Genomic DNA, 72,089 nt, shown 5'->3' on the forward strand with positions numbered 1-72,089 from the left:
AGAACAATATTGGGCCAAGTATAGTTCCCTGTGGCACTCCTTTTTCCAATTGCCGGATTTCCGACCGATATCTGTAGTTGATGATTCCCCCATTTCTCTCTTCAATCTCAACTAATTGGGACCTTTCACTAAGAAAAGACTTCAGCCATTCAAAAGCCAACCCTCTGATATCATAAAAATGAATTTCTCCATCAGAGTTTCATGATTAAGGCTGTCGAATGCCTTTTTCTTGTCTATAAAGAGTCCTAGAGCTTTTTCCCCCTTTGTCAAGTGAGTCATATACTTGGTTAATGAAGTCATTTACTGAAAGGATTGTCGATTTTCACAAACGAAAACCAAATTGACATTCAGACAAAATCATATTATTCTCCAGGTAACTGGATATTGTTTTTTGTGCCAATTTCTCAAATATCTTGGAGAAGGGGCTCTGCACTGATACTGGCCTAAAATTGGCTATTGAGTCATTACACTCTTTATCGGCTCGAAACATTCCTTCATTAAAGCACAGGGTATACCGTCAACGCCATTTTATTTTTTACTTCTTCGACAGTAGCAGAAACTTCATCTTCAAAAAAAAGTAGGAAAATTCTCTAATGTTGAGGTTACTCTGTCAGTATTTTCGAACAAAGTTATTGAAGATGTAGAGCCCTTGAAGTTTTTTCCAGAACATGTGTTTATGAAGTAATCGTTGAAGATATTAGTTTTGTCAAGTGCTGAATCAACTAGGACGCCATTTACTGAAATTGGATAACTCTTGATCTCGTTTTTTGCAGTCACATTTTTTATTAACTTCCAAATAATTTTTGATTTATTGTTCGAGACTGCAAGTAAATTCCCTGCATGCTGTGTTTTCGAGTAAGTTATTTGATACTTAATAAGTTTTGTCAAGCAGTTTAAACTGTTCCTATATGATGTTTCTGAAGGACGGCTTTTCACGAAAAGTTGCAAATCTCTTTTTATATTACAAAGGTATCGAAGCAGAGGCGAAAACCATTTCAATTTCTTTCTACCCTTAACACATCTCAAGTAAACCACTGGAAATGTCTCATTATAAACTTCAAAATACATCCTGAAAAAGTTATCGAATCTCTCATCTGCTGAATCATAATTTGTATTGAGAATGCTTAACCAATCGACTCTCTTCAAACGATTTTTAAATTGTTGTTTAGCATTGCTAGAAAATATTCTGGTTGCGTAGAGGTCCTGTGAGGTGTGACTTACGACTGGAATTGAGAAGTTCATCTGTTGAGCATAATGATCAGAAAGGCCTAATTCAACAAGCTTGACATAATCATTCATTATCATAGGTGAGATGAAGCATGAATCAATCTGGGAAGAGGAAGATCCGGTCACTCTTGTACAACCTTTTATGATGCTTATGATGCATAATACCGCGGTTTTCCAGGCGTTGTCAGACAGGGTTTTAGAGTCGGGAGGACAGGAAGCTCTCTGATAGGCTGATTGGGTTGTCACAGTGAATATATCATTCACATCTCTATTCTATTTCTTTCTTTCTTTCTTTCTCTATATCTATAAAAGGCTAAGCCCCGACAGACTGAAATCACACTTCAGCCCAAACTACTGAGCCTAAAAACTTGAAATTTTGCACAAATGTTTATGATAGCCTCAAAACATCCACTAAGAAAAGATTTTCAAAAATTTGCCCCCCTGAGGGAGCTGGGGCCCCCGAAAAATTTTGTACTTTTTAACCGCTCATTGCACAGCAAAGTCATGGGGAAATTTTTTGTTCAGCTACGAAAAAAATCAGATCTATGCAGAAAAAAACCGACCAGCAGCAGAGAGGGGTCCAGGAGAGGGCATTTTTTGAAAATGTTCATGTAAAATCACACTACAGCTCAAACAAATTGGCCTACAGACTTAAAACTCTGCACAAATATTCTTCAAACATGCTAGACGCACACTAAGAACAGATTTTGAGATATTTTGCCTCTAAGGGTTTCAAAGGATGAAAAAGGATCCTATTTAGTAAGGTTATGAACATGGTAAGGTGAATGCCATATGAAACTGATATAATTGACTCATGATATTATAACATATGTTGTAATCATTGGAAAGCTTAAAATAATTTTATCAATCAGCTGATCGAATTTAATTTTCCGTGGATCGAAAGCGCGAGCTTATTGCCACGTGTTTGTTCCATTGTTGTATGCTTGGCCAGTTCGATTTGCGCCTTCTATCAGCTGTATATGGAGTCTCATACATTCCGATTAGAACAGAGCACAGAGATTTTCTTTGGTTAGGAGTTTGTTGATGATTCTTTTTTCAAATTCAAAATACATTGAAAACTTTCTTAATAGACAACAAAATTACAAAAACGAAATGTCAAACATAAACCTACATTTATTTGTAGCACGGCCAGAAAAAGACAAACTTGAGTACTACTAACCGTGAGCTTATTCAATATAACTTATATTTTTGTGTTAATATTTTGTGAACAAAAAGTACGAGTTGATGAGAGATGTGAGTAATTTCTTATATTTGATCTAAATGGTTATTTATATTGTAGTAGTCGGGGACACTTCAATCAAAGTGTTTTATTTTGTAGCTAATAAATTTCATACGTATTGATTGTCCATAATGTATCCAGTACCCCAGTGGAAGTGATTGAACTACTCAAAATCAATGACTTACTGGTCCTTCATAGAATTTATAGTATTCCTAGTGATTGAGCCTGTCTTTTTTCAGCATTGACTATTAATAATAAAGCTTTATTTACAACTAGCTTACCTGGCGAACTTCGTACCGCCAAAAAGTCAATGTATCTCATGTCACACTTTACTTTATTTGGTGAATCATGAAATTTATCTTCCAATAAATATTTTCATTTACATCTGAATACGGACTTCCTATATGCTTAGTCATGCAGCATTCATTATTCCCAAAACTTATTCTTCTCAATCAATTGGTAGTAATATCTAACAGTAAAGTGTTGAATTAAAAAAAAAAAAAAAAATAGGTAGGATAAATCAGTGTTTCAAAGATGAATTCAATGTTTTAATAGTTGTTGATTGTCAATAGATGGTCCAGGAAATATGCGATGTAAGATTAATCACACAGAATTACATACTCTTTCCATCTTCCATTTTAGGATGAATATAAGCTAAGCTAAATTAAAAAAAAAATGTAAATTATTCTGCCATTAATGAATGCAATATGAACAACTCTCCTCCATGAGGTGAATCATTTTTTCCAACATTTTCCGGTTACTCAATGATAGGGGAGTGATAATTATTTGTATAGGTCTTCTAAGGAACCATTATCTTCAGCTGGTACCAATCAACTACACTTCAACTCCAAACTACCGTTGTAATACCAGTAGCCTACACAATTTATCATAGGCTGACGTGTTTAGTACAGCTGGTAACTTTAGATGCTAAATCATATTATCTCAATATGATCTTGAATCATGATCATCTTTCCGTTCTTCGGTAGCCGTTATGTCAAGTATTTTTCAAGTCATAGGGAAGAAACACACATTCATTTATATATATATATATATATATATATATATATATATATATATATATATATATATATATATAAATTAAAACAGGAGAAACAAGACATAAATAGATTGAAAACACTTAAAAACTTACATTGGAAATGGGGGGAAATTTTCGGAGACTGAGTCTCCTTCCTCAACCGAGCAGATTGCAGTTTGCTCAGCCGAAAAACTGCAGTAGTCTGTGCTCGGTTGAGGAAGGAGACTCAGTCTCCGAAAATTTCCCTCCATTTCTAATGTAAGTTTTTAAGTGTTTTCAATCTATTTATGTCTTGTGTCTCCTGTTTTAATTTATATTACAAACTTTAAAGTGTCTTCTGTTATGTGCTATATATATATAGAAGATAGAAGATTTCATTCTGCTCAAAGGCTGAAGGTAGAATGATAAGGTTGACAACTTTCAGTTCTGTTGTTTTAACTTTTTTTTTCAAATCACTTTCAAAAAGTTCATGTTGTAGGTACCTACGTTTGTGTTTGAGACACTTCTGGCGCTATCATAGTTTCACAACTATTCTGTTCCACACTCCTATCTCTTGCAGTCGTTAACCATATCTATAATAAAATAAAGACTTGGCTTATACACGTACGGGATAGGAAAATTATGTTTGACGCATTATCACGTCTGAACTACTGGACTAATTAACTTGAAATTTTGCATATAGGCTAGATTCTTTATTAATCAAGGATGGTTATAGGCCTATTTTCAATTCTTCAAAATTTCATTACGTCAAGTTTTCAGATAATAAGGTTTGAAAATAGATCCTTGCGAAGCACGGGTTCCTGCTAGTAATGAATATATTATCAGTCACAGTGAATATTACAATTTTTTTTATTCAATATTTTCAAATTAAACGTATTGACAGTATGAACCCAGCTGTTCAAGATTTGGGTCAGAACTCGAAGGATCTGACAAAAATAGAATACGAAGAAATCATGATCCATTCAATTTTTTAAAGGTCTAATCCATGAAAATTGTACTTTTGTTGCTAGTGCAGAATGAAAATCTTAGTATGAAATTTCATAAGTTTGAATGCACAGTAAACAGAGTACTAGATGTATTCGGGTGTGTCTGAAAATAGAGGCTGAGATGTGCAAGGCACATGATGTAACAAAATCAGCCCCATACGCGCTTGTTGTGCAAATGGATTGGTCAGAGCTTTTCACTCTGCATTTTGACAGCGCGGAACGCTTGAATTGTGCCCGAATTTGGCCTGCAGAATGAATCCTGCTCTGTTTCACTGACGAGGCAAATCACTGAGTGACGTCACTCTGAGCCACGAGTCAGTCAGCCTGTTGTTGACAAACGCTTTTATTAGGAAGGCTTGACCATTCAGCTATTTTCAATGCACTTTGCCGTGTTGTCAATCCGGGACTAAGTTTCTAGCGATGTTTGATTCCATGTGGCATTCTACATACTCCAAATTTACTCTCCAACCCACTCACTTGCCCTCCAGAATATGTTCTAGGGACGTTTCCATTTCAATTAAGTTATTCTCAGTGTAACGCAAAGAGTGTGCGCTTTTACCTGCTCTATGGAAAAAAAATCCCAGCACTCTAACAAGTATTTTGATCTACGTGTCACATTAAACAAGTACTCTGTTCAGTATTTCTCGTCTAACAATTCCCTTGTTCTAATTTTGGAGAGGTAGACATTGAAAACCAACTAGGTCAAATTGGAGATTCCAGGATCAGATTTGAAATAAAAACAGGTAAAATTGAAACATATGAACCTTAACAACGAAAAAACTGCTTTCTCATTGATAAGCTTGTGATTGGTCAAATTCTCTCTATTCAACTCTCATTGACTGCAGTTGTCATAACGAAATTAATGCTTTCTCATCCGTTATCTTCAGATCACTTATATTCTCTCACTCAGTACTCATTGGGTTTCGACGAGAAGAAAACAATTTGTTCTCCCTCATTGGCAAGCATTTGAATAGTTTAATTCTCTTCCACTAAGTTCGATTCTTTATTTGGATTAGAACAATTTTTTTCGATGAGATAGATTTGAGAATCGACTTTGCCAGACTCAAATGGAATATTTTACAATTAGACTTATGAGACTGTAATTTCAAGAATACAAAGACAATGTAAACATTATTTTATCCACACTACTTATTTAAATCATTCTGATTCTAACAATATACGTAACAAAATATTCATAGTAAGGTCTGAACACGACAAATAATCACAAAAATCTAAGTTTTTATCAAAAATGAAAGTTTACATTTAAATTGGAAAATATTGAAATATTGAGAATAAATTGCAGCAGAAAAAATATACAGATCCTCAATGCCAGCCACCAAGAAAATAAAAAATCAATATTGAGCTCCAGTGAACGAATTGGTTTTGATGAGATATGATTTTTCAATTTCACTTCACTTCAAGAAAAGCAGCCAAGTAATATTTATAGCTTTAAATCAATAAAAGCAAGGATGAATGGATACAGTAGGCACCAAAAATTTATATTGCTTTCCTACATCTACCATAGAGTTCCTTGCATATTGCTTCGTCCAAACACATTATTATTGCATTGAATCAATCGAAGCAAAGGGGAATATTGTATGATATTGTATAGAGTTGGTCTGTGATATTGAAAAGAGGCAACCAAAAATCAGAAATCTATATTGCTTTCATCCTTCCACCAGAAGTTTCTCCGGAGCATGCTCAATCCTAGCTTTGCGGTATAAATAATCACAGGTATGACGAGGATAGTGCTGGCTAATGATATCCTTCCAGAGTTGGACGTCATGTTACAGAGTAATCACCGACGGATAACTCGCAACTCCACTTAGGGCACTATGCGTGGGAGGGTTGGTGGCTGGTGGGAGGGGGGATTAGGGTCTGCGTGAAGGGGGGGGGTTGAATGGTAACAGCACTATCGGTCTATTCCATCAGAATCCATTCCTTCTTCTTTGTCTCATTACAAAAGTTAAACCCTGAAAAATAATAATTTCCTAGCTTTCTGCCACCCTGCTTACATAAAAAAAGAACTCCCATCGGCTCAGATCTTCTTCCATCTTTGTGTACTTTGTGGTGCCTGTGCCTTACGTGATACCCAACTAAGTGTTTCTTTGGATTCTTTATTTGAATTGCTTGTCCTTCACTGGCACGCATGCGCGTTCGAGCTAGGAGCGCCTACGCAACAAGGCCTAGGCCTACTAGCATGTCACGATACAATTCAAACAACTGTCCGAACGAAATTGTACGTAATAAATTTAATGCGCCAGCCTTTTGTAAATTCTAAACCTGTAATTTGCCCGAGAATGTAAACAATTTATGCCGCAAGGAAATAGATTACCAACAAACCAACCAGCGTCATTGATGTATGTTTTTCATTATTATGTGGAAAATAAGGCTTATTTCTCGGTGGTATGGAACTATTGTTATCTGATCAATACTTTCAAGATATTACTCTGATATGGATCGTAGCAGAGGGGAGCTCTGTGCTCTCAAGGAACATGTTCATTTGTTTGATTGCGTTATACCTTAAATCATAATCTTGAAAATAGCGTATAGGATATAAAGGGTAACATTCAAATCTACTCTGGAACGTGGTTTTTCTCGTTGTTTTGTAACTCAGTTGTAAATAGGTGATGCAAGAATGTAACTGACTTTTGAATAACGAATAAAATGTATTATATTAAAATAAGGCTGTTCGTCCTCGTCACTCATCATTGGTCTCATCATAATCATCATCATCATCATCTCTCTGATGCTCAAGCATAGAGCTTCTGTGAGAATTATCCTCAGCAGACCTCAATACTATACTAATAACGTAATTGAATCTTGATTCAAGATTTTTTAGTTTCATAGAAAATTTAGTGGAATTGAAGGGAATTCCTGAATATTCAATTGACTGGGGAGAAATGAGTGCTCAGGACTACATATTGATGGTGTGAAATGAGTACTAAATTGTATTAATTATATCCAGTTATGATTCGTTACATTGGGTTTGACGTAACTATAGTCTGTGTAAAATAAGTTGAATCTTGGTTCTCCATCCGAAGAAATTACAAGGTTGCCATTTCGTGTAAAATTGCAACTCTCTCAAATTTCCAATTTAACGTCAGAATTGGATGTTAAATATCATCCCCGATATGCCAGTAGTGCTAAAAACGTTCCAGGGTTGAAGGAAATTTTACTTTTTTGATGAAATTGGAAACATCGCGAAAATTTGTTTTTCTTTTGAATACCAATCCTCTCAGACACATGGGGCGTCGTAATGCGTGAAAATTCTATATCCAATTAGCGAGGATAATATCTCCTTCCTATTGGTATATGAATATGAATTTTATCCGATCTATACTTATTTTTTAATTAATGATTATGTTAGTCAATGTCGAGATATTTCGAGCAGAAAACATTCTTCGACATGCTAGAAATTTTTTTATTTCGAAAGATAAGTGGGTGGTGAAAGCGTGAAAGTTTCTCAGAAATAATTGAAATTATTTTTGCAAGGACTGAAGACGCCAGGGAAAGGGAAGGGGTTATGAAAGCCAGGTTTTGGCTGTTAGATGAATTCTGTTATAATAGTATAGGGACATTGGTGCAATATTGGGTGATGCCGTTGTGTTGCAAGCGGTGCACTTGTATTGTTGGCATGCAGATTGAGACGTCGGCTGAATGGACTTGCGGGCATAATGGAGCAGCGAGTGAGTAGAGAATGGAGAGGCTGGGAGCAACGAGTGAGTAGATAATGGAGAGGCTGAGTGCATTGATGGTGTCCATGTCTATTCGTGTAATTTAAGTTGGACGTGCCTACACCAGATGTCGTGACAGGCCGAGTACAAATCTTGTTCAGCCATTGTTCATGTCCAAACATGCTCGTTAACAGGCTTATTGATTGCTAATTACCTTTATACTATGCATCTCCGGAACTGTTGAGGATATCACAAAATTCCACTGAACAAAAAGTGGAGAGAATTTATCAAGCTTTTATTTTTATAATAGTTATTTATGACGGTTGAACGCATTGTTATCAAGATATGAGAGTCGAATCAAAACGCTGAAAAATGCAACTTTTAAACCACCCTCATCCCCTTATCACATGAGTTAGGGATGGGGACTTTTGATATGTTCTCCTCCTAACTAGTCTCAACAAAGCTGCAAAGTCAATAATGTTGTTTAAAACATTTCCTCCAAATTCCTTTGTCAATTGGTCTATTGTTGCAAAAATTGAGATTTCACACTCAACACTAAAGCTGCTGCAAAAGGAGTATTTTTCAAAAATGTCACACCTTCAAGAGCGGATATCTCAAAAACTAGAGGAGATATGAAAAAAGTTGTGCGATGAATATTGTAGGAAATTATGTAAGCTCTAATTTGTTATATGACATTGAAGTCCTTAGGATACATAGATTTTGAGTTTTATGCGAGAAACCAAGAAATGGTACCTTTGAACCACCCCCACCCCCTTAGCACAGTGGGTAGGGGTGGGGACTTTTGATATTTTCACCTCCTTACTACCCTAAACAGAACTGCGGGGTCAAGAATTGTCTTCTCAACTTTTCCCTCTATAACCTTTCCTTGACTGGACTAATATAATTTATTGTTCAGTGTTTTTCCAATGGCTAAATAAAGGCACTTTGTTCGCAAGGATTGTGATACCAAGATTACATCGTCAATGGTCACTATGGAGGTCCATTAGTGACGCTAAGATGAATTAAATGTTGGTAAAGTAGTGAAGAGGTTGTTGTATTGTTGTGGATATCTGTATGAAATTACTTGAAGTTGTCACAACCGCATATAGTCCAGGCGCTGGCTTACATTGAGCATACATGAGAGAGGCAGAGAATTTGACTTCGGATTAATGTTAGGGGGTCTTTAGTGTATATGAAACTCGATGTCGTCACGTCTCAGGGTGGTCGACAGCTTGGTGTGGAGGGGGGTAAGTTGTAAAAAACGCGCGTTTATAAAATCGCCTGTCCTGCAGTTACTATTCATAGTACAGCTTTTAATTTTTTCTCAATATTATGTACACATAACTGGCTTTCAATGTGGTCCTATACTTTTTTGCGATAAACCGCATAGTTTTTCCGTAAAAAAATAAAATATCTCGAAAAATGTATTTTTTTATTATGGACTTTTTGTTATTTCTCGAATATTCAAGTAATTAGCCGACTTAGAGAAAAAGGCTCCCAATAAACGTTGTAGGCCGTTTCTTGCTGAATCCAATGATATATATAGTTTGGGGGTTTTGATCATAGATGCGGCGGTGGGAGGGGGATAAGTAGCACTGTTACGCTGCGGCGCGGTCCTCCCCCATGATTAATGCGCGTAATGGCCTGTCTATCGCATCGCTCCTACTAGTCTATGCATTCAAATTATGTATTTCAGGAACGCTATCTTATGTATTTTCGGTCGCTGAACACGATTTTTCAACTCTCAAGCCTCAATAATTGATAATTCTCATCATAATATACTAATTATGGTCAAAATTACAAACTTCATCTCATTCTGCAAGGAAACTAAGAAATGACTGTTTGAAATAAACGAAACTTGGGTTTCAAGAAATATATTAGGATAGAATGAAGTTAATATTTATATATGTTTATGTTCTATTGTTTTTATTTCAAATTAATTTATTGTGATGCGCTGCAGGCTAAATTATATTATTAATTGCACACTGGCCACGCTTACTTGATATAGTGGTCAGTTAGTTTCCAAGAAATATTTGTGGAATTTCTTAGTTCTTCATGGTGGATATGGAATTCATCATTCATTCATTATCATAATGATTATGTTTAGTATGAAAATGTTTATCTTTCGTGAATCTTCAGTTTGTCGTGGACTTTTGAGAAATTATATCCAATATAATAATAGATATGTGTCAAATCAAAATGAAATGAAAATTTAAATATTCATTCATATTATTTCTAACAGTATTATTATAATAATATTTCACTAACTTTTGATTGATTCATCCATTATGGTATTCCCGTTCAGACTGTTTTGAAATGGAAACAAGTTATTCAGTATCAAAATTTGGGATTCGAATAGTTTTGGGCCATGCCTGCTATTCTTTCCCAAACATATTTATATGATTTGTAATTTTATCCACAAATGAATGAATGAATGAATGTATGTATTCCTGCACGTAGCTAACGTATGGATAATTCCTTTATAGATTTTTGCATGTCACATTAATAAATCTCTGCCACAGATTTAGAAATCTAGTCTCGATGGTTTGGAGAGCATATTATTGGAGTGATTCTTTTACTCTGCTGCTTCTAATATGTTCACTACCTTTGTTTGATTTTAGACCATGGCCATGAAAAGCTATGTCCACCTGTATCACTCCATCTTTATTGAGAATTTTCATAACTCTTCTCATCACAAAGTTTCCATAATCTTGCAGCGTATTGAAGTTTTGAAAAGTGAAGTAGGAGTTGAATTCAGGAGAGCCATGTCATCATTATGCGAATTTGTCAACGATATTTAGGGATTTAGTCAAATCCACACTAGTTTCACTTACAATTTCATAGGCCAAGTGAGATTAAGAGTTTTTTTTCAAATATCCATCAGATGTTGACAGAGATTGCGGCTATTGTAGAAATGCATGCTGCACTAAAACTTCAATGCTGAATTATCTTTAAACAGCTACCCAGTAAAAATACAGAGATCAGATCTTTTTGTTCTAGAATTAACTAAGACTAGGATTTTTGTTTGATTGCATCGTGGAGAATGAAAGAACTCTGTTTCTTTTTATAGGTGAGAATACACTTTTACAATTTGCCCAACTATGTTCAGATAAAAATCGTTGGAGACCGAATAACTATTTCTTTCTATACGTTCAAAAGAGAATCACACACTTCTTCACTTGCTTCCAGACCATTGATAACATTATGCAGACTCTGTTGTCCATCAGAGTCTTGAAGAATAATGTTATGTTCTCTTGAGAAGATTATGCTTCTGGAAATCATTCTCATCTCTCATTATTATTGTTGACTTTCTTCACAGTCTCCAGTGATATCCATAATGATGACAACATACTTTAACAGAATATCTTTGATGGAAGATTTATTTATGTAGTAGCAGCCATTTTAGGAAAGCCTTTGAAGAACTAGCTATTCCAATCACTCAGTTTTGGATGATCTAATGAGGGTTTGCTCTAAAGCATGATCGGTTGTCACATTTATTAAATTTTCAAGGTTTCATTTGACAGAGAGTCAATGTATTGACTGTATAGAGTTAATGTTTCCTTATTGGAAATTATTTTTCACTTCTATGGGTATTTTTTATATTTTCTAGATATGACACAGACTTTATAACATAGTTTGTGTGATTGAATGAAAAAGTTATGGGATCTTTTCTCGAACAGTTTCTATGTGCAATACCAGAGTCAATCCTTATGAGCATGAATTCAATTTAAGATAATTTAAACTATGTTACAATAATCAGTCATAAATATTTCAAGTAGTCATTGATTTTGATTCTAAAAAAACTATACAAATAGCTCCTGACTTCTTTCAAATATACTTTGACAATCTCTCATATTTGAACCGTTCATGAGTCCTTGTAGTTGTTTCATTGAATTGATTGCTTGCTCTCACACCTTAATTATACTGATCTCCCCTCAATAGATTTCCAACAGTATTCTCTCCAGATATTTCAAATTCAACAAAGATATCTCTCATTCCACTTTCATTCAAGTACCACCCCAAGACAATCAGTCAAACTCAGCCAGATGAGTAGATATAAGTTACAGAAATCAGTTGATAAAGCTGCGTTTACACCAAAGTTATTAACAAAATGTTAATAACTTAATATTTATAGATTCTATAAGATTGAACGGAACTTGGCAAACACATATGTCTATCATATGTATGATAAGTTATGTTCAATCTAATAGAATCTATAAAGATTAGTTATATTAACATCTCCTTAATAACTTTGGTGTAAACTCAGCTTTAGAGTTGTATTTCCTTTGTAATCAAATATTTAGTCATATCACATGGGAGTAAATGGCATTATTTGTGTTTCAACTGTAAATTTATATTAAGAAAATATTTTACTCCTGTTACACGGTGCTCTATATGGGGTAGCCTATATTATTTGTTTAACTTACTCCATTACTTGAATATTCGAGAAATAACAAAAGTCCATAATAAAAAAATACATTTTTCGAGATATTTTATTTTTTACGGAAAAACTATGCGGTTTATCGCAAAAAAGTATAGGACCACATTGAAAGCCAGTTATGTGTACATAATATTGAGAAAAAATTAAAAGCTGTACTATGAATAGTAACTGCAGGACAGGCGATTTTATAAACGCGCGTTTTTTACAACTTACCCCCCTCCCACCCAAGCTGTCGACCACCCTGGAACGTGACGACATCGAGTTTCATATACACTAAAGACCCCCTAACAATAATCCGAAGTCAAATTCTCTGCCTCTCTCATGTATGCTCAATGTAAGCCAGCGCCTGGACTAATAGTAGGAAGAAGGAAAAAGTGTAACTAATAGATCATGGGCCATGAACTAATAAACATTCCAACTGTTGGGAATGAACATAAGAAAATTATCTAATATGCAAAAATGTTAGATATAATATCGATTTTCAGACATACTGATGATAGAAAACAACAGGAATATCGCTGGATTTTTCCCACTAGAATTAATAACCTAATTATTTGAAATTATTAGCGGATCATAATCTGACTCAATAATATTTGATTCCAATTATTAATATTCAATTTCTTCATTTTATTTCTTCATTATTCTGTTATGGCGAATTCCAATCTTCAATCGTAGGCCTTTACTGAACAATCAATCCTGAACAATCAATTCCTTCCTAATGAAAGTTTCAAACCAGCAAACCTAATTAATGAACAATCAAAGTCTGACGTTGAAAATATACGTTCCTTCAAAAGCCTTGCCTGTATCCTGCACTTAGAGAATATTCTAACCGAACAAAACGTAGCTGTTGAACCGTGAAGAAAGCTCACTCATTCATCGTCTCGATCCTATCATGAGAACGTTACTTCCACATTAGAACACGGGCACTGGCCAGAGGGTGAACGGATGAGGCAAGTAAAAAGTTTTGGTGGTCGGATGGGCCGTGGAACATTGGGAAGGTATTGGCGGGAGGTGGGCGGTGGGTGATTCACGAACAACGGCCAGCTTTAAAAACTCCCCGGAATCTGGTCGTCGGCTTTCAAAGATAGGCTTAATATTTTTCTTATTCTCTGATCCCTGAGAACGTTTTTTGTAGGAGGCGGATCGTGGGAACCAAAGCACTGCTTCCATTCTTGCGGGTGGATGGATGCTTTTCACCCTCAGAAGGCAACCTAGTCTATCGTCTAACTTTCTTCCAATAATTTTCAATGCATTATCATTCTTTATCTACTGTCTTTTATGATTCTGATACAGTTCTTCCGAAATTAAGTTAGCCTATTGGTGGCTCAAGTATTGGAGAATCTTCGAGTTCTTATGAAAGTTAATCAGGCTGTATTATTATTATTATTTACATCCTGATTTTTCCAATTATTTCTAATAATTATTTTATCTACTATCTCTTCACTTCTGATCCATTTCTTTTAAAATCAAAAGAGGTTATCACAGTCACCTTCTTATCATCATCTCCTTCAGCACTTATTTTTGTTGATTCAATATCAAGAGGGCGAAAGAGGAATGGTCTATTATTTTTAATAGTGTATCATTATTTTTCTCCCTGTGTTTTTCCTCGTCCTCCGCCTTCTATTCCTTTCAAATCTAATCTAATCTTTATCTCCTTCTCCTTATTCTTCTCTTCATTCTCCCTACTGTTCTTAACCTCGTCCTTCTTTTTCTTCCTCTCCTCCTGCGCCTCCTCCTCCCACTCCCCCTACCCATCTTCCTCTTTTTTTGTCTTACCCTGCGCTTTCTCTGTCTCCTCCACCTCCTCATTCTCATCCTCTTCTTCCTCCTAATCATCCCCCTCATCCTACTTCGCCTCCATCTCCTCCTTCACCTCTTTTCCCGTCTCCATTTCCTCCTCATAATCCGTCTTCTTCTTCTCTACTCTTCGATTTTCATTATTTTTCTTGATGAAACTCAATTCTCATTCTATAGTTTTCATGCATTGTGGCCACCAGAATCACCATGACATAATTAGTCTATTTCCCATACAATATTAGTGCAGCACCAACACCCAACACTACCAATGTAAATGAGATGAGGTGACTCAATGAACGCAGAGTGGCAAGGAACACCGATTGAGTGAGTGCGTTGGGAACGTTGGCGGATGGTTGTGAGTGAGAGAGAGCGAGTGAGAAAGAAGATAGTGTGAGAGTGAGCGAGCGAGGAGGCGCAACGTGAATTATGCGTGAGAACACAGCACAGCTCATTTCCGTCGCATTTCCCTTGCTAAAAAACCAACAAATCACAGATGGGGAGGGGGCGAGTTGGCCCAATGGGGATGAACGTAGCGCTGTAAATTATGTTAATTGACATAATTGCTATTTAAATTATTCTGACCCGGTGTTGACGTGGAGTGACAGGAGTTGCGAATGACACAGGCATCATTATAGTCACCATTGGTTCATTGGGGAGCACTCATGTTACATATTAAGAATGCTGACAGATTGAGGTGAATGTCACTATTAATCGTATATGGGACAGTTTCATGTAAACATGAACCACAACTGCACAAGGCAAATATCTCGTAATGAGGCTGCGAATTAACCAGGTCATCGATACTCGATACTGTTATTATCGATGTCGACTCCGTGATTAGTACGTGGCCAATCCTCTTTGGTTCGTTCATTGAAAGCTTGCAATTCGTTTTGAAATAGAGACGGAACTGATCTGATGATTACCGTCACTGATGTTGATGATGGGATCAATAACATGTTGGCAGAGATGTTTCAAATTTGACAAACAAATGTTATAATTATTCTGTGTTTGAGAGATGTTGGAGCGTGAAAATTGTGTCCATTTCAAGTGGAAATATTAAAGAACATACATTTTATTGCAATACTTCTCTGCTGTTGGAATGCATTTTATTGAAATTACCGATTACTAGATCAATTTACAACACTCATTTCTAAATGTTCAGTACTTTCATTGCTGGAGTACTTCCATTGAATGAATTGAAGTTTAAAATTTCTCTGTACTATAATAGTTCAATATTTTTGTTTCAGGTTAGTTCATGTTGATCACGTTCACGAGTTTTGCTTCCAATGGTCATTCACAAGGTAACTTAATGGTAATTAAGGTAAATTAATTAATTAATTAACTCAAGGTAATTTAATGTTATTTGATTAGATTAAAATTTATCCAATTCGATTGAATCTCAAAATTTATTCGAAATCCCTTAAATCCAGTTGATAGTGTTTTGTAGTATTCTACCTCCTAATAAACCATGATGCATTGGAAGATTCTATCATGAATTGCCTAACAAACTTCGTCACTCTTATAAATGATACCTTAGTCAATATATCAGATCATTGATTTCTTTTCAAACATTGTACCATTTTCAAGTTTTATCAAGAGGTGGTTGACTTCGTGAGAACTTCTTTTACTATCTATTACAAAGGATATGCGATTTCCGTTCACATAGGCTGATAAGTGTTACATTGAAAAAGTTGATAAACCAGTCCATCTTCCTGAGTGTAAGCTCCCAATTTATTATTTGGATTGGAGAAGTGTCTTCCATTATTATTACGTTAGATGTTCTTCGAAGTGATAAAATGTTATAGCGAAGTTATAAAAATCTATCATTTATAGATTCATTAACAGATTGAAAAATTATATAAATAGTTTGAAGCAATTTGGAATTCTTGTCAACACCCATATTCTACTTATGATTATGAAATTTCAATTTAAGATGTGAAATTATCGATTCAACACAAACTTTTGTTCTCCACTTTATATAACAATAAACAAGCAATTCTTAAACCGTGAGCTTCAAATTAATTCCAATCCTACTAGCTCATAATAGAATTTCTATTGTTGATTCACCCTTTATCTATCCAATTTCGTCGTTTTGTACTGTGATTCATTAGTCTTTCTCATGGATTTGGGTTTTTTTTTGCTTCTAAAGTATGCAATAAAATCTACTCTACTGTTAATTTGTTTTTACTCATTTCACAGTGATTACTGTTGTAAATTAATTTGATAAGTCATGAAATGACATAGTCTAGTCAATATAGACATAAAAAAGGGGTGTGCTTGCTATTTATATTGTAGTTCTAATTTTTTAATATATTATTTTGGTACATAAGAGAAGTAAAGAACCAATTTCTTCAAGCAAAATTTCCGTCTGATAGATACAGAGTGGCCCAAAAACCTCGTATTATTGGCTCATTTTCCAGTTTTCAGCTATTTCTGCCAAATATTGTAATCGGACAGAAAAATTTGCTCTTGCCTTTTTTCAGATTATAAAATTCTGAATAAAATAAGATCAATCGGAACTCTATCTTCAATGAGTACTGAGTTATGATTTTTCAAAAATGAGTGAAATTTGAAGGAAAAATCAATTTTGATGAATTTTAGTTTTTTATCAACAATATCTTCCGATTGTTGACATTTAGATGTGTAATTCAAAATCCCTCTGGGCGTATTTTTGTGCTCTACAATCTGAGATCAGGGAGAGCGCTCTATCTCAAATAGATTTACAGGTACACCTGACAACAATGTTCCTTGTATTGTGAAAAACACCTAATTTTCAGCTTCAACCATCATCACCAACTACATTGTCCTCACATTGATATTTCGCACAATGACATAAGCTCATGAGATCATGTTCTATGAGAATCACCTGTTAGATGCACTTCATTTCAGTATTTCCTAGTGGAGAGGCGCGCTTAAGGACACTTCAAGGATCAAAATTTCAAACACTTACAACTTTTGACACAATGCTCAGATTTCATCGTACTACACTTCATTCTTCTCGACTCGTCAAGGCGGTCCAAAATCATGCATCATAAGTCGAATTCGGTCGAGAAATGAAAAATTGTTTGTTGAGTGTACTTAAGCCCATATTCCAATACTCAAAAAATGGCCAATTTCTTTATTCAAAGCTGCATGTTTTGTGAAATACTTCTGATACCTCAGATTGTAGAGCACAAAAATACGCCCAGAGGGATTTTGAATTACACATCTAAATGACAACAATCGGAAGATATTGTTGATCAAAAACTAAAATTCATCAAAATTGATTTTTCCTTCAAATTTCACTCATTTTTGAAAAATCATAACTCAGTACTCATTGAAGATAGAGAGTCCCGAATGATCCCATTTCATTCAGAATTTTATAATAAAAAAAAGGCGAGAGCAAATTTTTCTGTCCGATTACAAGATTTGGCAGAAATAGCTGAAAACTGGGAAATGAGCCGAAAATACGAGGTTTTTGGGCCACTCTGTATCTAGCACAAGGAAATTTTGCATGCAGAAATTGGTTCTGGACTTCTCTTATGTACCCAAATAATATATTAAAAAATCAGAACTACAATATAAATTGCATGCACCAATGTATATAGTGACTGGACTAACATAAGGACACGAAAAAATGATTTGTGCTATCGATCTGTTCACTGCAATTGATGAAATATAAAAAGACACGGGAAAAACTGTAAAATGGGTGAGAAGAATGGTATTTAAGCAACTCCACTATCCATTGAAACCTGTTTACGAGAGCGTAGTAGACTCTGGTTGCCCGGGGAGCACAGTTGTATGGTAAATCTTTTGTTCATTGACCTGTAGTCTCGACTCTGACAATAGGTATAGGCTTGGAAGGGCTCCTCTTGCATTCTAGCTGTTGAGGTAGTGGAGAAACCACATTCTTGAGATGTGGATGTGGACTCGAATGCAATAGTGTATGTAATAGTGTAGTTGCGTAAGATCTGCTCATTATTGCCGTATGAAGTCTTTGACCGAATGTTATTTCGCCAATTGCGTATGAATTGTTTGGCAATTGTTGTGGTATTTGTTCTCACCAAGTTTGTTGTTTCTAGGTGAAAAAGTATCTTTAACTTATTGCGGTATTCTCTTTGTTTGAAGAAGGCATTCAGAGTAGATAACTTTCGATATCTTTTTTGCTGATTATTTCTGATATCGTTCAAGTAGTTCAATAGTCTATGTCTAGAGTATATGTAGGGCCGTTACCTCTTGTATTACTATTTTCATGTATATGAGTTTATACTGCATTACAGTACATGCTGCATAATGAAAGCTTCTGACTACAAAAGCAATGACGAAATAATTGAATAGGCTGCTCATCCACCCTCACATGAAAAATCTTGAATTAATCAAACTAAATAGGCTAAGATCATTGAAATTTTTCCATTGAATTGTATAGTTCATCTCAGTATCATATCTCAGTCAGGACGACAAGGGTCTCTTTATTTGCTTATCTTCATTTAATTCTATTTATGTATTGTAACTATGTCGTTAGAATATGTATGTAAAAGCAATGTTCATACTGTAAAATTCTTAGGCCTGAAGTAAAAGAACTTTCTAGTGTGAAAAAGCGAAGTTGAGAAAGTGAAGAACCTCAAGGGTAGTCGTTTGCAGGCTGTAAACGAAAAAATATTATTGCAATTTTGTTTCTACAATAAGCTTGCGTTACTCATTGAAGTTATGTACAGTACAGTACTGATGTTGTCCATTGATTTTCATTGATATTAGGAAATATCAATGAAGACGTCTGTTCCACTGGGCATCTGGCATTCTCGTTGGATCTTCCCAGTTGTTATTGAGTTGAGCCGATTTGTTTCTTTTGTGAGAATCACTTTTTCTGTTAGCATTCCTTGAAAGTAACTCAAATACTTCTTATTCGTTAAAAGCTGACAGTTTGAAGAGACTTTCACTCTATCTTTGAGAAAGAAAAATTGTGTTTGGCAGAGATGACGCACCAGCTATGCTGAAAAACAGGACGACAAGGGTCTCTTTATTTGCTTAGCGCGGTTGGGGCTTGTTTGGCAAAGGGGGAAGGAGCGGATTTCGGACCTTGAGGTCCACCCTTAGCCACTGCGATTAAGGTGCACGCTCTGCTAATCCCCCGGATAGGACAGAGTACAGGACAGGACAGGACACGGTACATATCCGGCAAATTTATCGCCCAAAATTGTGGTGCCTGGCTGCTTTCGTTTTGCTCTGTATGCTTGCCATAATCCTGTTGGCGTAAACCTGCATTCCGTTCCCGCGCAGTGATTTGAAGGCTTCTTTATCCCTAGAAAAACACCATAAATAACATATCTAATTCATCCCCAAATATACATAATTTATTGTGTTCTAACATGAGGTTTTTACTATTCTTCTTGCTGGTGCCAATCCAATTCATAACTATAATCTTTAACCAAATTCATAAAAAAATTCTGTTGAATGAACCATTTATTTCGTTGAATGATGTTTTCTTCTCGTTGTATTTCTATTGCTCCATAATCATTTAATGAATCATAAATGGAGATCGTTAATCATTGTGCAGTGTGAATCAAATATTTATTTTAGATAATTCTATATTTTCTTGATATTGTGAAACTCCATACTTGAAGAAAACACTGAATATTACTATTAGTCTATGTGTATGAGTAATAAACAAAAAAAGAAACTGACTTGGTATAAAACTAAATCTGCTGAGTTTGTCATGAAATGCTTTGCTTTGTACCTAAGATTTCCTTGCCTGTATTTTGTGAGTGAGTGAATAATATGTTTATTCATTTTTTACAATATAAACTGTGATTACTTTGTTCAAATATAAATCTCCTGAAAAATAAACAGTAAATATTAAAATTGATTGAATCAATTTAGTGGTAAAAATATTGTAGTCTTATGTAAATCAATTAAATCAAATAAATAATATTGAATGAGATAGTAAATTTGAAAGTGATAATTGATAAATCAATCATCTTTTAATGATCAATTCAGTCATGGAGTAACGACACTACTAAATTGGTAATTCTATGGTTGTGTGTAAATCGAGTTATTGAATTTGCTGTTTGATGGTTTTGACGATAGAGTAAGGAATGGAGCTGTCGTCATGTCATGCTTGAGTCCGATGCACCCCCAACTGCCTGCCTAACTGAGATGTGCCATGTGAGGCAGGATATTGCGGCTGCCAACATCCGCTGCAACCCTCTCTCCTCACCCTCATCACATGATCAACCATCATGTTCTATCATGTGCACACAATGTGCTCCTCATAGGCTTCAATGGACTCAATTTTATAGGTTGGTTGAGGCCCGGTTTCTCGGTTAAAGTGTCAAGTTTTACTTTCCTTGCCCTATTATCATAGGTAAGGAAAGTATTGCTTTCCGAAAAAAATTAAGGTACCCCAATTTCTATATTTCTATACGTTTCAAGGTCCCCTGCGTCCAAAAAAGTCGTTTTTGGGTATTGGTCTGTATGTGTGTGTGTGTGTGGTGTGTGTGTGTGTGTGTGTGTGTGTGTACACGATATCTCATCTCCCAATATTAACGGAATGACTTGAAATTTGGAATTTAAGGTCCTTACACTATAAGTATCCGACACGAACGATTTCAATCAAATGCAATTCAAGATGACGGCTAAAATGGCGAAAATGTTGTCAAAAACAGGGTTTTCCGCAGTTTCTCGAAAACGGCTCCAACGATTTTGATCAAATTTAAAATAGTCATTGATAAGCTCTAGATCAACTGCCACAAGTCCCATATCTGTAAAAATTCCAGGAGCTTCGCCCCATCTATGGAAAGTTTGATTTTAGATTCCCAATTATCAGTCTTCAGATACAATTTAAACAAAAAAATTTAAGTGGAAAGGATTGAGCATGAAAATCTCTACAATTAATGTTCAGTAACATTTTTCACCTAAACATGGAAATAAGCTCGAAATCCGAGAAAATGTGATTATTCAATTCCAAACTGTTGGCAACTGTTGATTCTATTGAATCATTCACTATGATCAGATAGCAGACCTCGTGTGTCGCCAGCGTTATTGTCCTGTCACCAGCTGGCTCAGGTCTTTGAATGGTAGACTTGAGATACGCGTGAACACTAGCGTCAGGTGATCAATTTTCATAACGGCAAGGAAAGTTGTGTGAGTGCGCTACACCAGATTTTTTAGTAAAGTTTTGGTTTTCAAGTCTCTTAGTTTTGTTAAAGTGATATCATTGATTGGTGCAGTGTACTAAATTCATCAAATTTATATGGCCTTATGATTTTGAAATAGAGATGAACCCTATTTATTCATTTACTAGTTGGCCTGGCGAACTTCGTACCGCTAAATAGCTTATGCATCTCATGACAAACTTTAGCTTGATGCACGCCTCAAGATCTATAACCCATACTAACAATCCTCAAATCCAGACCATCCTATTATTTTCTATTGACCAGATAATCAGTTCAGCATACTCTTCCATAGGCGTGTACGATAAAATCATAACTGACAGATTAATTTTTATCACGCATATCATTAATCGTCGTGTAGTTTAAGCTATGCTATCTTTTTGCATAAATCACATGTGCTCCCCGTCCACTCCTTTCACTTACTCAAAACATGCAGATGATTTAAAACTATTATAAAAAAATCTAATGCATGACCTTGGAAAATATCTGGAAAATTAATTGCTTCACTTTTTAAATAATTGGTGAGTGATGATGAACACTGATGTCGGAATTATAATTGGAGAATCGAGGGTTTCGATAGAAATCAATGTTACAAAATTGATTACTTTTACCAGTAATAACTTCAAATACCAACTTTTATTAAAAACTTGCAGGTAACTCGTGCTCCGCAAGGGTCCAAATAAAAACTTGACCTACTGAAATCTTGAAGAATTGAAAAAAGGCCTATCACCATTCTCGATGAATTAAGTATTGAAAAAGATTGATTAATAGTAAGTCTGAATAAGTAACTGAATATATGTGACTAATAATTAAAATATGTAATAAATGTAACTAATATAAAAATAATATGAGAATAAATATATATTGAAAAATATCACAGACTGCTTACTAAGGATTGACTTTGCTTCTTAGCATCAATTAATACCATGTGCTTCTTTAATCAGCATATATACTTTCAAACTATAATGCTCAGTTGTCGACTTGCTGTTGCTTGTCGAATAAAAATTATTAATCTTATTTCCAAATAAAAATATAAATATTAAAATATAAATCTCAGGGCTTGGGTTCGGTCTCTGGTGGAAATCAGATAAATCAATTTATCTTATGAACATGAGCTTCTTAAAAATCTAATAAATTTCTGATAAAATGATATATGAGTGAGCATATAATTATAATAAATCAAATATGAGCTTCTTAAAAATCTAATAAATTTCTGATAAAATGATATATGAGTGAGCATATAATTATAATAAATCAAATATTAATAAATATTCCCTCTGTGCATATTTAATAGTTAATCTCATAAATGTTTCTTAAGAATATTCCCTTTACATTTTAAGACTTGCGCAAGTATTGATATTATTTTTAATATTTAAATAACCCTTTGACGAGCTAGCTTTATTTAATTGTGATTATTTTGAAGCACTGAGGGCCCCCTTAATAACTTTTGCAAATGAACTCACATATCAATTTTCACAATTATGATGGCGAAACGGATTCGTTTTGATGTCCTAGGCCTTCTGGTGTGCTGCTGTCGTTTTCTCCAATGGGATTATTTAAATTTAATGACTCATGTCATATTACAACTTCACTGAGTCTTATGAAATTAAATTTTTCACATATTCAAACAACTTTAGATTTTTTAAACTTTAAAAAGGGATCTAGTCTTGTGCTCTCTAAATTTGTGGCTGTCCCTAGTGACCTCTGGCAAGCAAGTGGGCTTGGATCTACCCTTATTCTTTTACAACCACACTTCCGACTTTTCAATTTACATAAAATTCAAATATCCACTCTCATTGGTGGATTCAACTACTCCGCAATTCAAAGTTGTCAAATAGTCCATATGAAACTGTTATATTACCATCCGATGAGTGAATATTTTAGTCTTAAATTCTTATTTTATATATGTTACATAAATCTGTGTTCTAAATAGATTACAATTTCTTACTGTTTATATAAACAATACGTGTATATTTTGAATTAATTTACTTTTACCGCCAGTCAGTTACTGCATTGTGATTGGTATATCCTAAAACTACAAATGTATCCATGCACTGAATAAAGTTACATCCCACTTCCTTCACCTTTTTATTTGTTTTTTACATTTTGTTCATGCTCTTTTGATATAATAAATATATTTGTGTTTTCTAAAACGCTTTTTCTTTTACATTGAATTGGCATGCTTGCTTACTAACCCTCTGATCATAGTTTAAGCAAATGCTATTTATATGTAACTAATTTGCCACAAGGTGTCTGGCTAATTCTCAAATTAAAGGGCTCAACCGATTACTTTGGTATTTACTAGTCGCCGACTAGTAAATACCAAAAGAACCTAACCTTAAAATATTATATATTTTATATTATTAAATAAATAGCAATAATACTTTTATTTTCATTTGGCTGTTCAAAACCATAGCCTTGAGAGCTGTTATTATCTAATCTAAAGTGCAAGATAAATTACTTTTAACATGGTTCTTTCTCGAAGATGGAGAGGACCGATGCTCTATCCTCCACTAATCACTCCCACTACCTAGCAGCATTCTCCTTCTTTTGTGTCTGAGTGAGAGAGCTTTGTAACGCGATGCAGCAGCACTCCCCTCCATATATTGCTGGCAATGTTCCAAGTAGTGTACTGGTCAGCAGGTATATTGGTTTGTGTATGTTACAGAGATGTTTTCATCACAAGAACATGAAGCAAAATGACACGGCACATCCAATTGTGCACAGGATGTCCGTTCATGTCTATGCTACAAACTGTGGAGGGAGAAATGGGTTTCTCCTCTTCATGTTAAAAGTAATTTATCTCGCACTTTAGTGTTTGTTGACATCGTATCTGGTGATAATGATACAGCTGCTTGATCGAGACCTATCAATTTCCTTTCATTTCATGATTTTGAGGAATATCCAAAATTATATTCTTACAACACATAAAAAAGTTATTGAATGTCAAAATTTGAGGCTCGATTTTTATTTATATAGATATAAAAATAATTAGCCCAGTCAACGAAGTGTTATAGAGGGAAACGTTTTGGAGACAATTTTTGACCCCACAGTTCTGTTTAGGGTTGTGAGGAGGTAAACATATCAAAAGTCCCCACCCCTACCCACTGTGCTAAGGGGGTGGGGGTGGTTCAAAGGTACCATTTTTTGGTTTCTCACAAATAACTCGAAAACTATGCATTTTACAGACATGACTATTCTATAAGAAATTAAAGCTTACATAATTTTCTATAATATTTATCGAAAAAACTTTTTCTATATCTCTCTCACTTTTCGAGATATCCGCTCTAAAAGATGTGACATTTTTGAAAAAAACACATTTCCCTCAATTTTTTGCTATTTTTGCTCTTATAACTTTTTTAATATCGATGGGAAATATCCATGCTGATCATGAGCTTATAGAGCATCAAATTCTGTTCAATTTGATTTATAATTTCACAAGTTCACGCACATCCCCACAACTGTTGCAGCAGCTTCAGTGTTGAGTGTGAGATCTTCAGTTATGCAAAAATAGACCAATTGACAAAGGAATTTGGAGAGAATGTTTTGAACACAATTTTTGACATTGCAGCTTTGTTGGGACCAGTTGAGAGGTGAACATATCAAAAGTCCCCATCCCTATCCCTTGTTCTAAAGGGATGAGGGTGGTTTAAAAGTTGCATTTTTCAATGTTTTGCTTTTTGCTCATATCTTGAGAAATATGCGTTCAACCGACATGACTAACTATTTATAAATGAAGCTTGATAAATTCTCTACAATATTTGTTCTGTAGTGATTTGTGATATCTCCAACAGTTTTCTAGATATACGCTCTTAAAAGTGTAAAATTGTTAAAATAACAGCTTTTAATCCTGTTTTTGGATGTAGGCCCTGAAACATCTATGATGAAGATGGGGACTTTTGATATGTTCACCTCTCAACTGGTCCCAACAAAGCTGCAAAGTCAAAAATTGTGTTCAAAAAATTCTCTCCAAATTCCTTTGTCAATAATTGGTTTATTTTTGCATAACTGAAGATCTCACACTCAACACTGAAGCTGCTGCAACAGTTGTGGGGATGTGCGTAAACTTGTGATCAATATTATAGGAAATTATGTAAGCTTTAATTTATATTATGTAGTATTGTATCGAAGTTTTCCATTTCAATAGAATAGTATGAGCTGTTCAACTTTTGTAAATAATTTTGGACTTTTTGTAAGTCACTGGGCACTGGGACCCTCCTCCAATGTATTGATACTTTACTAGAATTTCGGCCTTAATACTTGGTTTCTTGGTGCTCGAATGTCAATAACTTGATATATGCCGATCCTATTCTATATGTAAAAATTTTATTCTAAATTCTTATCAAATTAGAATCCAAAGTTGACTGCTACAACTCCGAAGACTTCTGCTAATGCAAATATTGACCACACGGTGACCAGGTAGAAGGAAATTCGATGAGAGATACTTCCACAAATGAATCGCAAGCCCGGAAATTGAACCCGGTACCTCCTAATTGGTAGTCAAGTATTCTCTTCAACCAATTACACCAAACTGAAAATTTCTGAATAGCGCTCATTTTTACCAAGTCATAGCGGCCAGCCAGTCTACACATGGAAATCAATAATAAATTGCATTTGTTCAAATGCCAATTCCATTTAGCATTAATTTCTAATTAGTTTATATTTATGTACCAAAATAATTGTTGTTCAACAGTTCAAGATGAATGAAAACTGCAATATTTTATTTATAATCTGTAACTTTTCATCCATTTCCAACAATTGAGTATGAATACACTTGAATTAGATTAATTCATATACTTTAGTATTTCATCCACTATTAGAGGCCATCTCCAGAACCACAGTGGTGGAAAAATAAAAGTGGGAGGATCATTTTCTGTATTTCCAACTTTTCATGCGAATATTACATTAGTGCGGACCAATCCTCCTCCTTTCTATCAGTTTCACCAGCGGGCGGAACATAATTATAGTCTATTGCATCACAGTAGGAGACTTTTTCTGCACGCTAGATTTGCTTAAAGTACTTTCTCTGGGAAAATTCACCTGGAGGTATAGCCTGTAGGAGAGAGATAGTGAGTATGAGAGGAAGTGAACAAGAGAAGTGAACGGGATAGAAAATTTACCTAGAGCTGTAAGAAAGAGAGGTAGTTAGTGTTACAGGGAGTAAGGGAGAGAGTGAGTGGTTGCACCTGGATGTATAAGATAAAAGGGAGAAGAGAGAGAGAATTGAATTAAATACTTGTCATTATTAAGTGCGGAGTTAGGACTCTATGTCCTCTCTGCCACACAACTTTTCGAGAGAGATATGTACAGTATATATTTATATAGAGGGAAAGAAAGAATTATAAAGTGTGGAGGAATTGAGTGGTAGTGAGGGGAGGAAGAAGTAGCAATAGTGAATGAGAAAGGAAATCCATCTGGACGTTTGATTGAGCAAGAGAGAAAATTTACCGGGTGGTATAACGGGGAGATAGAAGAGACAGAGGTTGCACTGTGTCTTTTTCCATCTGACACAACACACATCACATCACTAAATACATAGAAGAAAACTCACCATATATCTTTGTTAGAAACAGATTTATTCAAAGCAGAGTCCACACATAACTCCACCCATAGCTATGTAAGACATAAACTAAAATCATACACATAAACTGTTGGCCGTTGCTCAGTCGTTTTGTTCAGGCCTTTTAGCTATAGGCGCCTTTAGTAAGACATATAGGTCACACTGCTGCTCTGTTACGAAAAGTGTGACCCAGTTGCCATATGACACCTAACCTGCTATACGAGGTAAGAGTGCAAAAAGGAATAGCTGTGAACAGATTTAAAAGCGCTCACATAAGTTCCTCAAAAACAAGATGGCGGAACATAACGTCGTCTCCCATATTTAAGAATATTGTGAGGTTGTGTTTGCAAGGTATCCTGATAAAGGTGATCCAATATTGCTATGATATTGACTTCTTGTTTGCAAATTTTGCTGTCAAATTTTGCAAATAAAGATATGATACTATTAATGTTTTTACTATACTCTTGTAAAACGTTCAAATTTGTTTTTTGTAATAAAGATTTCTACGTTTCCATCACAGTCTGTTTTATTATTAGCCTACTATAGTGTTTCTCTTATAGGCTTTTGTTATGGCTTGTTTGTTCCTTGATTTGTATGATATAAAATTCACTAATTTCATGTCTCTTTTGTATTATAAATAAATGTAATATATATTTATACTGAAGTATAAATTTTTAAAACTTGAGCTTTGCGCACACTGCAACAGTGAGCGCATAACGAATAAATTGAAATGCATATTTGTAAAACAAATTGTAATTTGGAACCTTTTAAAAGTCAAAAGTCAGGTTTTAAAAAACCGGCTGAATTTCAATCTTGATTGAATGCCACAGAAACCAATCAGAGAAGGCTTTTTTGAAAAGAAGGCTTCCCTTTTTTAGTTCTCGTGGCATAATCACGGCATAAGGCCTTTGTGCAACCTAGCCTATAATACCGTGTCTATAAAATATAACTTTAATAAATATTTTGCCGAAACAAATACCTTCATAACAATAACATAACCTACAAAGCATGTTTAAAACCATGCATTTAGATTTTAACAGCACGACTTGGGACCCATAGTTTAAAAGGATGATTTTAGCTTATGTAGATGCTCTTAAATGCTATCAGACGACTGTGCAACGCCTGAGAAGGGATTTAATTGAGCGCTTCTAGTTTACCAGCCTACATAGCTGTATGAGAGAGAGAGAGAGAGAGAGAGAGAGAGAGAGAGAGAGAGAGAGAGAGAGAGAGAGAGAGAGAGAGAGAGAGAGAGAGAGAGAGAGAGAGAGAGAGAGAGAGAGATATGTGGATGAATTAAAAAAGTGAGTTAGATAAAGGTTTCCAAGAGAAACCATTATGTTATAAAACAGGGAGAGCAAGTGAGATAAAAAAATGAATGTATATGGGAAAAAGTTGGGGTACGTAGAAAAAAGGTGAAAAATGAAATTTTACCTTCTCAATGTGGTATAAGTACTTTCCTTGCAAAACTCCACCTGTAGGTTCAAGAGAGAGGTAGTGAAAATAGAGGGAGCGTGTGAGAGAAAGAGGCTGTAGGATGGAAAATTCACTCTGAGTTATAAAAGAGAGAAGGTGGTAGAGAGTAGGGTGTAAATATAGGAGTGAGTGAGAAGAGTGAACAAGAGTGGAAAGTGAGAGTGAGATAGAGTAAATGTATGTAGAGAATGAAAATGGGGTGGTTGAAAGAGAAATAAAAAAATAAAATGATACCTTAGCACATCCATTACATAGTCGTGTTACGGCGCTAGTACCCGGGTCGAGTTTTCTCGTTTGGTATCAAAAGTAATAATAAACATGTCACTGGAAGCCAGAAAATTTCAGGTGATTTATTATAGTCGGCAGCGCTTCTAACTAGCCAGACTTTTAGTTGAAGCATAGCGAGTTCATTAAAGTCTGCTTTGCATGGCCTCGCATTGGCAGCATATCCACGCGCAGAATGCTACAAGAAAACGCTTTCATGCCTCGCAAACCGCTCCAATATAATTTAAACTCCTGTTATGAGCGAGTGAATCGCCGCCGACCGAGGAATGCTGAAAAAAATCAGCATAATATTTGATGTTGATATTGAAAAATATGGATATTAATGTGTTTCATTAATAGAACTTGTCACACCTCGAAGGATGATGTTCTGAGTTATGATAAGGCCGACGAAATTATTTTATTTCCTTACTTTATTGAACATTAAATAAATTCAATCTGATGATAAATGTCTTATGTTGAATCGATGGATGTTGGTAAATCGATCCAGTTATTCATAAAATATTGATTTTTCTTGTTTTAAAAGGAATAATATTTAGTTGAGTGATATTTGGGGATAGACGTAATTAATACTGTATCTGCATGTAGATCCTACAATGTTAGTAATGTAGATTCTTCACAATTTGTGGTAGCTTCATACAGTCAATGAATCACATAATCAATGATATACGGGACTGATATCAGGTTCATGAATTGTAAAATCTACAGTGTAGAAATCCTTTTTAGTTTTAAAGTGATTCCAGTAATAGGCCTACTGTATGTATTATTTCAATATATTCAATTGAAGAAACTTGAACAAAAGATAAAACAGGCTTCAATCAAAAACGTGAACGTATCTATGCCTACGTCAATGATATTTACTTGAAATTTTAATTTCATAATCACAAATCATAGCAAAGAAAATACAGGCTCTACTCAAAAACTGTTTTCCTCCTTTATTTTGTACAGGATAAAATATTTTGTTGAAAATCTCTTTGTTTCCTTCAAATTAATTATGTTCCAAAATAGAACTTTAATACAGAGTAATACGTGGAATATTCGCAAACTATAAATGTGTAATCACACTTTCATAATACAAGTGTCACACGAGACATAACTCAAGAACTAAATTTATTTCTGAAAAATGGACGTTCTCAGTGAAGTAGCAAAAAATTTCCACTATCTTCTATCAGTGCCGCAATGTGTTATACAGAGAAACTCTTGAAGGATCGTTGCTGGGATCTAATTTGAAGAGCAAGTGTGTTGAAGACAGCAGCTGCTGGAAATTTGTTTTGGTTATTAGTGGCGCGTGCGCAGCGAGTATGAGTGCGTGTGTCATTTCTTTTTTCATGGCTTCGCCAGTTGGAGTCCACACCTACTTGAACCCTTCTAATCTTTTGCACTACTTCCTAAAATAATCCGTCCCAGAATAACTTCATTCATTCACAGATCGGTTTCTTCACAACGTACTAATGTGCGTAGGCCACGAGTTGTAAGTTATTCATCAACTTCACGTAGGAAGGAGGATTTGTTATGCTGATTTACATGTTTCTTGCTCCCAACGTATTAAATTTTGTCAGCTCTTTTTTTGCATCCAGTCTGTTTTTAGCATGCAGTTTCTTCATTCACAACCAGTGCAGTGAGGATAGAATGTAATAGAGCAGCCTTGCTCATACCTGAATGCAGAGCCGGTGTGTGCTTGACCCCCCAACTCTCTGGTGGGATCCTCGCCTAAGCCGTCTCTAGTCTTTATATTGCAAGCGTTACGCGAATTGTCCATATATCTAGTTCTAATGGGAATATTGAAACATAAACTTATCTCGATGGCTTTCTCATATTATTACCAAAAATTAAAGTCATATACCTTTTCATCATAGCTGCCACTGTTTGCATGTTAACCGTGTACAAACCGAAATACTATATTTAACGATTGCACATACTTCCATTCTATTCTATGAACAATTTTTCAAGCATTCGACAAAAAAATGTTATGGCTAGAATTTGTAGTGCATAAAATGACCTTTCCATTGATATAATTATTATAATAATACGTATTTGGTGTGGTCACAGAACAACAACAAACCTATGCTATGAAGAGCCGAAATAATAATTTGATGGGTTTACATATTCATTCTCAGAGACTCTTCCCTCTATTATTCATGATTTATATATTATTATATACTGCATATATATGGTTTTTTCTACACTATTCAACACCAGCTTGATTCTGAATTTGTTTGATTTTGAGCTACTCATTTCATAGAAAAAGGTAATTGATAGAACTGCCTTTATCGAACAATAATTTTTTTCCTAGAAAGTCGAAACAGGAATTATTTGTAGAATATGCGAAACAATTTTCAAAATCGCATCTTCAATAATGTCATGCTTCAAAGCAATATGAAGTACTATACCAATAAACTTCTTATACGTTGTTTAAATATCAGTTTGAAGAATCATCTCATCTCTCAATAGAGGGAGAGGATAATCATGAAAATTGGCACATTGAGTCTATAGGGGAAATATATTTTTCCTACAGTTACGTTGAAAAGTGGCCATTGCTGCACTGATTACAGAACGCAAAGAATCACTTTTCCGCTCTAGTGCGGGAAAAATTTTTCTGCACTCCAGATTTGCAACATGGCAACGCAAAATACTTAGTAGGTTATATGGAGCAACAGTGCAGCAAAATCAAAATGAAGTTGGTAACAGTGACTGGGCTGCTATAGTGAGCAGAGGTGCAACGAAGCACAACGAGCAAATTATTAAGTATATATTATAACCAAGGACAACATTTTTATTCAATTTGACAATAAATTAAGGTTTTTATCAATAATAAAATTACACAGAAAAACATTTGATGCATTTCAGGCAATTTTACCCATAATTACCCACTTTTCATATTCACTGGTAACTGTAGGAAAAACTTAATGTGAAATACGTGCGCAAAGTTCCTCTGCTGCACTCAAGAAACCGTTTCTTTCGGTGCAGCAAACTGTCACTTTGCGCACTAGTTGCACAAATAACTATTTTCAATAAGGATTAAGAAATAATTATATATGTGACAAAAATCAACAGATCCAAGAACAGAAAATCAGTAAAAAAGTGATAAAACTTATTCGTTTTAAAGGACAATAAAAATATTGCCACACTATTTATTCAACTATATGCAGAACCTATATACCTATAGAACTATGTGTGTATTGTGAAGTTTAAATGATGAGTTAAGTGTAAAATGAATGTAAAAATTTATATGTAAATAAAGCCTGTAAGAAAAATCATCGAATAAATGAGTGTGACCTGGCCAGAATAAATCAGATTTCAGGAACTGAATACAACTGGAATATCAAAGGTAACTAAGCTTACATTATATTTTCATAGTTCTATAATATAATTGCAATATTGGTCAAGTGTAGTTTTAGAGCAGTCTCAGTGATCCATCACTGACTATTAGTTTCGTTCGAACGCATAATCTGTTGTTCTGTGATCATTAAGTAAGTATGATTACATTTCAATTTGAAGGTTTACCTGTGTTTTAGAAGTTTTATTAGTAACATTTTGTTGTTTGAAGATTGCGTAATAGCCTATTGAATAGAATAGAAATGTATGCAAACGTTGAATATCGAACCATTTTAGCTTGCACACTGATAACTACCAAACAGTTGCAGTTAAAATAAAAAGGTATTATAATGGGAAGACATGGAAATGGAATGGAATTGTAGGGGATTATGTAAGGAAGACATGGAAAATGATTTTGTTACGATATTGTTATTATAACTAAATATATGGACAATTTCCGTAACGCTTGCCATATAAAGCCTTAAGACGGCTACGGCGAGGTACCCAACCAGAGAGTTGGGGGGTCGAGCACGCTCCACTCTACGGGAAGGCAGCTCTATTACATTCTATACTCTCTGTTCACAACAGTGCATATATGGCAATTTTTGAAGAAAAAATACTGCAATGAAAATAAAATTTTAAACATATTAGCTAGCATGTTCCATATTAGCTTATCGTGAGCCATAAATATTGCCATAAAGCCTCTGATAACTTGATATATTTTAGCATCCTGCTGATAAAGGTAAGCTTGAATTGGAATTAGTATAAATTATATTCCATGCTTGATGTTTCAGGGATTTCAAGTACAGAGGGAAGTTACTCTGATAATGAAATTTTATACTACCCCATAGATTTCGTTGAAAAGATATTCCCATTGATATCTGCTGAAATTTGGTAACCCTCTCTTCCATATTGGAAGTATACTTTTAATGTTCCATGTATGTTTTAATAGTATGTTAAATACTGTCAATTAATATTTCAAGTTTGGATTTCTATGAAATAGAGCATAGGATTGTAATAGGGATAATATTTTTCTTCAGATGAGTGAAGTCAAAATGCTCATGCAAATTTCATAAGATGCCGATTCATAAGCTCCTGGTTTTTATTGTGCTATCGTTATAATATGCCCTTGAATCGATGTATTTCTTGAAACTTGGGCTTACGAACTCGCTATCTTCTAACCTGTAGCTTATAGTAAATCCTACTGTGTCATCACCTGCATTATTATTTTATCTATCGATGTAATAACATCATTGTCATTTGTATCGTAAATAGAAATATATCATTTGTATCTTAAGAGAATATATTGTAGACATATTATTAAGAGATTCTATCAGAATCTATTCATTTGCAGTTTAAATCTTATCCTTATATATCCTTGAAATAACTTTAAAATATCCTTAAAAAGGACGAATGGAATATCAATATCGTTGACCAACTGTGGATTTGTATTAAAATATCAATAGGATAATGCCAGTTTGAGAATGTGTTCAAAATAGCAATCTATAGGCCCTATTGGTCAAAGCTTTCGTCAGTTGTACAGCAAATGAGAGAAATTCAAGTCTAAATTAGAATTTCGCATCGCTTTTCAATTAATTGGTAAAATATAATTTGATAATAAATTATAAAAATTTGAAAATTTTATTTTGACAAGAAAATAAATACAGTTATAAATAATTCGGATAAAAAATGCATGAAACATCATTCTAACTTTAGGACAAAAATTCTTTGACAATCTGTAATTTCAGAGAAAGCTTTGTTGAAATCATCGAATTTAAGCCCCAAAAAACCACAGGAACGCATTCATTCTTTGCACATTCAGCTAGTAAACTTCACGCACGGTGACACACCGAATCATTCTATTTCTCTTGCGACACGTTTTCCAAAATTCCTGAACGATTTGGCAGGTCGGCCAAGTCTATTTTTTCACGCCTCTAATTGTAAAAATACTCAGCGTGCACTTCTACGCACTTCCTGCGCGCACATAAATACTGTAAGTCAGACAGGTTTCACCTCAGATTGCGAGCAAACGGCTTGGAATTCATTAATTTGTTGGACTGCATCCGCTCCATCCTTGAAATACGGTAGCTCAATGAATTCTTACAGTTATTTTCCCAGTGTTCAAGTCGCACAAGGCATCAGGCAACTGATTATTTCCGGTAGCAATTGGAGGAAAGATTATGCGAGCTTTAAATTGGGAGAATCGTAAATGGAAAATCTAGCCTTCCATCCTGGAAGTATATGATGCAGCTTTCCAAATTCGATAAATTAGTAGAAGTTTTGATAAATTTCGTAGTGTTTACAATATCATCTCTCATTACTGGACCGATTTATGTAGTTATCTGTAGTAAGGAACACAATCATTGAAGAGCGTTGTAAATCTGTTTTGGTAAACATGATTGATTAATTGAAATATATTAAAAGTTATGACCTTTTGACAGATAAATCCTCCCCGAGGAGCTTTAATTGGGAAAATCGTAAATGGGAAATCTAGCCTTCCATCCTGGAAGTATGAGATGCAGCTTTCCAAATTCGATAAATTGATAAAAGATTGAATAAATTTTGTAGCGTTGCATTAGAATATCATCAGTTATTACTGGATCGATGTCTGTAGATATGTGTAGTAAGATACACGGACATTGAATAGCATTGTAATTCTGTTTTGGTAGATATTATTGATTAATTTAAATATAATAAAAGTTATGACCTTTTGACTGATGAATCCTCCCTGATTGTTAATGAAATCATGTGTAACCGACCCCAGATGGGGTTAGAATTAAGATATCTCTAAATTCTTAAGGGCAAGTCATGGGACTTTATTAATAACAAACTTTTTGCATTCTAATCAATTTCTAAATTTTATTCAATGAGTCAATCTAATTTGAATTTGGACAACAAAAAAAAGCTGCAGCAATTTATTACAGATTCTATGACAAAAAAAACCGCCTATAAGATTTTGCTAACTCTGATCTCTGGTAGTTTGTTTACGAAGGTAGCGTGGACTTTACTTAATTTTCTACTAAATGAATATAATTAGGGATTTGGTCAATTTGGGTTTCTAAAACATGAGCAAGACATTATAATGGCACTCGCTATTTTTAGAACTATTAATCTCATCACGACTGAAACTTTCCACTACACTACGTTGTTGATAAACAATAAAATACATACACAATTCAAACTACTTTAAATAACTTCACGGAATCGGACGATTCAAACATCTTGAAAATTAATACACTACTTGTATTCCACCACATATAACACGTTCAAATAGGGCCTTCGAGGCCCGAGGCTACCTCTAGATTTTTATCTGATTCCGGCCGCGGCTTGATTGGAACTGCTCTTTTTCCACGCAAATTATGTTCCCCTTCCACCAACGAGACAAAGGTCCAAGTGGAGTCGAGCATAATTCCGTGGGAAAGGAAAATAATGCAAGTTTGAAATATTCCCAAATACTCGTGTATTTTCCATCGCTAACGGAAATACAGTTCCGTGAGAATAACTCAACCCCTGCATGGAAATTGGAATCTCCCCGGACGCAAGTTAACAAAATCTTAATGTGAGAAAATTATTTTTCAACAGAAATAGTTATTTGTGCAACTAGTGCGCAAAGTGACAGTTTGCTGCACCGAAAGAAACGTTTACGCCCGAGCCGTAGGCGAGGGCGGAATGGCTTCTTGAGTGCAGCAGAGGAACTTTGCGCACGTATTTCACATTTAATTTTTCCTACAGTTACCATTGAATATGAGAAGTGGTTGATTGAATGATCATGGGTAAAATGATGGCTGAAATCCATCAAATGTTTGTGTGTGTGTGTGTGTGTGTGTGTGATGCTGTTATTAATAGCAACTTTAATTCATTTAAAAATTAATAATCCAATTGAAGTTGAAAATTCTCAGCCAAAGTTCTCATTTTTATTCATTCAAGAATCAGAAAAAATACAGATGGAACAAAAACTTCACATTCAAAATACACGCCAACAGCTTGTTGGCTGAACCAACATGCAAGATGGCTGAACCGACAAGCGCGCGATCTAGCGGGAAGAATCGTACTTAAGTTTGTTTCATCCAGCTAAAAAATACTGAAACACGATTCAGAAATTTAGACTTTTGCTCAAATTAACGAGAAAAATGCTCAAAGTAAACTGAAAAATATTTATAAAAATAACATAGACAACAGAGAATATTTATTGTAGTATTGTTATGTTTTTTATTATTTTTATTTATATGAATATCAAACGGTAATCATTTAACCTCAAAATTCGAATTTTATAATGTATATTTGCTACTAGAAAAGAACTATTATTTATTACTTAATGATGAGAATTCGTAAATGATGATTATTTAATTATGATTTAGATGAACATTATTCTTGTTTTGTATTTCTAGATTTGGATTTTATCATAAATGTAGGGTAGCCATTGAAATGATTCTTATATAAATCTAACCACAGTCATTTTTACCAACTTAATTTTTGTTTTCGTGCACTAATCCTCCATATAACCCACCAACTATTTTGTGTTGCCATGTTGCAAATCTGGAGTGCAGAAAAATTTTTTCCCGCACTAGAGCGGAAAAGTGAATCTTTGCGTTCTGTAATCAGTGCAGGAATCGTCACTTTTCAAGGTAACTGTAGGAAAAATAAATTTCTCACGATAAAAATTTACACACAAAATTCAGCTACAAGATCACTAAAGTCTCATTGTTGAATTCCTAATTCTGCACTTTTCGAATGAATCCATACTAAATTTATCTCTATGAAAACACAAACCCATAATTTATTTATTTCAATATCATCACCATCACACATGTAATAAATGCCATGCTACTACCTGTCACGATTTTTTTTTTCATTCAAAAAAATTTTTTTGAACACCTTACGTCCAATTACTTACTCACTGCTTGGATTTCACCGATTTGCCAATAACGCATACAGAGTTTGTCGTTTAGGGTGTTGATTCGTTATTCAAATTCCATACAGGCGAACAGGCCTACTTATATTATTGTAATATTGAAACAACAGTTATTCGGTATGAAACCGCAGGATCAAGGATTAATTACAACTCGTGTGTTGAAACGTATAATTTGCTCATAAATTTGAGAATTATCAAAATCTAAACGGATGCATTTCATACGACTGTTCTTCAGAACAGATCACATAAAATTTAAATTTCATTTTTTGCATAACGAAAGATTTATAAAATCGTTTTTACATATTACTATGAATTTAGGTTTGAATTATGTAATAGTATATTATAAACTGTAGTATTTTGAATATAATATTATATCGAGATTAAACAATATCTATGCAGCTGGTTATCAATGCTTTCCAAAAGATCGCCTTGTTATATCAAAGTTGGGCATTCCATTCGTATTCCAATCTATTATAATTAATTTCACCTAAATCCAATCAATTTGAAATTCCTGTAATATTACTCCTATTAGTAATTGTTTTATTTTAGTTTCTCAATATCCGACTTGTTTCTAATTTCTAATTTTCAGTTTTTGAATGAGAGAGTATCACTCTTTCTGGAACAGTGTCAAAAGCATTGTTCAAAACTCAAAAAGTCATTTTTTATCAATAAAGTGTACTGAATACGAAATCCTAAATCTTCAATCCTTATTGATCGATTCATTTGTAGTTGAACAAGTAGATTTTCTTGTTACTAAACAGTCTCATCCTCTTCTGTTCGAACATAATTGCTGGAAAAGAAGCTCAAAACATGAGTTACAAAACGGTCCGTTTTCTCGTTTTTCCTCTCAATTCATAGGGCACAGAGCGAGAGCTCAGGACTGCACTGATATTAATCTGGTGGGTGAGAAACGACTCTTGAATCCGAGCTCCGATGTTTTTTGAGCGCAGTGGCCTACACGGCTGCCAAGCGAAGCTAACCTAGTTGTCCGCCTCTTGAAAGTCTCTAATCAGACGCGGTAAAAAGACTGAAGAGGGGAAACCGATCCGGAATGCGTCGTGGAAACTTGTTTTTCAAACCCTGGTTAGCAGGATACTGTACTGAAGTTGTGGATGTTACTAATGTACACTGCGTATTATTTATTTTCTCACACCAAACTCTTAATGTCTAGTTTTTCCGTGGCGTAGTATGCTTAAACAGTGACCCAAAATTCGTCTCCAGCCAGCAGTACCATCTGTGTATGTTGCTGAAACAAATAGAAAAATCTGGTGTGGTACACTCACACAACTTTCCTTGCTCATTGAACTATTTAAAATTTTACATCTATTTTCGCTTAAAAACCTTTCCCCTTATTTTGATCAAATATTTCTCTTGTAAAAAAAACATCCACGGAACAAAGTGCCCTTTTTATAACCCTACCTTAAAATTTCTAATATAGTTCGCTAAATAAACCTAAGCGTCATTATCAAACGAGAATAATTTAGGGGAATAACATAATGACGATTGACGGCAACATATTTGCAACTACGATCAGACTACCGTATATGTGTATATAAAATTGTTTTCAGAGTACTTTTTCCTTTATGTAAATTGTGAAATTCGATGATTTTTTGAAATTCGTCAAAACAGCTGTTCTACAGATGAAATATCTTGACTATGACTGTGTTCTTTTTATAAACTGCTCTACCTACCCACGGTATATGGAAGAAGAAAAAGTAAAAACCGTGTTCCTACCTACCTCATGCACGAGAAGGAGTTTACAAAGTCCATTTCTCAAGGATTGGGTGGACCCCATTAGTACCCCAGGAAAAAGACTCATGTCAGTTGATAGAGCTAATAAATAACTATACAGGGGATGGATTTGAAAAAAATCGTTAGAGCCGTTTTTGAGAAAATCGTGAAAAACATGGATTTTTAGTAACTGTCATTTTTCTCAAGAATATTACAGAGCTCCTGCAATTTTCTCAGAAATGAGACTCATGCCAGTTGATAGGGCTTATGAATAGCTATCTATGGTATAAATTTGAAGAAAATCGTTGGGGCCGTTTTCGAGAAAACCGTGAAAAACGTGGTTTTTTAGTCATTATCCGCCATTTTTCTCAAGAATATTACAGAGCTCCTGAAATTTTCCCTGAAATGAGACTTATGCCAGTTGATAGGGCTTATGAATAGCTATCCATGGCATAAATTTGAAGAAAATCGTTAGAGCCATTTTCGAGAAAAGCGTGAAAAACATGGTTTTTTAGTAATTATCCGCCATTTTTTCCGCCATCTTGAATTGAATTTTATTGAATTTCTTTTGTCGGGTCCTCATGGTATAAGGACCTTAAGTTTAAAATTTCAAGTCAATCGGTTAATTAGGAATGGAGTTATCGTGTTCACAGACATACACACACACACACACACACACACACACCACACACACACACACACACACACACACACACACACACACACACACACACACACACACACACACACACACACACACATACACACACACACACACACACACACACATACACACACACAGACCAATACCCAAAAATCATGTTTTTGGACTCAGGGGACCTTGAAACGTATAGAAAACTTGAAATTGGGGTACCTTAATTTTTTTTGGAAAGCAATACTTTCCTTACCTATGGTAGTAGGGCAAGGAAAGTAAAAGCGAGGTTGTTGACAAAGTACTATCGTTATCTGCAATATTTTAGGAACTCATCATATCTTGTTAATGGATGATCGTTTATTTTAAAGATAAAATTGAGGATCGAGAACTCTAGTCATCGATTACAAAATGTCAAAGTTTCAATAAATAGAAAAATTGAAAGTAGGATTATGATCCTAGCCTTCACGTTCCGCATTGGAGGAATTGAGATACTTGGTCGGCCACTCTCTTACACTATACAATTCAATACAATTTAAATTTACTACATTTAACAAATCATTTTGAATATGAAACGACGAAGGGAAAGGAAACATGGGAAGAAGCAGATTAAACAATGAAGGTTTTGTTGAGGACCTTTGTATCCTTTAGATGCGTTAAAACAACCGGTACTATTGTAAGGGTAGTTAGATCTCATACTCAAGTTTACTTATAAAAGTATGAGGTTTTTCATGCATCATTTCTGAAGATTCCGAGATCATTAGGCCTGCCTCACGCTAATAGCAAATTATTTTCATGAATATTCTACCTTGAACCAATATTTCGAATAAATTGACTCATTCTAAACTTGACTTCTTTATACCTTAATCATTCACTTCTGTTTGTTTTATCGTGGCTGTGTCTCATCATACTCTCACCACATTTATTCGTCATTAAGGCTGTGCAAAGGCTAAAAATAAACTTTCTACTCGTGATATTTTTCAAAGTTTTTCGATTTGTATATCATTAAGCTATCAAGATGAAAAAGTTTTCTCATGAGAACATTTTTTTCCGATCACTACTTTTTGAGATATGAGCGCCTGAAGTTTGAATTTTTGGGTCAGAACATTTCAAATTCGGTAAGATATAAATCCATGAGATTTAGAGGATAGATTTTTCATGGTATTGTTGATCTAGTGAAACAAAAATGTTTTGAAAAAGTTATAACTCAACTAGAAGTTATTTTTGGTTATTTTTAGTAAATTGAATGTCTATCTTGAAAATTTTTATTTTACTAGATCAACAATACTATGAAGAATCTATCCTCTAAATCTCATGGATTTATGTCTTACTGAATTTGAAATGTTCTGTCCCGAAAATTTAAACTTTAGGCGCTCATATCTCAAAAACTAATGATTGGAAAAAAATGTTTTTCTAAGAAAACTTTTTCATTTTGATAGCTTGATGATATACAAATCGAAAAACTTTGAAAAATATCGCGAGTAGAAAGTTTATTTTTAGCCTTTGCAAAGCCTTAACAAATCGTAGACGTTGTCATATGGAATTACCACTCAGCGCTCATTCCAGGCACAATTATAATTAGTTCCAGCAGAGTGAAGAAGGAACCGTTAGCACATTAATGTAATGTTTTAAAGAGAATGGTCGGGAAAAATCGCAAGCACCAGACACTTATTAATATTCTCGAACGTCGAGAACGTTGATTGCGTGAACGAATTAATTCTGGCAGTTAAGTCTGAAATCAACTCTAATCCTGGCATCTAAGTTGGTAAAGATTCTGCTGAAAGTCAGTACTGGAGTCGGCATAAACTTATAACCGTCATATTTCTTGCGAGCTCCATAAATATTTTGCGCTCTCTGTATGTGTGACACTCTCACTCGCGTAGGCCTATACTGTCACCCACAAAAATCAGCTTTGCCAATCCCAACTCGCACGCAAATTCTCCACCCTTTCACTTTCACAATTGCAGTGGCTCACTCTAAATTTTTAAGCTCTTGTGCCGACTCACAACTCCATGTTTAGTCTTATTTAGATTAGTAAACTCTTGAAAAGTATACCTTCATCTGTTCTAATCTGTTCGTAGATTGTTGGCAGGAAATCGGTTTGAATTTGAAAGTATTCATTGATTGTGGTTATTTGCTTAATAAAGTTCACTGGCTGTTCAATTTGGTAGTGTGATGAATTTTATGAGTAAATCTCATGAAAGGAGAGAATCAACTAGAAAAATTATAATTACCCTTGTAAAATAAAAAGTTTGCCAAACAAACAGTTAGCACCCGAGCGATAAGGCTTCCTTATCAACAGCTGAGTATAAGATAATAGTACCGTTTTGTACTACACATTTTTTCAAAGAAATATTTAATAAAATTGTAATTATTTTGCTAATTAAGTACAAACCATTTATGAATTGCTCATTGAACTTTTGGAGGTTACACTTTTGTTTACAATTGATCAGATGTTTTGTAACAGCTCAGACACAGCTGACTGATTCAATATTATAAATGGCAAAGACCTTAAAGAGATATCTTTAAGGTCTTTGATAAATGGCATGCCAGGTTTTAATGCAAGTTATAATATTATTTCTAAAATTAAGAACTATTGAAAAAGGATAAAGAATTTCAATAGAAAAAAAATAAAATTTATGTATTATTGTTAAAATTATTTATTACTCACGAAATTACAATGTCGAATGTTGTAATAACGAACAAGGTCATAGCATGAATATTGTATCATTGATAAGAGCAGCAAAATTAATTATAACAGTTTCGAATATAATAAGAGTTTTATAGAAATATTAAATTATAAATGTATTGTTTCAACTGAGTCACATGGTGAATGAATCTCTTTGGCGAGCCTAAGCCAATCATACATCATAGAAATGGCACCAAAAGGGATGATCGTTTGAAAACATCATATATTAATCTGTTATCAGCCAGTAAACTTGCCTTATCATATATGCTAGTGCATGTACACTGTATAGGGGAACTGTATATAGAGCATTAAGCAATTTACAAAATTATACAAATTAAGTTATTATTGTAATCAAAGGAATTATATTTTACTGCTTCCCACTAACGTCATGCCTACGTCATAATCATTCTACCAATGGCGAATTTTCATGCAAATTAATTACACAGAGATTCTCAGAAGAAGGTTCTAGCCAAGAGCTTAGAAGAAGGCATGACTTCCTTTTTAAAATCCTCACCGTTAAGACCTTGTTAAAAAGTTACCAAAGACCTATTAGAGAAATTTTGTTCGATTTTTGTATTTTTTATCTGTGAGCCAATATCTTAGGCTAATTTATCATTATTTTGTAAAAATATTCATCAATTGATTGTTCTAGAAATTCTAATTTAATTATTCCCTAATTTAATTGGTGAAGGAAATATTTAATTAAAATTCCACACGTGCTAAGACCGAAGCATCGACCAGCCACTGATCATACAAAATTTGATCTAAAGGAACCATGACCGCCAAGAGGATTCACGTGAGTTTTATATTTTGGGGCCCCAACCTTCGCTTCGAAAGAAAATATAGTGCAGGAAAATATAAAATTTTCTCCGTTAAAGTAATGGCCACGCTGACAAGCGCTTATAACCATTAAGATCCTAGATTTTATCTGATATAGAACTTATAAGAACTTGTAGTTGATTTACTATCCTCCGCTGCCAGAACCACGACCTTCAGTAATTAATCTTTTATAATTTGTTTTCATTATTTTTAAAAAACTGTTAAATTTGTCAATTATAAATTCTGTTGGATCATGCATGGTATCATGCGAGCACAAGAAAATTTCTAATTATTTTGTCAATGTTAAACTATTTTCAATCTGTAATCCAAGCTTTAAATAAGCACTGTCAAATTATATATTTTATTATATTATATTTCCACTTTGTCAATTCGTCTTCTGAGTTCGATTATTTCTCAAGCCTGTCAATTATTGTGTCTGACACGTTCTATATTATCAAGAACCGATCAAGTACGATCATTGAAATAATTGATTCAACCTGGATATTGGAACAGATCTAAGTGGATGTAGTGTGTGGGGTCAGATCGAGATTACCTATTCTCTATCCTTACCTGCTCATATATCAGCTTTTATCTGTGACCAACTTCGGTTTGGGTGCGAATTTTTCGACTGTATGGCAGATGCAGCTGGAGATAATATAATTTCCTACAATAGAGCATAAAGCCCGACAATACTCTGTTCTCGAAGTATATTCCGAACGATCTCTGGTCCTTAGTACCCTAGCTTAATCCTTCGGAACTTATTAGGGATGCAGTCCCGTAGATTATCTACATCGGGATTTTTGCTCGACCTGTATGATTTTATATGCTGCTTCATCACAGGTAATAGTTGTAAGATATCTGTATTCAGTGTTTAGCGACCGCTACACTACCTCTGAAATTTTTATCATTATACAATCAGTCATAAGAAGAATCAAGGGTGAGCAAGTGTTTATGCCTCCCGCGATTCAGACGATTGTATCGAATCTTGTAGTGACTCAATCAGTCTGGTGTTCACTTAGCGTCCACGCACGCATTTTCAAATTTCTAACCTCAATACTGGTGACTCAGTACAAGATTCGTTATACGTGTGTCGACCCAACCTTGGAGGCAATAGTAATTCCCCAAGAAGAGCTTCACAGTAGTTACCATCATTCATAGATCTTGAATGCCTATAAAATTAATTTTCAGTTTACGAAATCATTGTCAAATTTAGAACCTAAAGTAGAACTGAACAAAAATAAATGAATAATATTAAGTTTCATGATAATAAATTATTTTCAATGTTCATCTTCAATAACTAATCACCACCACTCATTATTTTACAGGAAAATATCGTCTGAAACTGTCTATTTTTTCCATTTATTCAATTTTCTGAACAGAACTGAAAACTAACTTCTTCAAATTTTGATTTTCTTCAAAATCAAGTTTCCAACTGCAAAATCGCAAATGGATGAGCTATATCATTCATGACCATTCTCAAACAGCAGAGATCCATTATACTTAAAATTCTAATTGAAAAAAATAAAGACCGATAGATATATTAAATAGGTACGACTCTGATGTCTAATCTATTCCGATGGACAGATAATATTAGAGGAGGCTGTGGTTTATAACTGCGCGAGGTCTACTGTTCACAGAACCTATTAGTTCCGTACATGGTACAAATAAATGTTATCTATACTAACTATATACTATACCATATCTACCCGTCTCCATACTATTATATAGTATATAGTATACTATTATATAGATACGAGTAGATATGGTATAGTACATAGTTACTATAGATAACATTTACTTGTACCATGTATGGTCGCTGACAATTTTGGTTGATCAAGTAGGCATCAATCAATTATTATTGTAGGCAGGATTGCATTATTTATATCATCAGCGATCAAACAGTACATAGATAGTAGTTACTAGTATAATACCGGTACATAGTAGTACCAGTAGTAGTACCGCTGTAGTACCAGAAAGTTTTGTACCTGTAGGCCTTCATAGTAGTATCAGTAGATAGCAGAAAAAATAATTTTAATTGATGAATTGATTGATTGTGTTTGTCAGCGATCACAATACATAGATCCTATTTCTAGTGCATATAGCAAATTGTAGCAAATGTTCATTTGTTATGGTCACTGATATTATTTTACATAGAGCCATCAGCTCCCAACTAGGCTCAGTTGAAATAGTTGTCAGAGAAGCTGATGAATTTGAGTGGAGTGGAATGTGTGTGACAAAGGAAAACGGAAGGGGAAAGGAAGGAAGTAGCGGTCATGACAGTCCTAAACCATACTAGACAGTAGACACATGCAGAAACAGTGGCTCACATTACGGTACCAGTACCACCGTACTCATGTGTAATAGGATATGCGGCTGAGTGAAAGTATCGCATGCTTGTCCCACATGTATCGTATTAGGCATGTGTAATTCAAACTGCACTTTGTGACCCAACATTATTAACTCAGTAAACTACTCACTGACAAAACCAATTATTACAATCAGAGTCTGTGTGGGCTGGGCTGGGCTGAGAGTACTGTGATAATACTAGTTTGCATTTGGAGTATGACCGTAACTTATTGATCAGCAGTGCCGAATTTTGAATTTTTGTCAGTTTTAATATCAGTAGAAGTTTACTCTATTCTCATGTTATAATATAAGTTTTTATATGTTTATTGAGTTGTTTATATTATTACACCGTCCCGCTAACTACATCAATCAAGCTGCTGCTTCTATTAACTTCGGTTTAGACAGATGAATATAAAATTATGATTTCAATTGGAAAAACTAATGCATGACTTGCAATGAAACTTGAAATATAGCTTTCTCATGAGTCCTTGGTGCTCACTGCTCACTGAGGTCGGGTCGGGGTTAGACTAAACGAGTTCTATATACATACGAATTAAGTTCACTGTTCTATGATTTTCACTGTTCACTGGCGTCCGTCAGATTCTTTACATTCTGTCGTTACATTCTTTTAAGAAAATCTTGCAAGACAGCATAAAAGAAAGACGGATAACAAGTCGCTTTGTTTTGTACTTTGGCTCTACAAACTTGAAAATTCTCGAAAGAGTATCGTCCACAACCTAACTCACTCACTATATAATCCCTGCAAACCTGCTTAATGCAGTGCAAGAAAATTTCCCATGGGAATGAATGAACACCTATGTTGCCAATTTCACGGTCTAGCGCTGTCTCATTTGAAGTGAGTTTTGGCTGATTTGACTTTTGTAACCTAACTAGACTCATTGACAGCACTCTGTGGTCACTTGAATGTGGAAACTTTTGGAAATTTATTTGGACCTCTTCAATCATCAAGAATTTAATGAAATTCTGTTTTTGTCAAGGTTGAGTTCTAGAGAGGCTCTAGAACTCTTCCAATAAAGCTCTAACTCCACCTAGTATTTTTTTAAATTTACGTATTTTTCAAATGCCAAGTTTCATATCAAATTGAGATAGTAGAATCTTATTTCAAGCACTGACCTTGTTCTAAGTTACCAGTGTTTCTTAAAACAATTAATAATCAATATTTTAAGACAATTTAGTAATTTACTTACTAAATATGAGTGTTTATAACCAATGTTGAGTGTTTTTACCAATATGAATGTTTCTGGCTAGTTGGGTTCTTATTGTCAATTAAGAGTTCTCCTCTACTCACATTTTGTCTTCACATAAGCTTGATCCAATCATCACACGTTGTACTTGAGTTTGCCATGAAAGTAAGTGCATAATAAACGTGTTGATGCAGTATAAAACAGTGTTTACATTGTCAAACGCAGAACACTCCAGGTTACTACCCTCATTCTGTGTTGCCTTGCCGTTTTTAAAAACAGGCAATCCACCGTCATCTGAATTCTCTGGGAAAATGTCCTCCCGTTGTGGGACAACGTCTGCTCACGCAAGTATCAAATTGTGATAAATGCTCGCAGCGATTCCGGCGCTAAGACCCTTTTACGGCCTTACTTAAAAATGCTCTTTGTTAGCACCTGAATAACCCCCCCTCCCCATGGAAACTCTTAACTCTTCCCCTCCCCCAGGTTTGAAGCTGTCACAAGCCCTATTCTTATTAGAAATAACTCCCATTCGAAGAATAATGAACGCAGCTCAGACTTTGCAACTTCTTGACTCTCTCTCTCTATCTCTCTCCTTACCCCCTATTTCTTCCTCTTCATTTCTTTTTCTTTTTATCCTCTCTTTCCTTCCCTTCCCTTCACCATCATGAATTAACGTCCGCCGAAGGCAGCAACGAAAGTTTCTTCATAAGCTGTAAAATTATCTAATAGGGTTTTATGTGCTGGCCGTAACTGTAGCGACTGCTTCCTCCTCCTTCGGAAAATATCTCATCCAACTTCTTATTTGCTTCCTGTGCTCCAAAACTTCACTGCGCAACTTCATTTCCCATTCCGACCAGAACACAAGACTAATGCAATCGAACCGAGCCAATAAAATATTCATTATCTGTGTTGGAAACACGCTAAAGATACGGTAATGTAACCTAGATTCTTGAAAACTACACAGATTAAACTGAAGAAAAAAACTAGACTTAGCTTCCAGGGGTATCAATATTCTTCTTGAATATTAATAGAATGCTTCTCAAAGATAGAATGCTTCTTAAAGAATGCTTCATGAAGATAGAATACTTATTGAACATCTGCATCTTCGAATGTAGATGGAGATAGAGCAAAACATTTCAACTCGTAATTTAATCATAATACATAAAAATACAGTACACGTGCCAATTATCAGACCAGAAGCAAGTTGAATCACGTGTAAGATAATTCATTAGAGAGGATCAGAGAAACAGAGTTGAAGGTCCAAATTTGTTACATAGACGCCGTCTTGTGTGCTTCTAGCTTGTGAATTCAGACTGATTATTCTTTTTGCGTCATCTTTTAAGTAACCCTGGATCCATCATTGTTTCTGATAGAAATGAAAAGTAAGATAATTCATTAGAGAGGATCAGAGAAACAGAGTTGAAGGTCCAAATTTGTTACATAGACGCCGTCTTGTGTGCTTCTAGCTTGTGAATTCAGACTGATTATTCTTTTTGCGTCATCTTTTAAGTAACCCTGGATCCATCATTGTTTCTGATAGAAATGAAAACTATGTATTTCAGCCAATGAATAAATAACGGAGCGTTAAGCTTTCAATGAGATACAACTGTTCATCGAAATGAAAAAAATCCTTTTTCATGAATAACTGGAGTATTTATGGAGCATATTTTATATGCGTATTATATAAGCAGATGTAACATTTGAAGTGAAACTGAAGCACAGTTTTTAATTACATTATTATTTATTATTTTATTTTCATGTGGTAAATACAATATCATCGGTTTTTTCTTTTTATCAAGTCGTTTAAGAAAATGTTATGGTTAGCATAAGGTATTTGTTAGTGTAAAATGATTGATTGAAAGACTACTAAGTATCCCATCTCTGAAGTATATCTCTCAAGAACATTTCCATTCCAATTCCCAAACCATCAGAACTGCAGAATTTTTTAGAGCACTATATACGTCTGTGTGATTATAAATGGAGCATCTAGTCTACATTTTTTATAATCACAATGCATTAGGCAAGCACATTCCCATTTTTACAAAACTGTCTTTAAGTTTTCATAAGGAATCCAAAGGATTCATACAACACCATCAACAGATGTGTGCATCAGTTCGTGAGTGTTTTATTAGATGTGAATCACAGCTTGATTCTAAACACGCCGCGGAGTATTAGAATCGGAAGGAAAGATAGGAAGTTAGGAAGTCGGCACTGGACACAGTAATGGATGGAAGCGCCGTCCTCAGTCCATCAGCAAACTTGACTGCTCTTTCCTCTCCTCCTCCTTCCTCTTCTTCTTCTTCTTCTTCTTCTTCTTCTTCTTCTTCTTCTTCTTCTTCTTCTTCTTCTTGTGGCGTAGAATGTCAAGGTCGGCCAGGGGTCATCGTACTCTTACTTTCCGCTAGACAAACTGGAATGGAGTGGACGGCTATCTTTGTGTTTGTGTGCTCTGTGGCTGTGCTCTGTGCTCTGTTCCCTACCTGTAGCTTGGTCCAACAACTGCTCTACTGAGATTCACTTCAAACTGTTAGTGTTGTTTTAATGGGAAGCATTCGTGTTCCTTATGAGGAATGCTGTCAGTTAAAACTGAACCCATGCACTTGAACTTGGGCCGCTGTAACACTCATCTTCCGGATAACTCTTTTGGAGGAGAAAAAGAGGAATGAAATTCAGTTCCATGACTTAGAAATATTACTGATGCTGCTATTGGTGTTCATTCTCCTTAGAACACTTCTATTTTGGTTCCATCAATGAACAACATATTGTGCATTGCTGATTAGTTTCTGTATTTACTGAACTCCCATTGATATCTTCAGTAAGAGAATTCATTTTTTCAAGTAGGTATTTGTAGTCATATAAACTAAAGTTGATATTGAATTTTCAATGAAAGGAATACTAATTCAGTTTCTTTTTCCAGGTGCGTACACCCACGAATTCCAAGGTGTCGATGTGTAAGTTGTTCATTATATCTCATTTGTAATTGCCCCAGTTTGAAATTTTCCTTTATGAAGTTTATCAAACACGATAACCAACAGTAAACTATTCTTAATTCTTTTTACTTCAATAAGTTGAATATTTCCATGATTATTCGACTCTTCCCCATGACCTTGAACATTCTTCTTGAACATTCGAAACTGAATGCTAGATATTGTTGGAGTAGTTACGATAAAAATACCTGTGGACTCTTTTATTGGAAAAAAAATTGTCGGAAGATTCAACGCAATTCGAAGACTCCATTGTTTCGTGGAGATTGATTGCATCAACTCATCTACCGTTTCCTGGACAAAAAATTGCATTGAAATGTTTGCGGCGTCAACAAGTAATTGCAAATCAATAGGTTAACGACCTAGCTCGAGTAATGCAACATGGGGCATGATGCAGTTTGATAGAGGTTTGGGACCAATTTCGGGGTAGGAGAACATGGTTAGCTGACGCGAAGCAGTGGAGATTGAGTCGATTCAGTCACTAAACCACCCAACTCAATAAGTTGCGGTCGTCATTATTGACGTGGCTATGTGTTGTGAGTCGCCCATGATTGGCAGTGCCAGTGTGCCGTGCTACGGCCAACTGCAATGTCGTTTCTCTTATAATGCTGATTTATTGTCAACTGCTTATCGACCATTTTTATTCCTCTTTCACGATGCAATCCATACAGCTGCCAAATACACACAGATTGCAGTAGAAATGTACTATAATCTATCAGTGTGTCTGTTGCAAACCTCATGAGAAATCAGATTTTAATTTTCATCCATTCACCAGCAAAAATGTTCTATAAAAAAACTATTTTTTATTGAGAATTTATTATTATTTCGATGAAGCAAAAGTAGCTGTAACAGTATTTTCTGTTGAGGTAATTGAAATCATGGAGCTTTATTTTCTCAACGTCACCTTACATAAAAGGGAAAATATTATAGATTCTTGAATAATTGCGATAATTCCCTCCGAACGAGAGAGCATTCTTCAAATGGGAACATTCGAATGCCAAAATTTTCAAACTACATTGAAGGTTTGGAAGTTAATCGTCTTCACAATTATTCTCTTAAAGAATTTGTTTGTGATTCAGTAACAGCTACCATCTGCCGGCAGAATTTGAAAATACAATCCCCGAAGTTGAACAATCAGGAGAAAGTAGGCAGGGCTTGGAGTGTGTGATAGTGAGTGGTTCTGTAGGCGTTGCTTAGAACGGAATCGTGATTGTGATTGGTCAGTCACTGTTATTTTTACTCTGTGTTTTACTTTTGCCTCTTATTTCTCACATCTCTTGTACTGTTAGTAATTATCAGTTTTTCTTTTGAAATTCTACCAATTTCCATCTCTTTTGCTAGTTTTCTATCTCAAATTAATCGCCTCAACTACTATGAGTTGAATATCGATTACTGACATATTTGTTCAACATTTTAAAATTTGCTCTTTGGTTACATAATCTAAATTCGTATCACATTTTGTCTGTGGGGACTGAGGATTCTCTTGCGGGAAGGTCCCATCTCGTCTGAATATTTAATGTAGGTAGTCAAGGGGCATCAAGACTGTCATACTTCAGCCGGGACCGACAATTTAACGTAGTTTTTAATATTAGAATATAATTCATAGATACAAGATGAAAAAATTAAGTTAGAATAAACTGACAAAAAACTCACTAAAATCGGGAGAGAATAATATAAAATAACTTTTGCAACTATTAATGGATTTCTATTTCTTCAGTTTTGGCGTAATTTTCTGGAATTAACTTGAGTGGTCTTGAGGTTTTTCTTTCTTCTTCAACTAATATTCTAATAATTTCAATTATAACTGGCCGGTTTTCTTGTCTGTGACAACCCTTTCCATTTGCCTCTGAAGTAACGATAGGCCGAAACTCGTGCGCTCTCTGTCGTTCTCTGCCTGCTCTTCTGGCTGACGCGAGGACGATAATAAAAAACTGTCTCCTTCAGACACCCTACCTCCCTCTCTTCACCCCACCCCCAAAAAGCTTCTTTGTGCAACCACTTCATGTCACCATTAAAACTCGGTCCGAAATCAGCGCGTGCTTCACCCCCTCTCACAGATCAAACCCCCCCCTTTCATGATGATGGTAGAGGGGAGGGTGGAATAGCCTTTCTCACATGCACAAGCAGCATCATCGTCGTCGTCTCCTTGAACCGACTATCACTCAGAGCCCTTTGTTGTCCCCAGCCTAGCACTCTTCAACTTTTATGATGCCTCAAAACGTAATCTGTTATAAAATTCGCGTCACCTCCTCCTTCACCACCCCTCTCTGTGAAAGTGATGATGGTATTGACTTTGCGAATATGTTCGTCTCCCTTCTGCAATTTTATAAAGAAGACTGCCTGAAACGCCTCACAAAAGACGTCACCGATTCATTTGCCCGGTGCTGCACTTGTCACTTCTCGTTACTCTGCCGTGTATTACGCCACATCATGGAATAAACAATCTATTTACAGGTTATGTGTATTATTTACAGTCATAGTTATGTGTATCATAAATTTATATTATATTTCAATAAACAATATTCTACTTTTATTCATTGCTGATCCATTTTTGAAGCTAGTTGGTCCATTGATCCGACGATCATTCATGTCCCTACTCTACAATATTTTTTTAGATAGCCTACAGTATTCATAAAAACGCAGAAGTAGGAGATGCTCATTCGCTTTCAAAAATTAAATTCTATATACATAAAAAACTAAGAACTCTATTCAATAGGCTTTGGTCTTGATAAAAAATAATTAATGTAGCAAATACATTTGTCTTACCGCTCAGCTGAAATATGAATGCTCTGTCTAAGGTGGGCGTGTCTTGTTTTATCCAATGGTACTCCATAATCCATAAAGGTCACCAACTACCAATCTTGTGTATAACTCTATTGACAGATAATATATATTATTCTGCTGATTCTTGTTGAAGTCAAATGAAATAGATAAGGTGTGAAGGCCTGAGTAAAAGTGGTTTTGAAATTTCTTAGTAGTCTCATTCATAAAAAATGAAATCGAAGGTAAGCTGTCCAGTGTTCAGACTTCTTCAAATTTTAATGTTGGATAAAAGAATAAAAGAAGCGTTATATTAGGTACCGCACTTTCTAACAATTGGAGCTTGGAGTGAAATTTCTTTTTAGTACTGTCTAAAATATCAGAGGAATGAAGGAAGAAACGTCACAATCTCCAAAATAAATCTATTCAATAATTCCAAATTGAGGATTAGAAAGAGTATAACGTCTGCCAGTCTTTTCACCGAATAACTTATTGAATGTGGCGGTATTTCTCGCGTACAATCATTTTTATATGAAAGAAGCCTTCAATAAATGCAAATTGGTAGCTCCTTCCTCCATGATGAACAATTGAGATTGGTTTGATTTAATTTTGAATGAAATAAAATTCTTATCGCTAGTCTGAGCTTTTCTCTTTATTGTAATTTTACTGACGCGTAGTCAAGAAATCTTTCCTGTGGAGATATCTTCATTCATAATCCTCAGTTTCATGACGTAAGTGTATTCGATCGTCTCTTATTGTTGCTCTCAAATACCGACTCATTTTATACTCTTGCTACAAGTTTACCTAACTAGAAGGGTTGAAACTTATGCTTTTAGCTTTCTCTTTTTTATCTATCTTCAGTCTTCTTGTTTTGATTTTGTCATACACAATTTGTCTCATTCAATATTACTATTTTTTTGTCCATAATAGTGTTGTTTTTAAATTCCACTCATGCGTCTCTGATCCCTTCATTTCTGAAACTAGAAAATAACAAATTATATATTTGATAATTGTATGATCGTGAAGTATAAGAGGAACTTCTTTCTATAGAAACTACTAACAGCAAAAACTATTCGAAATGAATTTCCAATACTTTCTTGAATTATTATAGAAATAATGAAAAGAAAGTTTCAAAATTACAGAAAATTGTCTCTGGGAACTTACTAGAATTATATAGAAACTGTTGAAAGTTGTCTGTAGGGAAACTAAGCTGCTCTTAAAGTATGTAAATAATTATAATGATCTATGGTAACCATGCGTACAGCTCTTCAACTCTACATGAACTATTATAATTATTCTAGAGAGGCTAGTCTGTAATTTTTTCCTGTGGATTTTAAATACCCTCTGAAAAGCTTGCAAATCTTGATGGTAGATCTGGTTTTCACGCTACTAAATTGCTGTCTATAGGGCGTCTAATTGAATTAGTGTTTTCTTTGTTTAGAATTTTTCAAGCAGCATAAAAACATTGAAAGAATGGGAGCCGGCTGTGAAATTGTAATGCTATGCCATGTCATCTGAGGAAAGACACTAGTAGTTGAGAGAGGGACAGCGAGTGAGAAGGAAGAGAGAAAAAACATTTGCAGGGTGCAACTATTAACTGCAGACGAATAAACACTCAGCGAATCGAATCTGTGTGAATGTCGATGTTTTGCATCTCACATTGGACGATTACAACTACGCTTCAAAGAATTTGTTAGCAGACTGAATGTTGTTATTTTGCCCTGATGCAATCCAACAGCTCCAACCAAATTGCTAGTTCATTGATGCATCGTCATGATTCTATACAGAGCTGGTTACCTTGCGCGTTCTTCTCTTTTAGAAAAGTAAAAATCATCTCACTAGAAGAAACTATTTAATCTATTCTTCTTCTTCTTCCTTGCCTTTTTCCCATTATTTGGGGTCGGCTCTCCTGGATCTTAGTCGCCAGTGATTGCGATCTTGGGTCGTCTCTGGCGTTAGTTGCAATTCTCATATCCCTAAGCACTAGTGCCATCCATGTTAGGCGTGGTCTGCCTCTGCGCCTTGGCTGTCACTCTATCTCCAGCACTTTTCTAGTCATGTTTTCGGGTGGGCGTCTCTTTACATGGCCATACCATCGCAGTCTTCCTTCCATTATTTTTTCAGCAATTGGCACAACTTTAAAACTGCCACGTACATGAATGTTCTTAATGTGGTCCAGTCTACTTACTCCTCTGGCCCATCTCAGCATTCTCATCTCAGCAGTATGAAGTTTCTCTGCATGTTGCTTTTTCAGAGGCCAGCACTCAGCATCATATATCATTGCTGGACGCACTGCAGCTTTATACACTTTGCCCTTGATGTGTATGGACATTCTATTGTCGCAAAGCACTCCTGTCAGCTCTCTCCATTTCATCCAACCCATATTAATCCTGCTCGAAATGTCTGCATCAATGCTTTCATCATTGCTCATGATCGACCTGAACCAGTTTGGCTCGCCACATGTCAAGTGCTTGCTGCATCTCATCTGGCGTTTTTCTGATAAGGACAATGTCATCAGCATATAGGATGTCCCATGGAGGTGCGAGCTGAAATTCTGCAGTGAGGTAGTTCATCACAAGGTTGAATAGGAGTGGACTCAGGGCAGAACCCTGGTGCACCCCCACCTCTACAATGAACTCCCCACTAGTCCCAGCCGGGCTCCTAACCTTTGTTGTGGCATTATGGTACATGTCTTTTACTATGTTCATATAGTGTTCTGGGAACCCTTGTGCCCTCAATGCTTGCCATATGAGCTTCCTGGGCACTCGATCGAAAGCTTTCTCCAGGTCAATGAAAACCATGTGCAGGTCAGATTTGTTGTCTCTCTGCTTTTCCATAAGGATTCTCACTGAGTGCAAAGCATCTGTGGCCGACCTACCTGGGACAAAACCACACTGATTCTCAGTAACAGCTGTAATTCCAAGTAGGCGTTTGCTAATTACACGTTCCCAGATTTTCAATGTGTGCGAGATGAGTTTAATTGCTCTATAGTTTTTACAGAGTCGTACATCTCTTTTATTCTTATAGAATACAACAATGAAGCTTTTTCTCCACTCATCTGGCATGCCTTCATTTAGCACCCCATTGAAGATATTAGTAAGAAAAAGCAATCCCATGCTATTCAACTTCTTCCACACTTCCACTGGAATCCCATCTGGTTCTTTGGCTTTGTTGTTACTCATTTCCTGGAGAGCCAGACCAACCTCTTCCAAGGTTACAGATGGAATTGGCCCGATTGTTGGCTGAGCTGGCTGTAGTTCTTCACTTGGGAATGTTTCGTTAAGGAGCTGACTATAGTATTCCTTCCATCTTTCCTTTATGGCCTCATCATCAGTGAGAAGTTGACCTTCCTCATTTTTTATAAATTTGACTATGTTAATATCCTGTTAGACAGTTGTTATGTCTCTGTTTGGCAATTTTGAATATTTTTGAGCTTCTTTAGTTGTCTCAATCTTTGCATAGAAGTTCTCGTTTGAAAGCGCCTTCACCTGTGCCACCACTCTTTTTGCCGCTTTCTTGGCTATAGCATACTCAAGCTTGCACCTTTCTCTATCTTCTGGTGTTTTGCTGCACAGCCATTGTTTAAAGAGACGTTTTTTCTCCTTCAAAATGGTATCTATTTCTGGATTCCACCAGCTAGTATCCTTGCCATTCTGTACAATACCTTTTGACACTCCAAGATGTTGTTTAGCAGTATCAATACAAAGTTTTTGAAATTTTCTCCAAATAAGACTAACTCTTTCATCTGAGATCTCTGAGTGGAGGTACCGCTCAATTTTTAAGGAAAATTCGCCACCATCCTGTTCATTCAGCCTTTTCCAGCGTATTCTTTGAATCCTTTCCTTCTTCATCCTGATTGGATGTGGTAAGATAAATTCTGCCACTAGGATTCGGTGTTGGGAGATAAGAGGTTCTCCAGGTATCACTTTACAGTCTTTAAATGTTTTCAGTCTATCCCTATTTGCAAGTATGAAGTCAATCTGTGATGAAGCATTTCCACTCTTGTATGTTATAAGGTGTTCTTGTTGCTTGGCAAAAAATGTATTTATTATAGCCAGATCATGTGCTGATGCAAACTCGAGTATATTTTCGCCTTCCACATTTGTAGTTCCATAGCCAAAGTTACCATGTATACTGTTATAAACAGTTGTATTTTGTCCTACATGCCCATTCAGGTCCCCACAGACATATTTCAATTCAGTTGGAGGAATGGAATACAGGAGATCGTTAACTTCTTCCCAAAATATGTCTTTTTCAGCATTTGCACATCCTGCTTGTGGTGCATAAGCACTTATGACATTCATACAGGGTTGATTGTCCAGAGCAAATTTGATAGACATGAGTCTTTCACTGACTCTTTTCACCTCTACTATTCTCTCCTGCAGATCTCTATCCATAACAATTCCAACTCCATTATGTGCTCTTGTTCCATGATAGATAAGTTTGTAGCCACAGCCAATGTTTCGAGATTTGGACCCCTTCCATTTCGTCTCCTGAACACAACAGATATTAATACGTCTACGTTGTAGTACTTTGCCCAATTCGGTGCTGCGTCCAGTCATTGAGCCGACATTCCATGTTGAAATTCGCATTCTAGGTGCTTGCGGTGGTGCTCTAATGACATTTTCGTCGCTTCTGGGGAACGCCCTAGCATTTTCTCCATCCTGACGGTTCATCGCTTACGGGGTATGCCCTAGCTCTGGGAATCGCAGTCTCATCGCTTATGGGGGATGCCCTAGCCCTGGTAATCGCTCTACTGGTTGTACTATTCATGATCAAGGAGAAAGTAATTGGCTTGAAATTTAAGGCCGGCTGCCACCAGACGCCAAGAAATGAAAGTAAGAGTGTGGCCTAGGGAGGCCGATAGAAAGAGAAAAGAAAGAATGATGCAAAGCAAAGTCAGTGGAAAAAGCATCATTCTAGAAAATAATGAAAGATCCAAAGCAATGAGAAGGAGAGGGAGTTGGAGGAAGGGCTTTGGAAAGGGGGGTCCCATTTAGTCGCCTCCTACGACAAGCAGGGATACTGTGGGTCTATTCTGGTATAGGTAACAAATTTTTGAGTATGATGTTCGACTCAAAGCTCCCCCAACCCACAGGGGGTAAACTATTTAATCTATTACGAATTAAAATTTAACAATATATATATATATATATATATATATATATATATATATATATATATTTTCTTAGATATACAGAACAATATAGATACAATATAGGTATGAAAGTATATTTTCTGTTATAATATAAATCTTCACCTCGGCGTTCTAAGAGCGAAAATATGGTGTATACTCGAGAAAACGCCTAGTCATATTGTCTTGTAATCCTGCTATTTATGCTAATTTAGTTGTGTTATGTTTATAGTCGTTGAGCATGAACCTTGACATTAAAAACATATAATTGTTGTGAAAACATTTAAATACTTGGGTAGTATCATTTCTGAAGATGGAAGGGACAGAGATGATATAATAAGTCGTGAAAGAAAGCAAAGGCTAATTTCATCAGTAAGCAGCATGCCCTTTCCTCAAATAGTCTCAATTTACAAATTAGGGAAAGATTAATAAGAAGCTGCATTTGGAGTATTGCACTCTATGGTTCAGAAACCTGGACTATTGGTAAGGCAGAAGAAAGAGCACTAAATGCCTTCGAAGTATATTGACGGATGCTGAGAAGGACTAAAGCTCGTAGCACACTGGAGACGCGCCACGCCGCGCGCCTTGTCAGTTGAATCACAGAGCACACTGGAGACGCCGTTTTTGCTCAACGCACACTGGGAGCGCGCCGCGCTTTACATTACAGTTATGGCAATCATCAATATTATTATAATTATGAGCAAAGTAAGTAAGAGGCGCTTTGCGCTGAACGGGTCATTCTATTCTTATCAAAATCCATCATTACAATATTGTTCTTTTTCAATTAAAAATTAAATTGGAAGCCACCATCTATAAAATATTTTCCAACTATTACTGTAAATTTTACTTTAGATTTTGAATATGTTTTGAATATTCTAATTGGCAATAAATGGAATTGAAATTGATTTGTAATTCAAATTCAAATGCATTTATTGCCAAAAAGAAAACAAACAATAATTTACTCATACACATATATACACGAGAAAAAATGAAAATAAATTGTTCATAATACAATATTACACATACATGCTTATACATGAGAGCAGAAAAATTAAATTATAAAATTTCTAGGCATCACCAGCAAAAAGAATAGTATATTTCGCACCTGGAGCAGAAAATGAGATTTTTCCGGCTCGAAATCGGTTTTCAAGTCCGAGGCCGTAGGCCGAGGACTAGAAAAGATTGAGAGCCGGAAAAACATTTTTACCCGTGGTGCGAACGCTATTTTTCGCCACACACAAAAATAAACAAAATATATATATATATATAATATATATATATATATATATATATATACAGGGTGTTTCAGAAGTAGTGTCGAGAATTTTAGGGTATTGTACCTGGATGCTAGGAGACTACAAATGTCATATTTGAAGTGTCCAAAACTCAGCGGTTATCCTTATAGCTGCCATTTTGTTTTTTTCACTTAAAAATTTTTATCTCAAGAACGAAATGTTGTATTGATCTGAAATTTGGCATGAATATTTATGCTATAAAGACTCAACTATAAAAAATAAAAAAAAATTTTCGTTGAAATTTTTCAAAATGGCGGCCATTTTAAATTTTTGATGGCGAATATCTCGAAAACCGTCCATTTTACAGAAAATTTACAAGAGACAAAAAAGTTAGCAAATTTTTTCACGATTCCAATGATACCTAATTTATTAAGATTGGTCGAAGAATAACAGAGAAATTAATTTTTTTCGTACTGCATGCATGACCACTTTTCACCATTTAAAGATCAATATTAATTTTTTAATTCCAGATGTATTTAAGATGAAGCTTTGAAACTCGGTATGGCTCCATATGGGCAAACAGATGATTTTACAATGGTTTTCAGATGATAATGTTTGTCTTGTAAAAGTATTGTTGTTTCATTAAAAGTAAAGAACCAGATGTAGTGCTTCCTATTTCTTAGTCTCACGTTTCCTAGGTCTTATTTCTATCTTAAATTTCCAGTTTCAATATTTTCTTACGTTGCTTCTACACAAATATTTAATTATTGTAATGGAATTTAGTTCGCTGGAGTACACCGATATTCACTTCATGTATGGAGCAGCTCTTGGCAATGCGACCGAAGCAAGAAGAATGTATGCAGCTGCATTTCCAAACCGCCGTCTCCCTTCCGACAAGGTGTTCACAAGAACTCACAATCGGCTGAGAGAAGTTGGTTCATTTGAACGGAACAGGGTAATTGCTGGTAGGCCTCGAGCAGTTCGAAATGTTGCTTTTGAAGAGGAAGTATTGCAGAAATTCGATTTCAATCCTAGAACGAGTACGAGAGCAGTTGCAAAGCAAATCAATTCAAGTGCTTCTTCTGTGTGGCGTGTACTAAACAAGGAAAGACTTCACCCCTTCCGCTTTCAAAAAGTTCACTCATTGGTTGAACGCGACTATGAGCCAAGAGTAAACTGTGCCCGTTGGTTTCTTCAGCAAGACATTATCCAACCAAATTTTCTAGAAAATGTGTTATTTACCGATGAGTCCAGCTTTACAAGAGAAGGAATCTTCAACTCTCGCAACAGTCACGTCTGGGCCTTAGACAATCCTCATGAGGTCAAAGTGCGTGGTTATCAGCATAGATTTTCGCTGAATGTTTGGACGGGTATCTTAGGTAATCGCGTGATTGGACCATACATTCTTCCTAATCGTCTGAATTCTCCCACGTACATTACTTTTTTAAGAGACATACTACCAGAACTTTTGGAAGATGTGCCTCTTGCAAACAGATATAATATTTGGTTTCAACATGATGGTGCCCCTGCTCATTTCGGAAATGTTGTTACGGACTTTCTGAACATGACCTATCGTCAGCGGTGGATTGGGCGGGGTGGACCAGTACCGTGGCCCGCACGTTCACCTGACCTCAACCCTTTAGATTTTTTTTCTGGGGCCATATGAAAGACCTTGTTTACAGCACGCCAGTAGAAAACGAAGAAGACCTTGTGGCAAGAGTGGTTGCTGCAGCAGGTGCCATTCAAGATGATGAAAATGCTTTTATAGCAGTTCGACGGTCCATGATTGAAAGGTGCAGACTGTGTAATCAAGTTGAAGGACGGCATTTTGAGCAATTGCTGCATTAGTATCAGTGAACCGATTTGAGTGAAATTAATATTTTTCAATGTAAAATAAAATTTGGAGGAAAGTTATTCTTGTATATTTCTGTAATAAGAACGGTTTTCATGAAATTATAAAAAAAATTAATATTGATCTTTAAATGGTGAAAAGTGGTCATGCATGCAGTACGAAAAAAATTAATTTCTCTGTTATTCTTCGACCAATCTTAATAAATTAGGTATCATTGGAATCGTGAAAAAATTTGCTAACTTTTTTGTCTCTTGTAAATTTTCTGTAAAATGGACGGTTTTCGAGATATTCGCCATCAAAATTTAAAATGGCCGCCATTTTGAAAAATTTCAACGAAAATTTTTTTTTTATTTTTTATAGTTGAGTCTTTATAGCATAAATATTCATGCCAAATTTCAGATCAATACAACATTTCGTTCTTGAGATAAAAATTTTTAAGTGAAAAAAACAAAATGGCAGCTATAAGGATAACCGCTGAGTTTTGGACACTTCAAATATGACATTTGTAGTCTCCTAGCATCCAGGTACAATACCCTAAAATTCTCGACACTACTTCTGAAACACCCTGTATATTTATTTATATTAGAAAATCAGTTATTTTTGTTTGAATAGTATCCCCAATCATATCTATCATCTAATGTCCCTTTAAACAGAAATGTTCTGCTGTTTCTATACAACAACTGGAAGCATGACAAATTGAAAACTTGACGTAATGAAATCTTGAAGCACTGAAAATAGGCTTATAACCATCCTCGGTTAATTAAGAATCTATATGCAAAATTTCAAATTAATCAGTTGAGTAGTTCAGACGTGATGATGCGTCAAACATAATTTATTATTCCTTACGTGTATAAGCCAGTTCTTTACATTATTATAGTATTATAGATAACTGAAGAAGATACAATACTTTAAAACCTCACAGAATCATAGCCTACTGATTTTTTTCAATACATCAATAAATTTTAGTATCGATTAGATCCTCCTCAATTTGAATCCGGCAGCCTTTTGTTTCCCCAATTCCAAACAAAATACCTAAAATATTCGTTTCACTCCGAATTTGTGTCTGATAGTACATTATAACTGAAGATTTTAAATTATTACTTATTTTATTGAGATCTATTCATGTTCTTCTTATGAAATTCAATGATACAGCATGAAGCCTATGTTAATTTAATTTTTACTGGTGGGCAAGAAAAAAAAGTGGAGGAAAAAAATTATTTGATAAAATCCAAGTTCGATTGAAATGAAAACAAATTCTTTAGATGTTCCAAATGGTACTGTAATTGTTTTACCAATTCTGAGTCCAATTCGATTCTGTTTGTAGAGTTCCTTTGTGGCCCTTATAATACTTGATGATATTTTGAGGTTTTCCATTGCTTTCCACAACTTATTCCTGGGGACGGTATCATATGCTTTTCGGAGATCCACAAATGCCAGGTGTACTGAACGGTTTTTTGCACTTTTCTTCTCTATTATTTGTTGGAGAGTATATATATGGTCAATACAAGATTTACCGACTGAGAAACCAGCTTGTTCATCCCCAATCTTTCCATCTATCTCCTTCTCCAACTTAATCTTCAAGAGTTTTCCATAGATCCGTGCTATTGTTGGTAACACCGCTATACCGCTATAGTTTTCACATTTATTTCTACTTCCTTTTTTTTGTAAATTGATGTCATGTGTGAAACCTTCCATTTGGCTGGCATGCTCTCTCCATTCATCACTCTGTGGAACAACACGGTTAGGATTCTGAATAACTTTTCTGAGCCGTACTTGATCAATTCTGGATTGATTCCTCCAGGTCCTGGTGATTTATTATTCTTCAAGTGTTTTATCACTTTTCTCACATCCGCCTGTAACAAAGGAATCTCCTCCCATTTCTGCTCCTCTGATCCCTCCAGATCACCCATAAATTCCTCTCTATCCTCTGTCAGCAACCTTTTATAATATTTCTCCCATTCTCCTGGTTCAATCTGTGACTCCACTACTTTTTCCCTTCTGTTAGTTCGCAGACTCTTTAATACTTTCCAAGACTCTGATCTTCTTGTCCCGCCCAGGTATTGATCAATTAGTCTACATGTATTCTCCCAATGTGTATTCACCTCTCCTGCAATCAGTCTCTTAACCTCTCTATTCTTATCCATATACTTCCGTCTGTCTTCCGGTTTTTTGTATTCAGCCACCTCTCATACAGAATCTTCTTCCTCCTTATCTCTTGTTTTGTACCGTCTGATAAATTCAAATTGTTTTTATATTTATGGACCCTCTCATCTTTCTCTCCCAAAGCTTCAAATGCTGCTTGCTGAATACTCTGCGTTATGTGGTCGTAGGTGTCCTCTGGACTATCAAATAAAAATTCCTCCAACCTTTGATCCAACCTACTCTGATAAAGCGCTCTTATACTCTCCTCCTGGAGTAGTTCAAGGTGATATTTCCTCAGTTTTGCTTCCGGAGTTTTGCTTCCTTCAACATTAGATCCACCATCTTGCCTGTTTTCTCTTCTGTTGCCATTCCAGGGAAACTCCAGTTTGGCTATAACCATCCTGTGATCAGACCCGCATTCTTGACCTCTTTTCACCCGGACATCTTTCACCAGTATTGTTGTTTTTTGCCTCATTATTATATAATCAATAATTGATTTGAGACCCCGAGTCTCTTGTGTCCATGTGAATTTGTGGATCCCTTTATGCTTATAGAATCCATTGAGCACTCTCAAATTCTGCAGTTCACATAGCTCAATCAATCTCTCACCACTATCATTTATACTCTCCTCTCCAAAACAACCCACAACTGTATCTCCAATCCTTGTTCTGCCAGTTTTGCCATTGAGATCACCTGCCAATATGATTTCCTTTCGGCCCTTCATTTCTTCCTTATTGACCCTCAAACATACAAAAAAAGTTTCTTTGTCTTGCACTTGACTGTCGTTGGTTGGACCATAAACTCCCAGAATAATTATTTCTCTACCATACATTTCTAGCTCAACTTCAACAAATTCTTTCATTAACCGGTTTCCAAGATTTTATAAACCTCTTCAGTTGCTTTCTAATAAGTATACCTACAACTCCAGCTTTGGCTCTTTGGTCCTTATCCACCCCACTCCAGAACAGCAATGTATCTTCCACCTCCTCACAGCCACTTCCCTTCCTCTTCATCTCGCTAGTCAATCGGTTTCCAATATCTTGAGCATCACTGCCTTCCCCCGTATACAAATGAAGAGGTGTGGATTGCCACCCGGGGATAATTTTTACTTTCCTTGCCCTATTACCATAGGTTAGGAAAGTATTGCTTTCCGAAAAAAATTAAGGTACCCCAATTTCTGAATTTCTATACGTTTTAAGGTCCCCTGAGTCCAAAAAAGTGGTTTTTGGGTATTGGTGTGTGTGTGTGTGTGTGTGTGTGTGTGTGTGTGTGTGTATGTGCGTCTGTGTACACGATATCTCATCTCCCAATTAACGGAATGACTTGAAATTTGGAACTTAAGGTCCTTACACTATAAGGATGTGACACGAACAATTTCAATCAAATACGATTCAAGATGGCTGCTAAAATGGCGAAAATGTTGTCAAAAACAGGGGTTTTCGCGATTTTCTCGAAAATGGCTCCAACGATTTTGATCAAATTCATACCTAAAATAGTCATTGATAAGCTATATCAACTGCCACAAGTCCCATATCTGTAAAAATTTCAGGAGCTCCGCCCCATCTATGCAAAGTTTGATTTTAGATTTCCAATTATCAAATCTCAGATATAATTCAAACGAAAAATTTCGAGTGGAAAAGATTGAGCATGGAAATCTCTTCAATTAATGTCTAGTAACATTTTCACCTAAAATTGAAAATAAGCTTGAAATTTGAGAAAATGTAACTAGTCAATTGCAAACTGTTGGCAACTGTTGATTCTATTAAATCATTCACTATGAAGAGATAGCAGATCTTGTGTGTATCCATCGTTATTGACCTGTCACCAGCTGGCTCAGATCATTGACTTGAGATGCGCGTTTACACTAGCGTAAGGTGATCAATTTTCATAACGGCAAGGAAAGTTGTGTGAGTGCGCCACACCAGATTTTTAGCTTTGCTCCCCATATTTTCAACCGTTAGTTTTTTACCTGTGCTAGGTTGTTAACGCCTAACGCCAAAACCCCCTTCAGGAGGACCAGTTTGGCTCTTCCGCTCCGTCTGCCATTGTGACTATGTCATCTTCTGCCTTCAGGACCGTTGACCACATAAGTTGTTAGGGAAGGAAAATCTTCCCATGAATATCAGCCGCCCAGTGTGGGTACAGACGCTGTTAGAAATTAGAAAATTCGAAAAGAAGAAAATAAATCAAGAAGAAGAATTTGACCAAGGAAAGCCATAAAGTAAAGAAAAAAGAATGTAGTGCGCGACCAACTGGGTGGCTGAAGCGAGCCACCCCCGCCATCCACTTCACGCACTGAAGGAGAATGGCACAAAGCTAAGTTAATGGAAAGGTGCCATTCTAGAAATAAAAGTCCAAAGCATGTGGAAGAAGAACAATAAGGGAGGAGGAAGAAGGGCTTTCGAGAGGAGTTCCCTTTTAGTCGCCTCTTACGAACAAGCAGGGATACTGTGGGTGCAATTCTACTACCCCCACCCACTGGGGGAATAGTAGATTCAACAAACATGAATGTAAAACACAACTACAGTAGTCCCAATAAAGAAAATATTGAGCTGAAATTTTATTGGGCTATTATGTTTCTAGTAATAGGTTCCATATTTTTCCTGACAAGATGTTACCGTTATGCTGTGATAGTCGCTGACCGTTCTGAGTAAATTTCAGTTGTCGCATCGTACTGAGTTACTTCCATGCTGTAGTGGACTGGCTAATTTCTGTCCAACATTGCATACTGTGGTGGCAAGCCTGATGAAAATCATGTCCGATGAAGACATCTCCAAGTTGGAACGAGCTTCGCCTCCATTTTGTGCTGGAAACTTTGCTACGCTAAGAAAACAGGCGAGCAGCTTGCCCCAACTCGATACAACTAGACCGAAAAGAGTCTTAACGGGCCCTTTTAAGCCCTGCTTTCTGTGCCCGTCAAAGTCTGCTAATTAGTTTCAACTTATATTCGCTGCAACTTGTGCTGTTGGGTGTCTTCCTGGAGACCAGTGCAAAAGAATAGGAGCAAAGATTGAATGCTGAAGGGGGAGAGTTGGCAAAAAAAGAGATGATTGAAAGCGTTGTGATTTGTTCTCGTCAGAATTAAAAAGCGAAAAGTGGATGGCGAATAAAAGAGACAAGAAAGGTAATTGGTGAGCGGTAGGGGGGAGGAAGGGTGAATCAGAAGTGGACAAAAGAGGAGCCCATTAATTACTTGTAGTAATTAATTGTGCAGGAAACTTTTCCACTGCTGGCTGTGTATGTATGCAAGAGGCGTTCTTTCCCTCTCCTCCCTACTCATTTTTCCTTCCGTCATCATCATCATCATCACCATCATTCAGGAGCTCGACGCGTCTGCCCTCCCTTCCAAGGAATTGGAAAGTTATTAATGAGTTTCCCCCTTCAGTATTGTATAATAATCAATATTATGACTGAAAGCTTCCAAGGGTTTTGCCGGCAACTTTTCTTTCTCCACCGAAAATCTCTGACCGCCGACGTTTGCAGGTGGTGAAAAATGCTGGTGAAAAGTTGTTATTAATGTTGAGCCTCGACGGTGAAAAGGACGACGAGGTGTTACCTTATCCTCCTCCTTTTCTTTCTTTGTTTCTGTCTTCCTTGAGGTTCCCTTGAGAATGCTCCCAGGATTCATCACCATTTTTTCAGCGAAGGTCTCTTTCAAAAGCTATCCTGGCTGCAGCGAGATTAAAGAGAGGAGCCTCGGTTGATTAAAGGGACTCGAAGCCCGTCCATTAGCGATAATTCACCTTCATCCTGGCGGCTGAGCCGAGCCGAGCCGACTCTCGATTCCACTTCGAGATGAGTGAATGAATGCTTGGTGATGCCGATTTATGTCGAGTCTTGCTGGCGTTCTTTTTCGATCGTTTCTAGTGAATCGGGCCACATCCACATTTGCAACTCAATTAGGCAGAAATCTTTATTGAAGCGAAATTAATGTTCGCTTTTGAAGATGAAGCAAGGTTTTGTATCGGAATTCAAAATTCGTCCACATTATCTTCTGATTCTTATATTGAACCATTGGTGGATGTGGGTCAACTTACTTACCTCTCCCTATTGAAGACGAACTGACAAATTTCCATTCTCATTTAGAGATGGGCTTCAAGTATATTTCTGTCTATCTATAGTGGGTCTACTTGTAGCTATTTATACATTTTTTATTTATATTAAATTTGACTCTCTAGTCAGAGACATGGCAAAATGTAATTCTAATATCGCTGATTGACTGGCTGATCACATTTTCTGTAGAACCTTGGTATCTATTGCAATGATACATGTGTTCTGAATGTAGCCTACTTTACTCCTGTTTGCAGAGAAGAATATTCTTGAGCAAACAGTATTTTATTCAATGATCTGTAATATCATCTGTGTAACGAAATTTGTTATGTAAGTGTTGTCATTGAATAGAACTTGATTTGATTTGCAAATTGAATATAGACTCCTATATGTGTTCCTTGTAATTCATTCACATCTTCCAAACAACAATTCTAATTCTTGCTTCCGATTTGAGTAATCTATCAAATATGATCAATACGAGAGTATGAGTGATTGAAGTTATTAATAATAATAATAATATTCGTATGGCTTTTATTGGTGGGGAGTTCCTGATGGAAGTTCCACCTCACCTCGCCTGGATATATCATTTGAGATGTCAATGGGCCTTAAGACTGTCATACTTCAGCCGGGACCGTCAGTTTAACGTGTCCATCCGATAACACGGGAGTGACCTGTTCAAAAACGTTTGCCTCTAAGTGGGGTTTGAACCCGGGATCTCTAGGTTGCTACGCAAGCACTCTATCCACTATAAAGTTATTTATGTTAGTTAAGTGATATATAAGAGGTTATTGTGAATTGTACTAGGGCCACTCTTCATTGAAAGCGGATCTATTCCAGTGTACCGGACTGAAAGTTATTTATTACTGAATATATTCGAAATGGATTTCCATTCTGTGCCTCTAAAAAGATTAATACAAATTCACATTCAGATAGATTTTAATTGAGAGATTCTATCCGTGATACAGATTTGGAACTACCGAGAAGTGAAGTAAGAATGGTACACTTTCATGGAATGAACTGGAGGAAAGAGTTCCACGTTGAGCCTAAAATAGGACAGGCTGCCTCTGGAATTATAATGGACGGTAATGTACTCTGAGCAACAACTCAACCGGTTGAGTCAGCAGAACAGCACTAGACGGCCGAAACGGCATTCTATAGACGCGAAAAGTGAATTTGAGAGTGAAAATTGTCTTCCCTTTCTATTTCGATTTATCGGCTCTTACTCGCCTAGTCCTCGTTCTTTTCACTTTTCTCCCGGTTTTCTCCGAGTATCTTCTGATCTGTCTCTACTATTTTCATTACAAATTTTAATTTTCTTTCATTATTACATGTAATTCTCATTTTCTTTCACAAGTTGTGAAAAAATAATACTAGATATTTTTGAGTACGCAACCTGAAATTGAATTGAGATGCATTGTGATGGGAGTGTACACTTATACCTTGTAATTTCGAAACATTGGAACCCCAATAATACAAGGTGACCACAAGAAACATTTTCATTTTGAAAATAGAGAACCAGTATTGATTTTTAATTATACTATTTATTCAACTTGAGTAAAATATTTGCGAGTATATGCATTTACTTCACGTAAGGAAATATGTCAGGAAGGTGACGTCCTTCTTTCCTGAGGCAATTTTCTTTTTAGGAAGCTCTCCTCACTCGTTACAGTATATCCCCAGTGATCAACGCCATCTCAGTACGTATCGCCGGTTTCAAGTCATCTAAAGTATGGGGCTTATGTCGCTGAATTTGCTCTTTCAAATGTCCCCCACAAATAAAAATCACTTTAGATTAATTAAAAGCGGCAATACTTAGTGAGGTGGCGTAGATCACTGAGGACATACTGGAACGAGTGAGAAAGAGCTTCCTGAACGGAATAGAAAATTGCCTCAGGAAAGAAGGACGTCACCTTCCTAACATAATAAATTATCTCTATACTCACAACTATTTTACTCAAGTTATTCTTTATTGATTCATACAACAACAAGTAGCCTACATAATAAAACTGATCTTAACTTTAGGTGAGTTGAATGAATAGTATCTTTTAAAATTAATATTGTTCTTCTATTTCCAAAACGTAAATGTTTCTCCTGGTCACTCTGTATTATCAAAATAGCTTTTTTAGTATCAGGCTCTCATCTTCTTGTATCATATTATACAATATTATTGTTCCGATGAAGAACAAGTCAATTTATCCTTATCAAATTGAAGGATAGTAACTACTCAAGTGAAATTAATTTAAATAAATATTGTTTATTATCACTCAATTAATTTCTTGAAATGACATGGAAATCGAGTCATGCTCTGTCTGATCTGCTCTGCATCTGATGCAACAAATTTAATACTGATTTTATCTCATTCTCGACTTGCATCCTTCATTTCTCCTTCATCAACAACAAACTATGAGAAAACCTCTCCTACAAATAGGTAAAAACTGTCATACGTTTTTGTGACTAAATTCGAAATTCTATTGAAACATAGAATTCATTAGTTGAAGACACTCTTGTATGAAAATATATTCAGAACAATCATGTTAATTCCAGTATAGACATGCTTCATAAATGTTCTTATTCGTATTCATTTAGAGATTTATTGTAATTATAATATTTGGGATAGAAACGACAGGTTCTAAATAGAACAATGTTACTCTCTAATCCAAATGTGGAGATTAAAAGCAGTCAAAAATGACGTTATCCCAACAGAATTCCAATACAATAAAACATTACTAATTCGTGAGAAAGGTGAATTCAAGCTGTCAACGTCAATAATAGTATATAGGTTAGCTATATAGTCAAGAATAACTATATACTAACCTTGATTTATACTATCCATGTTACTGACTGAAGTAAATCTCACTACAGCTTGTTTAACAGTTGAGTCCTGACGTCACTGATGTTTTTGAACATTAAATCGTTCTCACTCTCTATATATGACTTGAAAGAAAACTTTTCGATTTTCCATCGTACACAAAGCTTCGTTTGCCGGGTTTTCTTTGCCTCGCCCTTATCCGATTTCTTGTCGCCTTATTCCACACCCACTTCTGCTGCTGCTGCTGCTGCTGCTGCTGATGCTGCTGCTGATGCTGCTGCTACTTACCGTGTCTAGACTTTTTATTGGAGCATTATAGAGGCAGCTGAGCCTCTGTTAACGAGAAGCTAGTGCTCTCGTTAGTGCTGGTGACGCACCGGAAACAGAGCAGAAAAGCGAGTGCAAGCAAAGGGTTCTCTTCCTGTTTTCAAAACAAAAGAAGATTCTCCTAGGGAAATGATCGTGCTCTGGTAAAATTGTTGTGTCTATAGACTTCCTTTCAAATAGTAAGCTTAGTAATCTTTGAATTGAAGTAGATATTTTCAATTATTTCAATAGTCGATTATCAAAGAGTTGGATTAATTTTGTTACAAACACGCATTATATAATTGATAGCCTACCATTCAGGAAAAAGTAAAAAATTTGAATGAGAATAAAACATAATTTACTTTAAGTAGAAAGCGCTTTATCGGGCCTGGATAAAAAATATTACTAATCACTATTTTGAATTATGATACACTTTTAAAATGAGAGAAATAAGCTACAATTCTCTCCAATACATGTTTGGTTGTACGGCGAGTCGAAATAGTTCTTATTGGACTAGTTGCTAATATTGAGTTTGGATTCTGCAATAAGAATTTTCAGAGTCTATGAGCATAGATGTCTAAAATGATGACTTAGAATCTTAGATGATACAAAATCACCCAGACTAGAATTGATTGAAATTCTATAAGTTTCTCAAAATAGTATTTTCAACTCGATCCAATAAATAAATAATTGAATGCAAATAATCTTACTTAATTTACTGGAATAATTAATAGTGATAATTTACTGGAATCAAATACCAATGTTCTCATTTCCTGAATTGAATCAAGTTCCAATGTTCTCAACTCCTCATCATACAAGTTATCTTGTAAAAAACAATCATGTCTTATTAATTCGTTTTGTCAAATTAAACTAGATCTCACAGTATTTGCAATTAGATAATCGAGATGCATTCTATAAGTCGGGCCTAAGCCTTCATCCATCTGCTTGCTGAATAAGACATACCTGATTGCAGCAATAGGGAGCAATAATATTGCGTGTCTAACTTGAAGGTGCACAGCGGGCGAGCCTTTAATTAAGGGGAGCACTTGCCCCCCTCCTTTTTCACTCCTTTTAGCTCCTCTTCTCTTACCAACTGACTCCTTTCTACTGACCCTTCTCCTACTGGCTCCTTCTACTCACCCTTCTCCTACTGGCTCCTTCTACTGACCCTTCTTCTACTGGCTCCTTCTACTCACCCTTCTTCTACTGGCTCCTTCTACTCACCCTTCTCCTACTGGCTCCTTCTACTCACCCTTCTCCTACTGGCTCCTTCTACTCACCCTTCTCCTACTGGCTCCTTCTACTCACCCTTCTCCTACTGGCTCCTTCCCACTGACCCCTTTCTCCTACTGGATCATCTGGTTCAAGCTGTCGACCCACCACCCCTTCACCAATTTCCTCCTTTAATATCTCGAATCAGAACTGGCAACGGCCAGATTGCTTATTAATATTTGAAAACAACGCAATCATGTCATCTATGACCCTCCCCACTCCCGCATCACAGCTACAATATCTGAGCTTCCCGCCATGTTGCTGAATATTTGAAGACTGGCGCGTTTACAGATGTCTTGAGCTGTGATCAAACTAGCTTCGTGCGATACTTACCAATACTCGTTAGTAAATGCCACTGGTTACTGATACAGTATACGCTTTCAACAGAATTCAAATATTCTGACTAACTCCGCTTTTCGTAAACTGTTGTTAGTTTTTCTGGCTTTCCGTGCTTCCGAAAATTGATGTGATTTTCTAAAATACACATACTCTACAATGTTTTGTAGATGACTGTTTTATAAAGCTTAGTAAAGCTACGTATTATGAAATTCCTAATTAATCAATTAGCAATTACTTGATACATCCATCTTATTTTGTAGAAACTTTTTTATCTGGATTGGAGCTCGGATACTTCAGTAGGATTCAATTATCGGGCTATAAAATCAAAATGTTATGAGGATTACAGAGGAGCCAAAAGCGACTATCGATTCATGATGGTAGCAATTCTAGGAGAAAAACCAATGCTCTAGTCTTTATGCTTTGAAAACTTATAATATTGAGTAAGAAGTTGATGAGAGTCAAGTCTCAAATCAAACTCTATCGTACTGAAATTACTTCATGGAAATTAGTTATCTATGAATTGTACATCAATAATTCAATATCATGACGGCCTGCACTTGTATGTAGTATTGCATTTATGTTTCATAGTAATAAAAATCATGTATTTCAGCTACATTACGAGATCTCAAGTACTGTACTTTATGTATAAATAACAACTTAATCATAGATT

The sequence above is a fragment of the Nilaparvata lugens genome, chromosome 5 (assembly GCF_014356525.2).
Source record: "Nilaparvata lugens isolate BPH chromosome 5, ASM1435652v1, whole genome shotgun sequence".
Taxonomy (NCBI): Eukaryota; Metazoa; Arthropoda; class Insecta; order Hemiptera; family Delphacidae; genus Nilaparvata; species Nilaparvata lugens.